The following is a 72,089-nucleotide window of genomic DNA, read 5'->3' on the forward strand; positions in this document are numbered from 1 at the left end:
ACGGAAGGAAAACCAGAGGCTGTAAAACAAACAAATAAGTATTGGGCATTTCCATTACATGGAGAATCACAAAGTGAGAACAGAAATAACCCAACAACAAAGGATGATGATAGCCACAGCGGTGACAACAGAACCTGCCATGTGCCAGTGAATTCTGATAACACTAGATTCCCATCGTCTCATCCGTTCCTTGGAAACCTTATAAAGCGGGTACTATTTTTAGCTTGTTTTAAAATTTAGAAAACTGAGGATTTGTATTATTAAAAAATTGCTCATAGCCATATGTTTGGCAAGGAATGCGGCCACTACAGAGACGTGAGAATCAGTCTGGCTCTGAGACTACATAGCTTTATAATGTTGAAAAGTAAATTTACCTGCTTTGCTTTCGCAGAGGAAGGAACAGGCTAGACCAGAAGCAGCCTGGCTTTCTTTGAGGCTGGGTTCCACACTCAGAATTCTGAGGAAGTCCTGGATCAGTTATACAGCTACTGTGGTCCTGAATAATTTTGTTGTATAAAAATGGAGATAATATACTGATAGGTGTTTGGTGAGATTTGAAAAGTTAGTGTATTATGTATGTCTTGTACAGGTTCTGATGCAAAAATCAATAAAATTAGTTTCTGTTATATCACTATATTAAATAATAGTCTTATTTTTCTTGAATCTTGCATAATAAATAAGCAAAATGAGGAACTAATGAACCAGAATGATTTGGGAATTTTCAACGAGAAGGGGAACAAGACAGGCATTATAGACTGTGTAATCTTTTAAAGAGACAAAAAAACATTCCCCAGCTCTAAGGCAACTGCACGTGCAGAAGGAGGCTAGAGGACACAAGACTTGTCTAAGTGATTGACATCTCTGACTGTGATAGAAACAGAGATTTAATAATAATGAAGAGTCAAGAAGTGGGAGATAAAGCAGGGAAGGAAGCTTGCAATCAAATTTGGGATGTCTAGGGAGCTTACTCTTGATCCTGGTGATAAAAGGAATTACCCACTCAAGGCTAGACTTCATTGCTTCTTGCATCTTCCCATTCCTTCTTTGCTCTTTGATTCCTGAAATACATTGCTCTCCTCTTATCCATGGAGGACGCATTTCAAGACTTCTGGTGGATGCCTGAGACCAGAGAAAGGACTGACCCCTGCATGTGCCATGGCTTTTACTATACAGATCCACGAATTTCATGCCTTTTCTACCTTACCCAAGCACTATCGCACACTTGTGACCACACATTTTTCAGTTTAAAGTGCAACAGCAAACTGGCAGAAGGCTTTTTCTCCTTCACAATCAACAGATGAATAGATTTTTTTTAACCATGGATCCTGTTACTCTCAGCACACATCTTTTTTTTTCTCCTTTATTTATTAGTTGAGGACTTTTGCCCTTTCCCTTTAGAAAGCACTTTATGGTTTCTCTTTGACATATGCAAATCATCCGCATCACTACTCTTGCACTTTTGGGCCATGTGTAAGAAACTTGAACAAAAGCACTATGACACGGTGATAATAGAGCTGCTAACAGGTGGGTTGCATTTACAGTACATCTTTTGCAGGTGGGAGCAGGATGACATGGAGTTTCACCATGCTACTTGGAAGAGCCCGCCATTTAAAATGTACACATTATTTATTTTCAAAATTGGACACTTTTGAACCACAGGTGACTGCAGTAACAGGAAGCATGGGATGTGAAACTGTGATAAAGGAGAACTGCTGTGTTAGTTCATAATCATTCTCTCCCACGTGATCCCTGAGGATTTTACTGCTGGGTGCATCTCCCTGCACATTGCGCTGGGCTTCCCTTGGTCGCAAACATCCACACTGGGCTATTTTTTCTGGGATGTTTGTCTCCTCTCTAGATCGTGAGTGCTTGGAGAAGAGATCATCTCTACCTCATATATGTATATTTTGTAATAGACTTCAGGTTTTATGACAGTTATTGGTTTATAGAACAAAATGAGACAAGAAAGAGTCCTAGGTACCTGCACACACATTTTTTAATATAATTGACATCTTACATTAGTGAGGTATATGTTTTAAAATGAGTTCATGATTTATTTAGTTTTTCTTAGCTTTTGAGTCATGTCCTATTTCTAGTCAAGGATCCTGTCCAAGATTCAACCTTGTGTTTAGTTGTCACATCTCCTTAGTTTCTTCTTGAATGGGAAATTTCTTGGATTGTTTTTTATGACCTTGACAGCTGAGAGTACTGACCAGTTATATTTTGAGACCTAGCCTGCTGTTTATACCATGAGGATTGCTATTGTCGGTTTTGAAAAGAAAACCACAGTGGTAAGACATTATTTTCATCATCACATCATATCAAAGGTGCTTTCTGTCAAAATGGTACAGCCTTACTGATACAGATCACCTGGCTTAGGCTCTGCATTGTACAGTTCCTTTTATCCTCTTTCTGTACTTCATTCTTTGGAAAGAATTCATTATCTTCAGTACACAAGGGAATATGACATCAGGTACCCCTGCCTATAGAGTGGGGTTACTATAGAACTAACTCTGAACTCTTTGGTGCAGGCATTGTTCACCATTTATTAATATAAATCATTTGTTTATTCCAATGGGTACTCATGGATTTTATTTCCTGGTTTGGGTTATTATCCAGTTCTACCATGTTTTGTTTTCACAACGTCCCTATTTTTGTTAGGGGAGCTCTTTCAGTTGACTCCAGTGTCTCCTTGACATATGCCCCTCAATGTGTGTCTGTGTATGTGCCTAGCATGTCCTTGCTTTCTGACAACACAAGATGTGGCATGCTCAGTTTACATATTTCTTAATCTTGATCCTAGACTCTGTCATTTCTGCAGGGAATCTTGGCTCTTTTGTTGGAGAATAGGACTTGAGATCAAGGACTGGAAACTCTTTGTGCTTCTTGCTACTGGGGCATCATTTCTCTGATGACTTAGCACCTGGCTGAGCAATGGCACACTGCATATATCTATGGATATTTCTATCTGTAGCCCTCTGCATCTGTATTGGGTGAAACATGAATTCATACCAATGTCTGCATCTGTGATACACAACCACGTGAATCTTTCCAACCCCCTCACCTTGCATATCAGTGAGCTCATCTGACAGAGGAAATGCCAAACATTTGCGTAAATATTGAATACAAATGTGTAAGCATCAGAATTGTCATAGTGGTATCAGAATTGTACCTGCATGATTCCCTGGAAACAGCTCTATCAAGTGTGCAATTCACGTTGCCTTTAGTCCTACAGACCCCACCCATTTGAGGATTGCTTAGATTCGGACCCTTCTCCCACCCTCATGGGTGAGATTATTTCATACATCTGCAGTGAGGTTAGACTATTTTGCTAGAATCAAAATTCCTCCTGGTACTCCCGGGATGTTTCTGACTTACGTTTGTTATTGAGCTCTTCATGCTCAGACTCATGTATGGTGCCATACATGCCCACTTATGGTATCATCAACATACTTTCAGTTCCCAAAACCCCCACGTGTTTCTCCTATTTGTCTTCCCATCTCCTTCAAAACCACTCATGGGCTTGTTGTTCATACAGTTTTACTTATTCCAGATGTCATACAATCGGATTCACAATGTACACACAGCCTTTCCAAAGTTTCTTTCTTGACACATGCATTTAGATATTGTGAACTCCTTTTCTTATAAATATGACATAAAATCTGCTTAAGGTGTAGACAGCATATACAATGGCAATAATAACTAATAATCCCCTGACTATTTTCTGTCAATTATGATTGTGTTGTATGTAGGTGATTCTAAATTCCAAAATGTTTCCTGTCGAGAAAGCTTATTTTGGGATATATTTCTTCTTCTTCTTCTTTTTTTTTTTTTTTTTTTGATAGGCAGAGTGGACAGTGAGAGAGAGAGACAGAGAAAAAGGTCTTCCTTTTCCGTTGGTCCACCCCCCAATGGCCACTGTGGCCAGTGTGCTGCAGCTGGCGCACCACGTCGATCCAAAGACAGGAGCCAGGTGCTTCCTCCTGGTCTCCCATGCGGGTGCAGGGCCCAAGCACTTGGGCCATCCTCCACTGCACTCCCGGGCCACAGCAGAGAGCTGGACTGGAAGAGGAGCAGCTGGGACAGAATCTGGCACCCCAACCGGGACTAGAACCTGGTGTGCCGGCGCCACAGGCAGAGGATTAGTCTATTGAGCCGCGGAGCCGGCCAGGATATATTTCTAAATACCATTCTATGTTATTGCTTTTTGGGATGGTTCTACTTGCCTTATTAACATTAAAATGAAAATATCAAAAATGTGTGTGATGTTTATACCACCTCTTTTGGTAGATGCTGTTTAACTGTGATCAACAATTTTCTTCTATAAATATAAGAATCCATCAGATTAGGCATTTAATTTGAAATTTCAGAATTAGCTACAATAAAACCAGAATGTGATATTTTCATTAAATGATTTTTTAATATCTGATTGAAGTCTGGACCGGATGCCTGTGTTATCTGTCTTGTGGCAACAATGACACATGTAATATTATAACAATGCATTCAAGTGATAGCTTTCTGTTTGCCTTTGGATAGACTAAACAAGGCCAAAATCTTGAATAAAAATCTATACTAACAGCCCTCACGCTCCCACGTCTCTAGACACCTATGCTTGGTAGCACCAGTTCTTTCCTTTCCACATGAGTGCTCAGGATCTGATGGATTTGGCTTCATGAGGGCAGAAATCTGAAGGGACTCCTAAGAGTACCCATTGTGAGTGACTTTGGCAGCTCCTGGACAAGTGTCAGCATCCGCTTCGGGGTGACCTCCAGACAAGGAGAGCTGGGGTTGTGCTGAAAGCAAATTAAAAATCAATACAAAAAATCAGCAAAAGCTCAGGTACATAAAAATCAGCTTAAGGTTGACACTTTTGCTCCCTCATATCCATATGATGGGATACTTGCATTTATTGTCATTATATTTAAATTAATTTGTGACATTACCTACTTAGAGATAAAGGTTTTCATTTATTTACTTAACATTAATCTTGAAAGATGTCCTCATTTATTCAGCTGCTGTAACAAAATACCCTAGGATGGGTGACTTCTAAACAACTGGAATTTACTTCTTACGGTTTGGATGCTAAAAAACTAGCAGCAAGGCCCCAGGAGATTTTGTGCACAGTGGAGCCTGTTCTCCATGAGATTTTCTTGAAAGAAGTGAGTCCACCTTCATGACTCAATCACCCCCATGACCTCTCACCTCCCAGAGCCCACCCTCAAGTCCTGATCACCTCTCACATGTTACCACCAAACGCCATTGCTCTGGGGACTGGATTTCAATATGTGCCTCTTTATAATTTTGCTTTTTTAGAAAATAAATAATAAGGTTCAAAACCACAAGGTTGAGTACTGATGAATTTTTCAATAGAATACTCAAATCAAATTGGAAACCTGAACAAAATTTATGAAATATAAATCATAGTTGTATCTTTGTATTCCATATATTTAGTTGTGATGCCTCCCAGAAACAGGAATCAGTAATAAAGTTCCAAATTTTATGCTGCTAACTCTGGACAGTCAGTGTGGTGCCAGCTCAGGCTACCAAAACAGCTTACCATAGACTGCACAGCTTAAACATCAGAAGTTCACTTTGTTACAGTCTTGGAGGCTGGAAATGTAACCTTAGGCTACCATCTTGGTCGGCTTCTGGTAGGATTCTCATCCTGACTTGTAGAGAACAGCATTCTTGCCTTCACATGCTTTTTCTCAACGCACACACATAGAACTCTCCCTCTCCCCTAACCTGCCTCCACTTTGTGCCTTTTCATGTGAAGGCTGTGAACCCTGTCAGATCTCTATCAGATCAGATCACCTCCCAAAAGCTGGTCTTACATTGCTGGGGCCTGCGGGATTAGGGATTCAGCATAATGCAGCATTATACAGAAGTAATTATGTATTGTTACTTGATACATGGTAATCTCTCCAAGTATTGTATAATAAATTATGCATACAAAACAGGCATTTGTTTTCATAATATAAAATGTGGTACAAAACTCCCATTTTTTTTTTTCTGGGTTTCAACAACCTCTGATTTTTTTAAGCTTATCTACTTTCCAAAATGTTTTTGAAAAGATTTGGTGTATTGTAGTATATAAAATACATCTTTATAGTCAATACAAAATGCACAGAACCAAGCAGTATCTGTAATACGTATCCTTAATGTTTCAGACTAAATAATTTGTATGCAATTGAATACATCTATTCATAGTATTTTCAGGACAGAATGAGCAGTCAGTTTTCATTCTGATTCAGACGTGAGTCTAGAAGAAGCTCTTCCTAGTCATGCTTGATATTGACTGTGCCCTGAAATTTCTCCCATCTCCACAAACAATACTCAAAATGGAGGCTGAAAAAGAGAGATTTCTCTTGTTCAGTTTGTGTTCAAAGAACAGCAGCCGAGATTGCTACATGGTGAAGTGAGCTCCACCTCCCTTCAAAGTCGAAGCGATCAAAAGCAATCTGAGGCAGAAATGAGGGATATTAGTCCCATCAATGCATCAAGAAATAGATTTAATTTTCAGCTATCAGAGTTACCATTGAATCTGGAATGTGGGGCCTGTACTGAACATGCCCTTCATGCATTTTTTCTGCTATTATGTGGTGTCATCTTTGAAGCTGCCATCTGTAAGGATATTAACTAGAATTCCTCATTCTTACTGTTATCTTTCAGAACCCACTTCAGAAACAGCAGTAGATAGGGTGGAAGGTGAGAAAAGTGTACCTTTTCCAAAATTCACTAGAACGGTATACACTTTTATCTATGTTGCAGTAGATACACACTTCTTGTATGCGAGTGTGAGGCTGGGACGAACCTGCTGTGTCTCTGGTTTGCAGGAATGCAAGTTTCTTCATTGCTTTACTTTCATTGCTGTCTCACTTGGCATTATTATCAATGCTTTTGAGTAAAATACCTGAAACTTCACAGTGTCCATGGATTTTGCAATCAGCTAATGCCTGATTTAGACACAAAATCCTGAGCTTTGCCACTCTGAGGGTACTGAACATGGGCATGTCCAGTTACAAGACAAGTCAATGCTGCACATGGTTAGATCTACAAGATGAAAGAGAAACTAGAAAAAGAGGAAAATTTCAGGAAGTAGATAACACACTGTAAATAACACACTTTTATGTTGCTTTTGTTTGCTACTCAAATTAAATCGTTTGAGGTGCAAATTCTGTTGTGGTGATTCCTATACCTTTAGCACTTCCTTGTGATTATTCAATTAGTATTACAAAAATTCCAAGTTCTTTATCGTTTCTGGATTATTTTATTATTGAGATTAGGATATGACTTCTTCAGTGTGATATCTATGTTTATGAGCTGCTTGGTTTATAGGATCTTTGCTGTGTTAGAATTAAGTTGATCTTTCAGTAGTGGTGGCATATCTGAAAATAATCTGACATGTGGAAAATTAAAAATGAATACACAACTTCTCAGATATATATATGATTACTCAATTCCTCAGGGAAATGAGAAGGCCAAAATAACTTTCTCTTTCTCACTTAGGAAAATAGCTTTCCATGATTGACATAATCATTTTCTTCTCTTCAAATAAAAGAAGAAAACTTAGGCAGCAAAATTCTTAAAACCCACAACAATAGAATAATATTTCTCATTTTATTTTATGAGATGGAGCAAAATGTAATTTTTTAGGATACAATGAATAACAAATACAATGAATATTAAAAACTTCTAAGCTGTTGCCTTTGTGTGCATATTTTGCCAGGAAGTAAGCATCAGTTACCACCAGGTCTATGAGAAAAAAATGAAATCATATATGTGAATGCTATTTTTAATTTCCTTACCATGCTGTTGCAATTTATGTTATACTCTATCAAATATTCAATAAATATTGCTTTGCTGACAGTAAAAACTGCTAAAATGCAAGATTCATTATCAATTTTGTTTCATAAGAGGCCTATGAGCTCAAATCGAAAAAATAAGCAAGTAAATTGTCTTAAATTTTGCAATATGTTATTAGTGAGTTGAATATGTTGGGACAGGCATCATCTATTCCCCAATTTACCAGAAGTATCCACCAGAACTGCTTACATGTGCTTGAATCTGTAAGAAAAATGCCTAACCTTTGAAAAAGTTAATCTAAGATACGGTTACAATTTATACGTAACTATACATCAAAGCCCACAGATTAAATAGACAGGAGGATTTGTTACAGCATCTTTTTGTATGTGGTATTTTTCTTCTGACTCTTTAAACCTCAGTAATGCTTTTAAATCTAGGACAGGTCTTTCCCTCTGTAGCTCTAGCATAATAATCCAGGAATCCTCTGAGCAGTGTAATTTGGTGTCTGGGTGCATGAGCTCCAGAGTCTCTCCATAAATTGATATGACCTGAATAAAAGTGTTTGCCTATTTGTACCTCAGTTTCTTCCACTGTGAAATGGGGACACGCCTGGTACCAAGGCCTGGCTACTCTCCTCCTGATCGAGTTTCCTCTTATTGCATCCGAAATGCAGCAGAAGACATCTCAGAAATTGAGCACCTGACACACTCACAGGAGAGCGGATGGAGTTCTTGGCTCTGACTGTAGCCTGGGCCAGACTCTGCTGTAGCAGGCATTGGGGGTGAGAGCCAGCAGAAGGAAGATCTCTCTCTCTCTCTCTCTCTCTGTCTCTCTCTCTCCCCCCCCCCGTCTCTCTCCCACTCCCTTTCTCTATGTCATTCTAACTTTCAAATAAAAATTTAAAAATTGCACAAATTCAGATACAAATTTTGCTCAATTTTTCTAAAATGCTGGCAAATATATTCACTCCAACAATGTTTTTCCTCAATCAGAAGTCACTACTTCATTCCTGAAAATTTTTGGTACCTAGATTAAAGGTTGACGAGAGGAGTCCTGTGCAGCTGTAACTAAACGAAAAAGTACAGTCAGTTAAAGTATGAAAGCATGTGGAACACAATACTCCTCCCGGTCAAAAGTCACATGTAATCATTTTAGTGCACTCCACAAAGGGTACCTAAGCTCTGTGTTCCTTTCAACTGCCACGTCTGAGTTTGCAGCATTAAAGTAGGTGCACTTGGCAAGATTATTAAATATAAAATGGTAGTTTTGTAAAGAACAGATTGCTCTGAATAGGTGTGTTAGGGTCAGGTGGAACACAACAGCCTCCCTTAAAGATGTATCACCTGGTCTGCAACAGGGAGCGAGTCTTGCCTTCCTCAGGAGCATATTTCTTATGCTCTGAATCACAGACGCAGAACATCAAAGGCAGTGGTAGAATCAAAGGGGTCAAGGAGCAGTAACCCACGCACCTGTTTCTTAGCCTTGGAAGAGGTATTTGTGTGGCAGCAGTGGTGGAGGAATGGGCTGAACATCAGCTCACTTTCATAGTAAGAGAAAGTGGAAAAGTAACCCGAACACACACATTTCTTTTTCAAAATATTTATTTATTTGAAGGGTAGAATTACACATGGAGGAAGAGAGACAGAGAGACACAGAGTAAAGAGATAGTCCATACCCTGTTTCACTCCCCACATGGCCAGAAGGGCCAGGGCAGGGTCAGGCTGAAAGCAGGAACTCGTAACTCCATCTGGGTCTTCCACGTGGGTGCAAGGGGCCAAGCTCTGGGGCCATCTTCTGCTGCTTTCCTAGTGCCATTAGCAGGGAGCTGGTTCGGCAGTGGTGCAGCTGGGACCAAAACGGGCACTCCTATGGGATGCCGGTGTTGCTGGCTGTGGCTTAATCCGCTGCATCACAATGCCAGCCTTGAACACACGCATTTCTGACAGCACTTTGTAAATCTTTATGAGAAGCACTTTGACAAGGCCATACAGAAATGTCACTCTGATAAAAACGTCATTAATATATCATCAGTAGTGTGTTGGATTTATTTATATATGCAAGTTAACTGTGATTGTTTCCCAAACTCCCCCTTGAAGGTAGACATGCTAAATTTGTAAAAAAAAAAAAAAAAACCAAAAAAAAAAACCAAAAACAAAAACATGGTAATCCTTATATTTCAGCATGAAAATGAAGAAACTGGGTGTTGGGCATGTTATGAACTATGGTGTGGGATTGCTCTTTGTGAAATACAGAGCTCTCAACTGATAAAATGCTTCTCTCCCCAAGCAAGAAGGTACAATGTTGTAAAAATGACAATACTTCTGAAAATAGACTAATTCTTACAAAAGGAACAGCCAATCTCACACTGAATTCAGCTGTTATTCTGATATGATGGGACAGCAAGCTGTCTAAAAGGGATTCCGGGAACCAAACAGAATCTACAGAAACAGGTCTCCTTGAAATGGTAACATCACTTTATGCAACTGCCTTTTAGGATGCATTTTTGTGATGCACACTTTACTCAAAATTTTGGAAATACTTCATATAATTAAAATACTTTGGTAACACGGCTGGCATTGTGACATAGCTGGTGGAGCTGCTGCCTGTGACACCGGCATCCCATATAAGCACTGGTATGGGTTCTGGCTGCTCCACTTCAGATCCAGCTCCCTGCTAATGGCCTGAGAAAAGCAGCAGAGGATGGCCCAAGTGTTTGGGCCCCTGCCATCCATGTGGGAGGCCCAGATGAAGATTCTAGCTCCTGTTTTTGGTTGGGCCCAGTGCTGGCCATTATGGCCACCTCGGGAGTGAACCAGTGGATGGAAGAGATCTCTCTCTCTCCTCTCAAACATTGACTTTAAAATAAGTAATTTTTGAAATTTTATTTAAATTATGCAAGTTTCATGTATTTCATATTACAAATTTAGGAACATAAAAATTCAGAAACCATAAAATTTGCTTAAGTTATAATTTCATTAAAATAATTCATGCATTTTTTTGTGTCTTAAATGTTTAAAAAATGAAGAGGCAAATTTGTAAAATAAAATTTTTTAAAGAGTCACTGTAAATAAGAGGGAAGCTATATAAAATTCAAACTGTTAAAATGGGTAAGTTTCATCTGTAAAATAAATTTCTTTCCCCAAGTTTTCATCATTTAAGAACTTTCCCAACTCACCTAGTGTGAAATTGCTAGCATTTATGTGCCTAATTCTACAGGTAAATCATAAGACCTTTCTAATGATGGTGTCCATCCCTGCCCTTCCCACCAATATGGGAACAGAGGGAGTCCTACTTCACATTCTCAGATTCATTCCTCAACTCTCCTTAACAGCTGGACTGGCCCAGGCCAAGTCCAGGAGATGGGAGTTCAGCCTTTGTCTCCCATGAGAGTAGAAGTGACCGAGCACGTGAGCCATCACCTGCTGCCTCCCAGGGTGTGCATCAGCAGGCAGGTAGCATCAGGAGGGAGGCTGGGCTTGAAGTCGCGCATTCAGAACGGGATGGACGCCTCTTCACTGAGCATCCAACTGCCCGTCTGCTGGTCTTCAGGACACTTAGTAATTAGAGGGAACTTGTTATTAAAACTTTTGTAAAATCTATAGACTTTTAACTTTTGGGGGAAAATAAGCAGAATGCTTCTCTGATGGATAAGAATTTTTAGGTCCCACAATTCACATTTATTTATAAGTAGTTTATTTATTATTCTTTCCAGTAAATTTATTTTGCTCCTGACAAAGAACGTTTTTAAAACCTTTATTGACTTAAAGGGGACTTTGCTAACCCTATCTCTATATACAGGTAAAACTACAAGTGATAGCCAAAGTTATGTTTTGTTTGCTTCAGGTACTGTTATTCATCTTTTAAAAGATGAAAAGTTTATGTGAACTTGAAAAATATTTAGAAGATTAAGGTATAAAAACCAAATGAGTTAAGGGAGACAGACAGTATCAAGTTTTCTGAAAACAGTAAAAATGAAGCAAAAAACTTCACTTAAAGATGTCCTCATGGATGCCAGGTTTTGGTCCCAGTTGCTCCTCTTCCAGTCCAGCTCTCTGCTGTGGCCCGGGAGGGCAGAGTAGGATATCCCAAGTGCTTGGGCCCCTGCACCCACATGGGAGACCAGGAGGAAGCACCTGGCTCCTGGCTTTGGATTGGGTAGCTTCGGCCATAGTGGCCATTTGGGGAGTGAACCAATGGAAGGAAGACCTTTCTCTCTGCCTCTCTCTCTCTCACTGTCTATAACTACCTGTCAAAGAAAGAAAGAGAGAGAGAGAGAGAGAGAGAGAGAGAGAGAGAGAGAGAAAGAGAAAGAAAGAAAGAAAGAAAGAAAGAAAGAAAGAAAGAAAGAAAGAAAGAAAGAAAGAAAGAAAGAAAGAAAGAAAAAAGTTAGTTCTCAAAGACTTACACTTAGGGTGGCCATGGGTGTCTCATTATTGCCAACATCCTGGGATGACTGGATAAATAACTTTCATAGCTTGATAGTGGCTTCTGGAAACAACAGCATTCTGAACAATTTTAAAATGCCTACCTATCATTTGTAATCTTTTCTCATCAAATTGTACCTGTTTCATTTAATAATTTTTCAAAAATATTTTATTTTTTATTTATTTATTTTTGACAGGCAGAATTAGACAGTGAGAGAGAGAGAGAGAGAAAGAGAGAGACAGAGAGACAGAGAAAGGTCTTCCTTCCGTTGCTTCACCCCCCAAATGGCCGCTATGGCTGGCGTGCTGCGCCGATCCGAAGCCAGGAGCCAGGGGCTTCCTCCTGGTCTCCCATGAGGGTGCAGGGCCCAAGCACTTGGGCCATCCTCCACTGCCTTCCTGGGCCACAGCAGACAGCTGGCCTGGAAGAGGAGCAACCGGGACAGAATCCAGCTCCCCAACCGGGACTAGAACCCGGTGTGCCGGCGCCGCAGGTGGAGGATTAGCCTAGTGAGCTGCGGCGCCGGCCCAAAAATATTTTATCGTAACAAAGTAATAGAATAATGACTTATAAATTAAAATAAGCAGTCCCTTCCACCACACCCTCCCCTGTGTTAAATGTCTGTACACTGAGCATGTGTTTCAGGATTGTTCATTCACAGCGTTTTCCTCAAAATTAGATTTCACTCCATCTGGTATTGCAGAAGTAAAAGATAGACCCTCTCCCTTGTTCATATGCTTTTATCAGCTTTCCATCTTACTGAGTAGAAGCACTCTGGGTGGGGGAGCAGAGAAAGCCACAGGGCTCGGCACCTCCAGTCCCCCGGGGGTTTCATGCAGTTAGCTCTCTCTACCAGCTTGAATAAACATAAATGGAAATCATCTAACTTTCCAGTTGGCACACCAAGTATCCATGGAACGCTGTCCCAGGGGCAGGCACAGCCCTCAGGCCCGTATGCTCCAAGCATCTGCTCACCTCCTCTTCCCACCCCCAGGGTGACCTGAGAACTCGGTTCTTCGGTCACGTGCCTGAGTTCTCAAACTGTTCCTTTGCCCTTGTGTTTCTCATAACTTATTAAGACAAAACACACACCTAAAATCGGAAGGCAGAAAGAGGACATTAGCATGCTCACCTCAACATTACTAACTGGGAGTGGGGAATCATCTTCCTTTGGAAAATAAAAGTGGATGTTGTGGGTAAGATTTTTGCATCTCCTGATAATCTGGTAGGATCCAGTAGTGACTTTGTAGTTATTCTAACTGATCAGCAGGAAGGGTCCTTGGGTCCTGAAGAAATTACACACTTTCTTTCTGGCTTTTACACGTAGATATTTAAACACACTCCATTGTTTCTCCTTTGAAAAAATAAGTTTTATGTTATTTTTGAAAAAAATATTTATTTTGATAACTGTAATGGCGCGCGTGCACACACACACACACACACACGGAGAGAGAGAGAGAGAGAGAGAGAGATGGACAGAGACAGAAATCTTCCATCAGCTGGTCCACTTTCCAAATGCCTGCAACATTCAGGGCTGGACTAGGCTGAAGCCAGAAGCTCCGAACTCAGTCCACATCTCCCATGTCTGTGGTAGGGACTCAACTGCTTACGGCATCACTGTTGCCTACCGGGGTAGGAAGCTGGAATCAGAACCAAAGGCGAGATTTGAAGCCAGGGACTCTGATGTGGGTCCCAAGTGGCATCTTTGTTATTGCTCTAAAAGCATGCTCCCCAAATTCTGTAATCTGTTTTGATACACAGTATTTCTTCTTCCTGAATCACTTTTATCTCCCTAGCCAGGTGGAAGAACTGATATCTGCATTTCAAATCCAGCTTTAGGCACAATCTCTCCTCTAGTCTTCACTATACACACATTATTTTATATCTTTTGTACATTTTCAGTTCCACTATTATTGTATATTTTACACTCTGCTGAACTTACGAGTTTATGAAGTACCCAGTAAGTTTAAAATTCATTAAAACTTGAGCTCTGTTATCTCCAGTGCTTTGCATAAATATCAATCAATATAAAATGAACTGAATAATCTTAATTGACCAAATCGACTGTAATTTCCATGTTTAATTATATCCAATTTATTATGTATCACTGTTGTAATCTGCAACTTCTGTGAAAATAAGACCTTTACAAGTTAAAAGATACATTCTGCAAACTGTCAGTTACCTCCTCTTATCTATCACTGTACTCATTAGTTTACAAAAATCACTGTAAAAAGTATGATTACCTTGAAGGACTTCACAATGTAATGATGTCAGTTTATGTTGAAGTTAGACAGGACAGGCTGCCATTATCAGCTTTGCCATCTTTAGTTGTGCTTACTGGTGGGTCTCTGTTTCTTTCAGGTTTATAATAACAATATGGATATCTACTTCAAGTTGCTGTAAGCATGAGTTTAATAACTGTATTCATAGAATATTCTGGTATTATTATAATTAAGCAATCAGTGTAGTGTGAAGATTCTTTATAAGTGAAATGATATTTCTATTCAGTGTTTAAATTGAAATGAGAATCTACAAAACCTCAGCCTCACTGGCAGCTAATCCTATATTCAGACTTGAATATCTGTTAATGAAGGAGGTAGAGAGTTCTATATTCTAACATATTCAGAGAGCACTTTAAAGTTAGAAGTATCTTATGTTACTGAGGTTCTGATACATTTTAATGAAGGAAAATATGGTATGGTATCAATCAATACATCTATTCTGTTATTTTTTCATTCCTCTTTCAGTCTTTTTAAATTCATTCACTTTCTCTCTTAGCCTTTACTGCTGTATTCATTTTAAGTGTATGAATTTTCTTTCAGTATAATTTCTCTCTTTTTTGGCACAAAGACATCAAAGAGAAAGAAGAGAGTTCTGAGAATTTGCTGAGATCTTGGAGGGAATGACAACTGTGTTCTAGAATTGGAAGTGTTTAACCGTGGTCTATAGATTTTCAAGGTTAAAATTCTAAATCTATAAATAAGATGTCATTCAACATCTAAAAGTATCCCTAAGGAAATTAAATAATATCAACAACATTAAAATTCAGTATATTGTTCAAGGGCTGCCCCTAGGAATCAAATGATGTCTATGAGGAGGAGGAAGCAGATTGTCGGTCATGATGTGAGGACAGCCATAGAGTGTCCATGTCCTGTAGCATCCTTATGGCTGCTAAATTAACATTTCTTCACACATCTTCCAAAATCACGTAGACAAACAAAAAGTTGAGGCCATCATCCAAACACCTATCAAGAAGGTAATTCAGATACAGAGACCATGGAGAATTTTAACTTACTGGTAAACTGGAAACATACTGCGAAGTCCCACAGAGGTGCCTGTAAACTGCTGCTGGATGATGACTAAGGGGGAGATAAGAGAGGAGCACAATGAGTGGCAGGTGAGTGATGAAGCAGGGATCTATCAGCAGTGTTCCCTGCAGAAAAAGGAATCCCAGAGCAGAGCAGCACAGTGTGGACAGATCTGAGCAGCTCTGTTGATCCCGGCTCTGAAAGGAAGCACTCAGAGGCGGAGAAGGAGCAGAGTCTGAGAAAGCATTGTTTGGTGTAAGGAAAAGCTCCTCGGTAAGGCTGATGCCATCTGTAGCTTGATGGTCAAGGATGAAAGCAAAGGTGATACAGAGTCTTCTACAATTGGATTGTGCACAAGATTACAAGACAGATGCACTCGAAAGGTCTCACACACCAGCAGCAGATGGTGCTCTGAAACAAGAGACAACTGAGCCACTTCACGACCCTATTATAGAACTATTACAGCCATTTGTCACTACTTAGAGGGGAAACTCCTTGGGTGTATCCTAATCAGGAAGCACAGTTCTTCATTCAAAGAAAATTACTATAAGAAGAAAACAGAAAGCGAAGATGGAGACTTATTGGTTGGCCGGCGCCGTGGCTCACTAGGCTAATCCTCTGCCTTGCGGCGCCGGCACACCGGGCTCTAGTCCCAGTCGGGGCGCCGGTTCTGTCCCGGTTGCCCCTCTTCCAGGCCAGCTCTCTGCTGTGGCCAGGAAGGGCAGTGGAGGATGGCCCAAGTCCTTGGGCCCTGCACCCCATGGGAGACCAGGAGAAGCGCCTGGCTCCTGCCTTTGGATCAGCGCGGTGCGCTGGTTGCAGCACGCCAGCCGCGGTGGCCATTGGAGGGTGAACCAACGGTAAAGGAAGACCTTTCTCTCTGTCTCTCTCTCTCACTGTCCACTCTGCCTGTCAAAAAAAAAAAAAAAAAGACTTATTGGCTGATGAAAATATTTAAAAACAAAAACGAAATGCGCAAAACAAGAGAAAACCTAGAACACATACAGGAAAAAAATAGTTCAATCATTTAAATAATCATCTTATAAAATTAAATTAAACAGTATAAAACGAAAATAGACAAGCAACAAAAGCTATGAAACTTTAGCAGGGAAATTCTTGAAAATCATGGAAGAAAAACAAGTCATCTCAGATGTTAATAAATTATAAACTTGGAAATGAGAGGAAAATACATGTAGCTTAAACTACACTGAGTACCACACAGAGAAAAAAAAAATAATACCCAAGAGGTAAAATGAAACACAGAAATCTATGAAAATTTTTGGGGAAAAAGTGGTAGAAGGAGCAGCTATAAGAGGCAGAGAAGACTGCATGTATGCACACATTTTCTTCTAGGAAGATAAATGAGGTCACTCGGAAAGTTCACATAAAGATGAATTAAAAGGTGAGTTTAGTAGGAAGTGTCTAGTCTGTCTCACAGCTAATTTCCAGTCAGGATGGCCTCCACCTGTACCACACCAGAGTATCCAGGTTTGATTCCCAGCTTCTGTTCCTGAACCCAGGTTCCTGCTAGTCCAGACCCTGAGAGGTAATATTGTAGAGAGAAAGGTACTAGGTAGAACAGTTAAAGAGATGTGGTAAGCCATGGCGTCTTCATTCATACGGTGGAAATCCAAATGAAACTGATGTAGAAAATTAAATGTGCTCCTCACAAAAACACAAACCTAAGTCACAGGTGACTGAAACACTATGGCATCTGTTTATGGAAAACAGGGGAGGAATAGTCGAAGGTAATTTAATAGGAAAAATGCTCACTTAACAAAGACAAGCACCAACAGACCTCACACAAAGCTGACAAGTCAACAGAATGTCATGTGAATTTGAGGTCATGGTAGTGGTCTCCTGCAGGACCAAACATCAGAACCCTTCTCCCTCTGCTGACAGACTCAAGTGTGCTAACAGGAGAGCAGGTGCTCTGTTGCTCGTCACACATCCTTTAATCTTTTTTTTATTGTCTGCTTTAATAAACAAGTACAATGAATTGTAATCACCTGCGCTAGCCAACAATGATCTAAATGTCTCCACTGTAGTATTTCTTTCCTTCTGAGGAAGAAAAAGGTTGGCATTCTCTTAGAAGATAGAAAGTCAACGGTTATTCTTGATATGTTTCTTTCATATTCTGATACTAATTGAATGAATTAAAGTGGATAAAGACTATTTGCATTGAGGCAGTTTTTATGGTGCACAGAGCTCATATTTAAAAACATAAATTGTAGGCCACAGTATTTGTCAGCTATCATATTATTACAAGTTATTTAACCTTTCTAGCTTGTTTGCAGATGTAAATTAGAGTTAATATCTACTTCACAGGATACTGTTAATTACAATAATTTAAATAAAGTGTCCTTTAATAATTATCACTCACAAGCCATTCGTTTTCTGAACGCTTTCTTGCTTCACTGATTGTGAGAAAATAAATCAGATCAGCTTGAGAAGAGGTTGGTACATTAGAAGCTGCGGACTTCATTGATAGCCTGAGTTATCAGATTTTTAGAATCAGGAAGACGTGCATTTTCCTCATTGTTTATATAGTTTTCTCAAAATTTTATATCAATTTTAACTATATCACCTTCATAAATACAGTGTTTCTTTTTTATTTTATGTATTTCCCTTGATTAGCCTTTATTTTTAATTTTTTAAAACTTTTATTTGACAAATATAAATTTCCAAAGTACAGTTTATGGATTACAATGGCTTTCCCCCCCATCACTTCCCTCCCACCCGTAGCCCTCCCATCTCCCGTTCCCTCTCCCATTCCATTCACATCATGATTCATTTTCAATTTTCTTTATATACAGAAGATCGATTTAGTAAAGATTTCATCAGTTTACACCCACACAGAACATAAAGTGAAAAATAGTGTTTCAGTACTAGTTATAGCATTAATTCACATTGGACAACACATTAAGGACAGAGATCCCACATGAGGAGTAAGTACACAGTGACTCCTGTTGTTGACTTAAACTTATTAATATAAAGAGAATAGATTTCATGGATTTCCTAGGTAAAATTCTAAGATGAACATCATAGGCAGCAACTTAACATGCTATACCACAACAATGGCCCCTGCATTAACTTTCCAAAGCAAGTCTTGCTAAGGGCCTGTGTCTTCATTTCTCTCAGATAAATACCTAGACATAGAATGGGTGTGTCATACGATAAGTTCATGTTGACCTTTTAAAGAAACTCCCTGACAGTTCTTAAAGTTATTGTATCCTATGCAAACTCATCAGCAATGTGTGACAATCCTAGTTCAGCCACAATCTCAACAACAGTTGAAGTGATCAGGATTTTAAATTTTGTGTATTCTACTAGGTGTGCATAGTATCACAGTAGGATGTTGAGTGCATTTTCAAATGTGTGTTTGCCATATGAATATGTTATTTGACCAAGTGTTTGCTCAAATAATTTGCACATTTGCAGGGTTGGTTGCTTATTTTTCAATCTGAGAATTGTTTACATATTCTGAGGAAAAGTCCTGTGTCATGAACACTATTCATAAATGTTTTCTTTCTGTCTATGGCTTGTCTTTTCCTTCTATAGGGTGCATTTAAAAGAGCAAAAAAATCTTCAAATTGGCCGACATAGATGTATTTCTCTCTAAATATGTTCAGCTTTTCAATGTGGGCATGGCTAGATAAAAACTGGGTTTAGCCAGATACTTGGTTTTGTCCCAGCACAAAATGAAGGAAGACAGAGCAAAGGAGTTGAAGGTTTGACCCTGAGATTTAAGTCAAGTAGGCAGGGACAAATGGGCAGGTTGAGCTGAGGGACTCACAAAGGTGGTAAACCCGTTGGGATACAGGATTTGGGGATTCAGGGTAGAGAGGGAATGAATTGGACAAGCAGGAGATAGTGGTTGGAGAGGAGTATTTGAAATTTGACATATTGCATCCAATGAGGCTCTATATTAATTTTTTTTGACAGGCATAGTTAGACAGTGAGAGAGAGAGAGAGAGACAGAGAGAAAGGTCTTCCTTCCATTTGTTCACCCCCCCAAATGGCCGCTACAGCCAGAGCTATGCCGATCCGAAGCCAGGAGCCAGGTGCTTTTTCCTGGTCTCCCATGGGGTGCAGGTGCCCAAGCATTTAGGCCATCCTCCACTGCACTCCCGGGCCACAGCAGAGAGCTGGACTGGAAAGGGAGCAGCCAGGACTAGAACCTAGTGCCCATATGGGATGCCAGCGCCACAGGTGGAGGATTAGCCAAGTGAACCACAGCGCTGGCCCCAATTTAATGTAAGCAATATTGCAAAATAATGACCTGAGGCAAGATTACTCAAGATCATGATGCAATGAGCCAAAATGAGGCTACTCCATAAATTTAACCAAATATACAATGAGAAAGGGTTACTTAATCTACCAGAAAACCAAACGCATTTTATTCACCACCTACTACAATCAATGGACACTGTTTTTCACCAGTTACAGCATTAGCTACCGGCCAGTTCTTCCCCCTGTGGTTAAGACTCACTACCACACCCATGCCAGCTCCTCTCCCCATAGACAGATTAACCAAACCCAAGCATGGCATTTTCCCACTTTCTGACAATCTCAAAAGCTCTCCAGATGAGCCCATCAAAGCTGAAGTCTTAAACTAGGTTCTTTCTAACACTTCACTGAGATACTGCATGGGACTTGTCCCCTGCTGCAACGGCTAGGACGCGCACGTTATTTAGTTACATGTGTGCTGCAGGTGGTTGTTGTGCAACTGTTAAAAAAATAGTTTTTCATTCTTTTCTTTCATGGACTCTTTTTGAAAAATATACTCATTTATCTGAAAGGCAGAATTAAGAGAGAGGGAGAAACAGAGAGAATGAGAGTTACATCCACTGTTTCACTCACCAAATGGTCACAACAGCTGGGACTGTGCCAGGCCCAAGCCAGGAGCCAAGAGCTTCATTCAGATCTCTCACTTGGGTCGCAGATCCAAGGACTTGGGCCATCTTCTGCTGCTTTCCCAGGTGCATTAATTGGGAGCTGGATCAGAAGTGGAGCAGCCAGGCCGAAGCCACCGCTCATACGGGATGCCGGCATCACAGGCAGTGACTTAACCCACTGTGTTCAGTGTTGACTCCTGTTGCACAGCTTTGCCATTGCTTATCCCAGTGCATTTTATTTCATTGAACTATGTGAAAGCTTTTAGGTTCTGCCACTTTAAAATTGACTAAAATAAAATTCTTAACATGAGTTTTGCTGTTTTATGGCCACGTATATTGAACACATACATTGGACGGTGTAGATATGAATCATTTTTACCACTGTGGAATATTCTATCAGACTTCTGTAGTTTTTGAGGGGTTCCTGTCTGTGGACTTGATTTCTTTTGTACCAAAAAATAGTTTATTTAAAAGAGTGTTTCCAATTGTTTCGATTTGTTTAGAGAAAGACACACACACACTCAGAGCACTCATCCTTCGGTTCACTTCCTCAGTGTCCACAGCTTAATTAGGTGACTGGGCTGGACCAAAGACAAGAGCCAGAAACTCAATCCAGGTCTTCCAGGTGAGTGGCAAGAACTCAGTTACTTGAACAATCACCTGTTGTCTCTCAGGATCTGCACTGGCAGGAAGCTGGAGTCAGGATCTTGAGCTGGGGATTGAACCCAGTCAGTTTTTTTTTTTTTTATCTTTTATTTAATGATATAAATTTCCAAAGTACAACTCATGGGTTACAATGGCTTTCCCCCCCATACCGTCCCTCCCACCCACAACCCTCCCCTTTCCCACTCCCTCTCCCCTTCCATTCACATCAAGATTCATTTTCGATTCTCTTAATATACAGAAGATCAGCTTAGTATACCTTAAGTAAGGATTTCAACAGTTTGTTCCCACACAGAAACATAAAGTGAAAAATAATAGATGATTTTTTTTTAAATGATGATGAAATCAGATCAGACCTATTGTCATGTTTAATCCCAGTGAGAGTCAAGTTGGGAATTGATAATTTCTTTTTTTTTTTTTTTTACAGAAGATCAGTTTAGTGTACATTAAGTAAAGATTTCAATCGTTTGCACCCCCATAGAAACACAAAGTGAAATATACTGTTTGAGTACTCATTATAGCATTAAGCCTCAGTGTACAGCACATTAAGGACAGAGATCCTACATGAGGAGTAAGTGCACAGTGACTCCTGTTGTTGACTTTACAAATTGACACTCCTGTTTATGGCATCAATAATCTCCCTATGCACCAGTCATGAGTTTCCAAGGCTATGGAAGCCCCTTGAGTTCTCCGACTCTTATCTTGTTTAGACAAGGTCATAGTCAAAGTGGAGGTTCTTTCCTCCCTTCAGAGAAAGGCACCTCCCTCTTTGAAGACCTGTTCTTTCCACTGGGATCTCACTCACAGAGATCTTTTTGCCAGAGTGTCTTGGCTTTCCATGCCTGAAATACTCTCATGGGCTTTTCAGCCAGATCCGAGTGCCTTTAGGGCTGATTCTGAGGCCAGAGTGCTATTTAGGACATCTGCCATTCTATGAGTCTGCTGAGTATCTCACTTCCCATGTTGGATCACTCTCCCCTTTATTTATTCTATCGGTTAGTGTTAGCAGATACTAGACTTGTTTATGTGCTCCCTTTGACTCTTAGTCCTTTCATTATGATCAATTGTGAACTGAAATTGATCACTTGGAATAGTGAGATGGCACTGGCACATGCCACCTTGATGGGATTGAATTGGAATCCCCTGGTATGTTTCCAACTCTACCAATTGGGGCAAGTCAGCCCGAGCATGCCCCAAATTATACATCTCTTCCCTCTCTTATTCCCACTTTTATGTTTAACAGGGATCACATTTCAGTTAATTTTCAACACTTAAGAATAACTGTGTGATAATTACAGAATTAAACCAGTCATATTAAGTAGAACAGACAAAAAAAAAATACTATGAGGGATATGTATTAAGTTGTTCATTAACAGTCAGGGCTATGCTGATCAAGTCACCATTTCTCATAATGTCCATTTCACTTCAGGAGGTTTCCTTTTTGGTGTTCAGTCAGTTGTCACCGATCAGGGAGAACATATGGTATTTGTCCCTTTAGGACTGGCTTATTTCACTCAGCATGATGTATTCCAGATTCCTCCATTTTGTTGCAAATGACTGGATTTCGTAGTTTCTTACTGTGGTATAGTATTCTAAAGAATACATATCCCATAATTTCTTTCTCCAGTCTACCATTGATGGGCATTTAGGTTGGTTCCAGGTCTTGGCTATTGTGAATTGTGCTGCAATAAACATTAGGGTGCAGACCGCTTTTTTCTTTATCAATTTAAACTACTTTGGGTAAATTCCAAGGAGTGGGATGGCTGGGTCGAACGGTAGGGTTATATTCAGGTTTCTGAGGAATCTCCAGACTGATTTCCATAGTGGCTTGACCAGTTTGCATTCCCACCAACAGTGGGTTAGTGTCCCTTTTTCCCCACATCCTCGCCAGCATCTGTTGTTGGTAGATTTCTGTATGTGAGCCATTCTAACCGGGGTGAGGTGAAACCTCATTGTGCTTTTGATGTGCATTTCCCTGATTGCTAGTGACCTTGAACATTTTTTCATGTGCCTGTTGGCCATTTGGATTTCCTCTTTTGAAAAATGTCTATTGAAGTCCTTGGCCCATCTCTTAAGTGGGTTGTTGGTTTTGTTTTTGTGGAGTTTCTTGATCTCTTTGTAGATTCTGGTTATTAACCCTTTATCTGTTGCATAGTTTGCAAATATTTTTTCCCATTCTGTTGGTTGTCTCTTCACTTTCCTGACTGTTTCTTTTGCAGTACAGAAACTTCTCAATTTGATGCAATCCCAATAGTTGATTTTGGCTTTGACTGTCTGTGCCTCCCGGGTCTTTTCCAGAAATTCTTTGCCTGTGCCAATATCTTGAAGGGTTTCTCCAATGTTCTCTAATAACTTAATGGTGTCAGGACGTAGATTTAGGTCTTTAATCCACGTTGAGTGGATTTTTGTGTAAGGTGTAAGGTAGGGGTCTTGCTTCATGCTTCTGCACGTGGAAATCCAGTTTTCCCAGCACCATTTATTGAATAGACTGTCCTTGCTCCAGGAATTAGTTTTAGATCCTTGATCAAATATAAGTTGGTTGTAGATGTTTGGATTGATTTCTGGTGTTTCAATTCTGTTCCATTGGTCTATCCATCTGTTTCTGTACCAGTACCATGCTGTTTTGATTGCAACTGCGCTGTAGTATGTCCTGAAATCTGGTATTGTGATGCCTCCGGCTTTGTTTTTGTTGTACAAGATTGCTTTAGCTATTCGAGGTCTCTTGTGCCTCCATATGAATTTCAGCATCATTTTTTCTAGATCTGCGAAGAATGTCTTTGGTATCTTGATTGGGATTGCATTGAATCTATAAATTGCTTTTGGGAGAATGGACATTTTAATGATGTTGATTCTTCCAATCCATGAGCATGGAAGATTTTTCCATTTTTTGGCATCCTCTTCTATTTCTTTCTTTAAGGTTTTGTAATTTTCATCGTAGAGATCTTTAACGTCCTTGGTTAAGTTTATTCCAAGGTATTTGATTGTATTTGTAGCTATTGTGAATGGGATTGATCTTAGCAGTTCTTTCTCAGTCATGGCATTACTTGTGTATACAAAGGCTGTTGATTTTTGTGCATTGATTTTATATCCTGCCACTTTGCCAAACTCCTCTATGAGTTCCAATAGTCTCTTAGTAGAGTTCTTTGGATCCTCTAAGTACAGAATCATATCGTCTGCAAAGAGGGATAGTTTGACTTCTTCCTTCTTGATTTGTATTCCTTTGATTTCTTTTTCTTGTCTGATGGCTCTGGCTAAAACTTCCAGAACTATGTTAAATAGCAGTGGTGAGAGTGGGCATCCCTGCCTGGTGCCAGATTTCAGTGGAAATGCTTCCAACTTTTCCCCATTCAATAGGATGCTGGCTGTGGGTTTTTTATAAATTGCTTTGATTATATTGAGGAATGTTCCTTCTATACCCAATTTGCTTAGAGTTTTCATCATGAAAGGGTGTTGAATTTTATCAAATGCTTTCTCTGCATCAATTGAGATAACCATATGGTTTTTCTTCTGCAGTCTGTTAATGTGGTGAATCACATTGATTGATTTGCGAATGTTGAACCATCCCTGCATACCAGGGATGAATCCCACTTGGTCTGGGTGGATGATTTTCCTGATGTGTTGTTGTATTCTATTGGCCAGAATTTTATTGAGGATTTTTGCATCTATGTTCATCAGGGATATTGGTCTGTAATTTTCTTTCAGTGCTGCATCTTTCTCTGGCTTAGGGATTAAGGTGATGCTGGCTTCATAGAAAGAATTTGGGAGGATTCCCTCTTCTTCGATTGTTCTGAATAGTTTGAGAAGAATTGGAGTTAGTTCTTCTTTAAATGTCTGGTAGAATTCAGCAGTGAATCCATCTGGTCCTGGGCTTTTCTTTGTTGGGAGGGCCTTTATTACTGTTTCAATTTCTGTTTCAGTTATGGGTCTATTTAGGTTTTCGATGTCTTCCTGGTTCAATTTAGGTAGGTTGCATGTGTCCAGGAATCTATCCATTTCTGATAGGTTTTCCTGTTTGCTGGCATACAGGTCCTTGTAGTAATTTCTGATGATTCTTTTTATTTCTGTGGTGTCTGTTGTTACGTTTCCTTTTTCATCTCTGATTTTATTGATTTGGGTCTTTTCTCTTCTTTTTTTAGTTAGTTGGGCCAATGGGGTGTCAATTTTGTTAATTTTTTCAAAAAACCAGCTTCTCGCTTGGCTGATTTTTTGTAATGTTTTTTTGGATTCAATCCTGTTAATTTCTTCTCTGGTTTTAATTATTTCTCTTCTCCTACTAGATTTGGGTTTGGTTTGCTGCAGTTTTTCTAGGTCCTTGAGGTGCGCTGAAAGCTCATTTATTTGGTACCTTTCCAATTTCTTGATATAGGCACCTATTGCTATAAATTTGCCTCTCAATACTGCTTTTGCTGTATCCCATAAGTTTTGATATGTTGTGTTGTTGTCTTCATTTATCCAGAAAGTTTTTGATTTCTCTTTTGATTTCTTGAATGACCCAGTGTTCATTCAGGAGCATGTTGTTCAGTCTCCATGTGTTTGCATACTTTCTGGGGTTTCCTGAGTTGCTAATTTCCAGCTTCATCCCGCTGTGGTCTGAGAAGCTGCATGGTATGATTCTAATTCTTTTAAATTTGCTGAGACTTGCTTTATGGCCTAGTATGTGATCAATCCTAGAGAAGGTTCCATGCGCTGCTGAGAAGAATGTGAAGTCTGTAGATGTAGGGTTGAAAGTTCTGTAGATATCTGTTAGATCCATTTGGGCAATAGTGTCAATTAAATCTGCTGTTTCCTTGTTGATCTTCTGTCCGGATGATCTGTCTATTTCTGAGAGTGGAGTATTGAAGTCCCCCACTACTATTGTATTGGAATCTAAATCTCCCTTTAAGTCCCTTAACATATCTTTTAAATAGACCGGTGCCCTGTAATTAGGTGCATATACATTTATAATAGTTACATCTTCCTGTTGAATTGAACCCTTAATCATTATATAGTGTCCCTCTTTGTCTCTCTTAACAGTTTTTGTATTAAAGTTTATTTTGTCTGATATTAATATGGCTACACCTGTTTTTTTTTGGTTTCTGTTGGCATGGAATATCTTTTTCCAACCTTTCACTTTCAGTCTGCATGCCTCTTTGTTAGAGAGATGTGTTTCTTGTAGGCAACAAATAGTTGGGTTGTGTTCTGTGAGCCAGTCAGCCAAACGGTGTCTTTTAACTGAAGAATTCAGACCATTAATGTTCAATGTGACAATTGATACGTAGTGACTTTGCCCTGCCATTTTCCCGGAAATATTTTCTAGTATATGCTTTGAGCTTCCCATGCTCTTTTACTGGTAGGTGTTCTTCCTTTCCCTTCTTTCATATTGATGGCCGTGTTTCTGTGTTTCTGAGTGTAGCACATCTTTAAGTATCTTTTGCAGGGCCGGACGAGTGGCCACAAAGTCTTTCAATTTCTGTTTGCTATGAAAGGTCTTTATTTCACCTTCATTCACAAATGAGAGCTTGGCAGGATATAATATTCTGGGCTGGCAATTTTTCTCTCTTAGCAGCTGTGCTATGTCTCGCCATTCCCTCCTAGCTTGTAGGGTTTCTGATGAGAAGTCAGCTGTGAGTCTGATTGGAGATCCTCTGAGAGTAATCTGACGTTTCTCTCTTGCACATTTTAGGATCTTTTCTTTATGTTTCACTGTGGTAAGTTTAATTACCACGTGTCGTGGTGAGGATCTCTTTTGGTCATGTTTATTGGGGGTTCTATGAGCTTCCTGTACTAGGATATCTTTGTCCTTCTCCAAACCTGGAAAGTTCTCTGCTAGTATCTCACTAAAAAGGCCTTCCAATCCTTTCTCTCCATGCCTTCAGGAACTCCTAGAACTCGAATATTGTTTTTTTTAATAGTATCCTGTAGATTCCCAACAATATTTTTTAGGTTTCTAATTTCCTCTTCTTTTCTTTGGTTTGACTGTATGTTTTCCTGTGCTCTATCTTCTAAGTCCGATATTCTCTCTTCTGCTTCACCCATTCTGTTTTTAAGGCTTTCTAATGTGTTTGTCATTTGATCTATTGAGCTCTTCATTTCATTTTGATTTCTCTTGACTATTACACTTTCCTGTTCTACTAGTTTCTGAGTTTCATTTTGACTCTTCCTTAAAATTTCATTTTCACGAGAGAGATTTTCAATCTTGTCCATTAAGGATTTCTGTAGTTCAAGGATTTGCTTTTGAAAACTTCTAAATGTTCTTATCATAAATTTTTTGAAATCCGTATCTTGCATTTCTTCTATCTCATCATCTTCATACTCTTGGCTTGGGGTGTTTTGCTTATTTGGAGGCATCATAGTGTCATCGTTGATCTTGCTCCCTCTATTTCTGTGTTTGTTACTCGGCATAGTTAATTCTTCTTGCGTCACTGTGCGTTTTTTTTTTTCTTTTCTTTTTTTTTTTTTTTATACTGTGTCCGTGTTAAGTGGACTGCCTGCTGTTGGAGGAGCCTTGGAGGCTTGAGATGGGTGCGGCCTGAGAGCTCTGCCTGGTTCTTCCTGGTTAAGGGTGTGCAAAGGTGACACCCTCAGGTTATGCGTGGTAAATCTCTCTCTTTTTATTTATTTATTTATTTTATTTATTCAGGGGGTAAGTAACACCGCAGGGCAGGGCTGTGCAGAATTAATGGTATTTAGCTGCCAGTCTTTGGCTCCTCTGGACTCCCACTGGGTTGCCTAGGCTACTGAATTGTAGTGACTCAGTTCCTTAACTCTCCCCCATTGATATGTAAATCCAAAGAGGAGGCCTGCTCTTTGTCTCTTGGGAATTCTTCAAGCCTTGCAGCCTTGTAACCTTTGCAAGGTTAGGGGGAAGAGAAACCCCCGAAGCTTTTTTTTTCCTTCTTTCTGGTAGTGAGTTTGCTGCACTTTCCGGCCCCCCTCTAGATTCTGACCCCCGTTTCCCCACCAATGTCTTGGGTTATTGAGCTCACCTCCCCTTCCAGCGCCGATGTGTGGACTCGGAGCCCTGAGCGTCCCAAGTCTCCCCGCTGTTGTCTGTGTGGCATGCACTCCCCTTGGAGCACTGTCGCGTAGACCCTGGGGCTTCTGCTGCTGGGTCCCGCGACTTGGCTTCCGCGCGGTGGGTGACCTTGTTCTCCCAGTAGGTCCTCTGATTCACGCCTGCTCCATCCAGAAGGGTTTCCCCTGCAATTATTTTGGTTCTATTTTCTGCGGCTACCGTAACTCCCCTTTTATTAAACTAAATTTTCCCGGACTATCGGTGCGCGCCCTCACTATTCCGCCATCTTGGCTCCGCCAACCCAGTCACTTTCAGTGGGGATGTGGGATCTTAATCCTAAACAGCTGTTAATAATATTTTTAATGTACTTACTAATGTTGATAAATAAAATGTCAACTATTATGCTCTTAATAGATGTGCCTTGTTTACTTTTAAATACATTGCCTTTTAAAAATTAGTAAAGTCTTCTAAGTCCTCGGGAATCAACAGCCGCCAGGCCTGCCTGTCTGCCTGCCTTCCTTCCTGCCTTCCTTCCTCCCCTCCCCTCCCCGCCTCCTCCCCTCCCCTCCCCGCCTCCTCCCCTCCCCTCCCCCTCCCCTCCCCTCCCCTCTCCTTCCCTTCCCCTGCCTTCCCTTCTTCCTTAGCAGTTGAATGAATTCTAAATTGAACATTTTGATTTGTTAGTAGACTGGGATAAAGAAATGGAAAGGATGCAGCAAATCTATCCTCCCATGGTAGACTCAAGGACAAGGGTCCACGTGTTCCAGGCAGGTTTGTTGTTAAATCCTGGAAAAAAAAAATGCTTGAGTCCAACCTCTCAGGAAGCTTCCTTCAATGAGTATCATGATGGAGTTTGCAATGTGGAAATGGCCAAGGACTTAACAGTGTGGCTGAGATCATGGAATAGACGGCTTGAGTCATCATTTTGCATTGAATACATCGGGTTGAATATGTTGGCTATATTTTAAGCTAATTGTTTACTTGAAAACAGGTTAAAAGACTGGAAAGTCTATTTCTTAGCAATTTAGTTTCTTTTAAAAAATTCTTCCATATCATAGATTTATAATTTCCCCAAAGGATACTTTTTTCATATTTTTCTATGGAGTGGTGTTAAATATAAAATTTATAACTTACATAGAATTTAGAAGGAATTCCAAAGTTGCTGTTCTGGAAGAACAATTTTTAGCAAGTTTGTTTCTGCTACATTTGTAACCTATGATAATAGTTCATTAGGCTTGCCTGTGCTTTGTCAATTTATAGTTAATGCAATTGTTTAATTATCTGCTCTGGTGAAGTGGGACAGTCTCAATATTGTTTGTTCACTTTTGGAAATATAACTACTTTTTGTCACATTTTCTAGTTTATTATTTGAAAATTAGACAAAGGTACTCTTAAATGGAAAAAAAATTCTTGGCCTTTATCCTTTTAATGATCCCAGAGAGAGCTTGTGTATTATACGTCTGTATTTTCTTTTCAAATATTATGATTGTCACTTTGACTATCTTAGGAAAATGAGAAATAATGCCAATTTCTTTATGCCTTATCATAGCTTGCCAACAAATTGAGCTTATTTACAATACAGACTCTTTATAATACAATTCAAAATTCAGAACTCATCTCTTACTATTATTAAATAGGTTTAAGAAACAACTAAGAATCAGACTTTAAGGCTTCCTGGACTGGCTGAAAAGCCCTGGAGGGCATTTCAGGCATGGAAAGCCAAGACATGTGGCCAAAAAATATTCTACATGAAGGATCTCTGTGAGTGAGACCCCAGCAGAAAGAGTGGCCATCAAAGAAGGATGTACTTTTTTCTGAAGTACATTGCTTGTAGCAATGTGTAAATATTGACAGAGTTTGTTGTTTGAGCCTAGGCAGCTCATGTCAAGAGCCTTGGTCAGTGACATCATACGTAAGAGTGTTAATTGTTAAATTAACAGCAGGAGTCACTGTGTATTAACTTTCCATGCAGGACCTCTGTCCTCAACAAGTTGTATTATGAGAGTTAACTGTAAAACTAGTTCACAATCAGTTTTTTATTTTTATTTTTTTTGGTGTGTGTGCAAATTGTTGAAATCTTTACTTAGTATAGAGTTGGTCTGCTTTGGAGAAAGTTAAGTGAAAATAATCTGAATGGAGAATGGGACTGGCAAGGGGTGAAGGGGGAGAGGGGCAATGGGAGTATGGGTGGGAGGGCAGGTATGGTGGGAAGAATAACTATATTCCTAAAGTCATACATATGAAATTTAGGAATAACTATATTCCTAAAGTCATACATATGAAATTTAGGAATAACTATATTCCTAAAGCGATACATATGAAATTTGTATTCCTTAAATATAAATAAATTAATTAACAAAAAGAAACTGAGAAGTTCAATGTATATATTTTTATTAGGATTTTATTAAAAACAGAAATATCAAAAATGATGTTCCTCTCTATTTTATGCAAATTATAAAAATATATGGATTTTAAAAATATTTTTCAAATTTGAGCTATAATTTTCACCTTTCCCAATTTGTTTGGTTTTATAAATGCTTCCTCCTAGTGGTAAACTCTAAGCTTAAATTGTCTGCATAGGATTTTTTAAATATTTATTTGAAACACAGAGGGAGAGAGACAGAGAGAGAAAGAGCCTGAGCTTCCATCCACTGGGTCATTTTCAAGATGGCCTCAACAGCCAGGGCTGAGCCAGTGGGCAGAGGGTCCCAAGCACTCGGGCCATCATCCACTACCTCTCCAGATGCATTAGAGGGAGCTGTTTATAAAGCAGGGCAGGGACTCCTACTTGCTTTATAATATGGGATGCCAATATCACAAAGTGCAGCTTCACCAGCTGTACCACAGCACTGACCTGCATATTGTTTTAAATAAAGCAAATAAACACCTAAGGAGCTGATGTTCAAACTTGGTAGAAATTTAACACTAGTAATTCTTTAATTGCTCTTATGGTTTAGCATTCAAATTCATGACTCAATAACTGGATGGCTATTCAGCCATGTCTCTCTTCTGAGGGGCTGTGTTTCTCACTTTCATTTCATGGGTGCCTTGAAGGTGTCAGAATAGGGGCTTAGAAACTTAGGCTTTCAATTCTTTTCAAGACACAGTTGACACTTGTGGAAAAACTGACTACCACGGTCAGTCCTACCTCTCTGGCTTTTGTTTATCTTACATGTCAGCCCAACATTCTCCATCACACGGTGGTGGTTCTAATCTCGTCAAGAATAATTCAGAAAAGGTTTTCTTTAAAATCTCTCGCTGACTTGGTAGGATGCTTTTACAAATTAGTAAGTCTGCCATCACCAGAATTAGAAATCCTTAATGATTTTTTTTTTTTTGACAGGCAGAGTGGACAGTGAGAGAGAGAGAGACAGAGAGAAAGGTTCTCCTTTTGCCGTTGGTTCACCCTCAAATGGCCGCCACGGCCGGTGTGCTGGGCTGGCGCACCGCGCTGATCCGATGGCAGGAGCCAGGTACTTATCCCTGTCTCCCATGGGGTGCAGGGCCCAAGCACCTGGGCCATCCTCCACTGCACTCCCTGGCCACAGCAGAGAGCTGGCCTGGAAGAGGGGCAAGCGGGACAGAATCCGGCGCCCCGACTCAGACTAGAACCCGGTGTGCCAGCGCCGCAAGGCGGAGGATTAGCCTAGTGAGCCGCGGCGTTGGCCTTAATGAATTTTTAAAAGATTGTTTATTTATTGGAAAGGCAGAGTTACAGAGTCAGAGGGTATGGGGGAGAGGTCTTCGATCTGCTGGTTCACTCCCTAGATGGCCTTAATCAGAGATCAGCTGATCCGAAGCCAGGAGCCAGGAGCTTCTTCCAGATGTTCTACACAGGTACAGGGGCCCAAGGACTTAGGCCATCCTCCACTCTTTCCCAGGACATAGCAGAGAGCTGGATAGGAAGTGGAGCAGCTGGTACTCGAACCTGCATCCACATGGGATGCCAGCAGTACAGGCAGTGGCTTTACCTGCTATACCACAGTGCTGTCCCCTTTGATGCATTTTTAAAGTTGTCTTGCCTAAGAAAGTAAAATCAGTAGGCTAACATAGTAATATCAAGAATGCCACATCCGTCAATAAAAATTGGGTTGCCATAGTGTCCTCCACAATGGCCTTTGAGGGAATTGTCATAAATGATAAGAGTGGAAATGAATGGCAGCATCAACAACAGAAATGCCCATTGGTCCCTCATTTGTTCTAAGCTCTCATCTTGAAAGTAGTGCATCGAGTCTAATAGGAACAAAGAGTCAGCTAGGACTGACCTCTACTGCAGAAACGGAGCCAGGCAGCAGAGCGGCTCAGTTGCCTGCCCAGCCTCACAAAGGGTGGAAGTAGTTGATAGTGACACTCACATCACAAGTCTTCTGAACCCAGAGCCCTCACTTCTGACAGCTGCACCTTTTCCCAAAAGCTGATACAGTGACCGAAGGGGATGCCATGTACACAAAAGTCTTGTAAGTGCAACAGATTCCCTAATGCTGCCCCAGCCCGCGGGGTAATCAACTAGGACATGAGGAGGGCAGACCTGAATGGAGAGACAAACCAGACATGAGAGGGGAGACCAAGACAGTACTCTGATCAAGGTCTCACTTTATTGGAGAAGGAGGTAGCTTATATAGTACAAGGCGAGGATTGTAACAGTCGAGGGTAAGCAGGGGTCATCTTACAACATAGTTCAAAGGAATAATTTCACAGGAATCAGTATCAATTTGACAAAGGGAGTTACAGCGAGGTCTTACAGCTACCAGACGTGCTTATCGAGGTACAATAAAGAGCACTGAAGCCAGATGGCCAAGCGCTAACCATATCAGTGAGCTGTACAAACGGAATTTTCTAGTGAATCCTCCTTACAGGAACACAGTTGAAGGTTAGTCTAAAAAAGGCCTATACAGGGAAACCAGCACAGTGGCTCCCAACAGATGCAAGAATTTTAGAAATGCAACACATGGCGGATCAGTACCCATTGACTGCGGTTTCTGCGTCTCCTTTCCAAAGTAGGGCATCTGCCCTGATTCCAAAGCTCTGTCTTGGTGAGGCAGGTTGGGCGTGTTGCAGGCTCATCATCAGATTGCTGGGTACGCAAGGGACTTTTAGTAATCCCATCGTTTCCTTGTGTTGTTTACATTTTGGTGGGGGGTGTGCAGTGTAGCAGGTGGGGAAACTTATTTGGAGTTCTGTGCAGCACATCATTTTTGCTACTTTGAATATTACACACATTTTCAAAAAGTGAGTGGCTAAAGGTAAAATTAAATGACTCCATAATGAGTTTTCTCTCTTGTACTTTTAACATCAGACATAGAAATCTCGGAAGTTAGCAGAAAATGTTGCTTCCAGATGCTTGTCATTGCAATTTGAGTGGAATTGGTGGCTCATTTGTGTTTGTTATTGGTCATTAGACAGAGTAGCTGAAACTAAGGGAACTCCATTATTGGTAAATATAACTCTACCCTCATGGCTGTATTTTTAACAAATGAAGGATAAAAGGAAATTTGGTAATCTCTGAGACTGAAAAATGAAAATTTTAAATATTTTACAACAAAATGACTGAACTTGATGAATAATCTTTATTTAAAGTAAAATTGTGGATTATAAAAAATTCTGCTGATAATGTCCTCTTGTATACAAGCTGTTTTGACAAGATATATTGTAAGTTCTTTGATGGTTTTTACTTCTTACATCAAAATGCTGGAAAAATTGTTGACTATGCAACTTTTTTATGAATGTAATTTACTATTTAAAGTTTTATGTATCCTTGATGTGTTTCTGAGCATACTTCCAAAGAAATTGGTAGAAAAAAGGAGAGAGTATGTTTTTCAGAACTGTCTTATCTATGAGAGAAAATACATCAGTCTGTGGTAAAACAAGCAAAACACATAAATTACAGCATTTCTGAATAAAATCATAAGTTAATCAAGTGGCTAATATTTTATGCTCATCCACACAGCTCAACTCTGTGAAGGAGCTTAGTATCCATAGCAACTATCACAGAATAACAGTCTGTTTTTCCCAGATCACTTTTTTTTGTTTGTTTTGTTTTAGATTAAGAAGAATTCCCTAGGCTTATTGTTAATATTTTGTGCTAGCAAACTACTGAACCAAAAAAAGATTCTTGCTAGCAATTGTGTCTGAGATTAACTTCTGCAAAATTAATTTTCTGAAGACAAGAGTGAAAACCAAATGGTTGCAATAAATATAGCATCTCAAATATATGAAATTTATAGAGTCATTAAAAAGGTCAAATTTAGAATCACCAGCTGTGAATCTAATTGGAAGAAAACACATTGGTTTTTTATAGCTTTCTGAGCCACTATATATGTAAAGATATACATTAGACAGGAAAGCCAAATGGTGCTAATCCATTATAGCTCCTCAATGTATGGCATTTACTAAAATACCATAAATATATATATATGTGTGTGTATGTGTGTGTGTATGTGTGTATTTGTGTGTGTTGTGTGTGTGTATGAATCATTATTCCAAAACCAATGTTAACAGTTTATTATTTATTTATCTTAAGTTTAAATTTCCCATAGGAAAAACACTGTGATTGAATGACTAGGCCTTTAGGAATATAAAAGGTAAACACTGAACATTTTTTTTTGTATCTCTTTAGTGTTAGGGCAGAGATGGAATCATTGCTTTTAGACAGTAATGTCAATACAAACTCCTTTATTTTGAAAAAGCCCTTTAGGGCACAATGACTAAAGAAAGTGTGAGCATGACACATAATTTATCAGATAAGAGAAACAAGTGCCATTTCCCCCCTTTTAACACACCTGAGGGCAGCAGTTCCCAAGCTGTACTCCATGTCAGGGTCGCAGATGGACTTGGCAAATCACATTTGTCATCTCGTGGTGTCTCGGGACGCCTGTGGCCAGCCCTGAGAGTCTGCATTGTGCTGAGCTCTGAGGAAGGGCAGTGCTGCAATCTGGGGGACGCTCTGGCGAATCACTGCTCGAGAAGATTCAGACTGTGTCTTCTGCAGCTCTCAGAAGTGCAGGTACCTCACCTCTCTGCAATTTGTCTGTGTTACTCCTAGCTTTTTCCCTGAGGCAGCTTACTTCTAATTCTTAATTGTTCACACAAACCAAAATATCTCTCTGTAGCTTATTCAATTTTAGTCTTCCTTTTTTTTTAAAGTTACAATGATCACTTTTTTTGCAGATTATTCCCAAATCTCTCTAAATTAGATTTTTTAAAGCATCCTTCATACACTTAAGTTTTACATTCCTATAGACATAATAGAAACACTTTGTTACCATAAGTCAATCTTGCTTTGCCTATCACCCACCAATCTAAATACTGTAAAATACTTAACATAGTATTGGGCATATAAACTCTCGTGTTGCTTCTGATTTCTACAAGAAAATTTGACACTTCTAATTTTAAGATTCATGTTTTATAAATGCATTCTGCCTTCATGGTTTAAACTTTTCAAATGTATTCAAGGTATTCTTCAAATGAATTGAATTGGACATATAATGGGGAAAAGTCTATTGATTTTTTTAAGGTAAATGTTTAATGAATCAATAAGAATGTGTTTAAGCTGCATATTATTATACATTATTATTAGGTATATATTATACATTATATACATTAATATACATACTATTTTTAAATCAACATTTTTCTTCCAGTGTAATCAATGGATATTAATTCCTGAGTAGGATTACGTTTGTATTAGGTAGACTTCTGGTTAAGCTGCTACAGAAACACACACACACACACACACACACACCACAAACATAGAAGCTTATTGTCTCCCTTGTAAAGGTCTAGAAGGGTAAGGTGGGCTCCATATTACTCAACAGGTCTTGCAGGAGCCACTCTGGCTGGGAGGCGCTGGACTCTTTAGATGTAGCTTTGTTTCTGTGTTAAATCACTGCTCTAGTTCTTGAAGGTAGCTCACCAGCACTGTGTCTGTGTTCACAGGGAGAGATGCAAGGGAGCATGGAATGCAAGAACTTGTATTTTTTAAGGACCCAAAGTGGAAATTTCACTCATATTTTCTTTGTATATTGGACAAAATTTTACCACATGGGAACATCTGACAACAACAACAAAAGTGTGAGAAGCAGCACTCATAGAACTCTTCTTTGGTGCACCTCTTGTGAGTGAGGCACTATTTCCCTCATTTGGCATGATTTTTCCAAAGATTGCTGTCTAGAAAACAACCTTGGAACAGAAGTTGGACTTGCTTACTGCCCTACAGGTCTTTGGGTCTCTAAGCTCAGGTCCCTGTCCTGTGATGCCATCCCCTGCATGCGTGGGTACCATTTGGTCTTCCCCAGGCAGCTCTGTGAGTATAGGGCGCAGGGAACTGTCACAGAATGTGGCTGTAACTCTCTTCCCCAGTGCAGGGACTGGTACTGTTCAGTTTCATTTTAGACAACATTACAGTGCTACATATTCACACTGAGCATGAAATGAAGGGAATCTGTGGCTGCAATAGGCAGAAACCAGGCAACTCAGAACTTCAGTTAGAAGGGTGCATTACAGGCTGGGGCACCCTACAGCTCCTAAGGAAGACGGGTGATAGTGATGCCTCTTTCTAGCTGTGTTGCTCATGTAGTCATCCTGGCAAGCCTGGATTTGTTTGGAAATGACAGTGAAAGTTCTTGGGAATTTTTAAAAAAATAATTTATTTTCATTTTCATTTGAAAGGGAGAGTCAGAGACAGAGGTAGAGATAGAAATATGGAGCTAGAAGATCTTCCTAAATGCTCACAAAAACCAAGGCTACTCCAGGATAAATCATGGTCTTAGTCCACGTAGGTAACAGGGGCCCAGCTACCTGAGCCATCATATGCTGCCTCTGGGGTCACATTAGCAGGAAGCTGGAACAGAAGTTGAGCCTAGGCTTGAATCCTGGTCTTCTAATATGTGGTAGACTTCCCAAGCAGTGTCTAACTGCTGCACCAAACATACCTCTCAAGGTTTTATTTTTAATGGCTCCTGTATGCTTTAAAGAAGCTTGATGCTCTGTGGAGGATATTGAAAAAAGAAACCAAAAATCAACAATGAAGCAACCATCTACGGAAATTAGTAGATTAGACACTGCCCAGTTTAGGGGCTTTTCCTTCTCTTCTTGAGTTTATAACGTTGATGAAGGTGATCCATTAGAGAACAAGAAACTGACCACAAGAAGTCTTGAACTACTGTTGTTCTCCTCTTCACTGTCCTGGAAATTTCTCCAGTCTTTGTGTTAAAATTGGACAAAAACACAAGTCTTATCATAGAACTGAGCAACAAATGGCTTGGATTAAGTTGGACACCTTGAAAAATGAGTTGATATGAGTCACTCAAGCTAGATTCAGCCAAAGTGTACAAATCCCCTGGCCCTAGCCAGAAATTTTGTGTGTTTGTGGCTGTTGAACCTACGGGTTCCCAGGCTCAAGTCTATGGTGTCAGCCATGGGCACCTGCTGAAAGCTTTGTAATTCCATGTGGTTGATCCTCAAGCTGGCCTCCACCAATCTGTTCACAAGACCCTCCCCCCAGCCCTACTCTGCTTGAACCACTCTGTTGATTGGTTCCCTTAAGACACAATATGCTGTGAAGTTGCCCCACTTATCTTTGGAGGATTTCTGATGTGTGTTTTGTTTTGTTGTTATGCTTGTGAATTGAGGTAAATTGATTTTTTAAAATTATGTTTAATCTGGCTATGCTTTCATGGCACTAACTCCATTTGGAGCTTTTTATTGTAGCTCATCTCTAACTGAGCCAAGTGGCTGGCTGATGACAAGGGAGGCCTTCTACATGGCTGAATGACAGACACTTTGACAACTGTGTATCCATATGCAAATGATGTAATCTGAGTCAAGGACTGCCCTTCCCAAAGTTAACATATGGAGGGTAAGATAATACATTCTCTGTGGAGTAAAATGTAATGCCTTCAAATTGCTGTGGGAGACACATCTTACTGTGACTCCATCTCTCCTGCAAGAAAGCACTGTGACAAGAAGACAGCTACGGAGACTCTGTTGGAGAGAAAGGTCTTTTGCTTCCCTGTTGGCTGCTGGAGGACATCAAAAATGGTCGAGTGCTGCCTTGGAGGGGTGTGCCTGCCCCAACCATTTGGAAAATTTCCTCCATGGGCCCAGAGTGCCTAGTCCATTTCTAGCACACTGTGCTTGAGTAATTTATTTTACTCACTCTCCCCACTTTTTACATGTCATTTTGTTTATTTTTGTGTATTCTGCTTTTGTGTGTCCTGTAGTATATCAGCTAATTTTAGCAGCAACTTTTTCCTTGGCTGGCTTGTCAATGGACTAACAGATAAAAGGACCTGCCCCTCTTAGAAAACTTCTAATCCTTGTGATGAAATCCTATTGGGGAAACAGCAGCACATTCGGTGGCCCAGCATGACAGACAGTGACATTTTCTTTATCTTACAGAACACATCCTAATCTATAATCTGTGGGTAATGGCCTCCTGGTTTGACCTGGCACTTGGAAAATTAAAGACTTTTCTATTTATGATTGCAAATGATGGGAACGAATTCCAGAGGCTTACCAGATACTCTGCATTCTCTTGTGGTTATCAAGAATGCCACAGAGCTATTGGTGCTTTTGGGTTATAATATTACTATTCCAGATTACCTGCTGGCCCTGGTCACACCATTCTGGCTCTATTGAAACTAATCTTTGTCATGTTTTCAGCTTTCTGGATCATTAACCTGACAATGGTGCACCATTCATCATAAAAGCCACACAACAACCCTGGACCTGAAAATATTCAATGCACTTTCCACACCCCTGCCATGTAGGTATATCTGGCATTGTCAATAACTGTGATGGCTTCCTCAAAAACAGAACCACAGAGACTGAGACATCTACCTCCTTCCCCACTTCCTGGTGTTCACAGCTAGGGAATAGTTTGGCTATTGAATGTAACTATTTCTTCTTGACTACTTTCTGTCTAATGTTTGGAACAAAAGAAACTGGAGCTCATATAGGCATTTTTCAAAAATCTGTAATTGTGCCTTAAAGATTTCTGCATCTGACATTCTTTTTCTCAATCATTAAACCAAGTAAGCTTTTTATATATCTTCCAGGTTTCAGTCTAACCAAAAAGGTGCATCAAGAATGGGGCAAATTCTGGACCAAACATACGCATTTGCATGCTTCTTTTACAGCATTTTGGATCATAAAGTTGTGATCACCAGGTAAAATCTGCTTCCTCACCAACTATTATTGCTGCAATCCATGAAGGTCAAAGTGACATTCACAATGAGCCTATGCAAGTTTTCTCAAAAGACCCTCCTGCATTTCGCCTCCAAACTTTGCAGAGGAAGATTCTGGTGTGAGTAGAGGAATATTGCTACTGCAGTGGGTCCCACTACTTTGCTGTGTTGAAGAGAAGGAATACCATCAATACCTGGGGAAGGAACAGCTTGAACTTTGAGAAGAGGAGATGAAGAACTGGTGTTAACAATCTCTGTGTATCAGATCACTACAGGAGCTTTCTTGATGAAGGAATACAGCCTGGGAACTCTCTCAAAGATGCCAGACTGCCATATTTCCCATTCCTCATCAGATACTTCTGACAATTTGATTCCTATTGAATTAACGTCACTGACATCTATAAAAGCAGTACAGAGTACCTCCTACTTCTGCTCCTCACTTAAATGATATGCAAGAACCTCCAGCTGTCTTCCCTTTTTCTATGCCACTTAGCCATTCGGAGGGGTGGATAAATATTCCCCCATCCTTGGCTAATGGGATAAACCACTAGTAGAGGTGGGACATATGTCCTCAGGCAGTCTCCCCAAAAGACTGGATCCAATTATTGAAACGAGCTGGGATAAATGGGATAAACCACTAGTAGAGGTGGGACATATGTCCTCAGGCAGTCTCCCCAAAAGGACTGGATCCAATTATTGAAACGAGCTGGGGTCATAAATTCCATCAGCTGCTCTGGGGAGGGACACACATTGTGGGTAAACTCAAATTGTGCCTCAACATTGAATGAAGTCTCATTTTGGAGACCCAGTGACAACAAACCCTTGTCTCCAGGGCACCAAATGCCTTGGAGACTAAATTTCTCATCTGAAAACTGAACATTTATTTGCCTACCTTCTGAAAATATGGAGATTTGCACCTTACTGCTGGTCTTCAAAGACCTTCAAGTGTTAAAGCAACACAACCAATAAGTCGTTCAGTGTTCATTTGAAAATAATGAGATTGCTCCAACGTGAGGTTCCTCTTAAAAGCTCAGGCAGTATCTCAGACAGACTGACTGATTTGTGTCCTTGCAGTAGGAGCTTTGATTATAATAGGTATCATCTAACTACAACAGTGCTTTCACAAATTCATGGAAAATTTATATCATGAAATATATAATATGTGTGAAGTCTCTGTCTACATAACCACAGCAGTAGGTTCTTAATGAGTCTCAAGGCAGCGCATTCCATCCTTTGTATCAAATTAGTAAACCTTTATCATTATGCACAAAAATGTGCTTTTACTTATTTTTATTTGAAATGCAGAGACATAGAATGAGAGAGAGAGAGGAAGAGAGAAAGAGAGAGGGAGAGAGAGGGAGAGAGAAGGGGAGAGAGTGAGAGAGGGAGAGAGATTCTATCCCCAAATAGTTGCAACTGGCAAGGCTAGGCTAGGCCATAGCCAGGAGACTGGAAATCAAAGTGGGCAAAGTGGGTCTCCTGTGTGGATAGCAGAGATCCAAGTACTTCAGCCCTCACCTGCTGCCTTGCAGGGTGCACATTAGCAGGAAGAGCTGGAATGGGAAGTGAGGCTGGAACTGGAACACAGGCACTGTGATATGAAATATGGGTGTCCTAACCTCTGTGCCAGATGTCTACACTGTAATGTCTATTTCTTCATAGACTTTCAGAAGTATTCTCATAGAAATGGTGATGTGGAATTTGTACCCAACTATAGCTGAAGTGATGAGAGATACCATCTCCATCTGGGAAGGCATTCAAGTCAGCCACGGTTAGCTGCCCACAGTGGTTTTGTATGATAGGGTTGTATGCTGCCTCTGGTGGGGATGCGTAGTCTCTCATATCCAGCAGTAATTGGACTGATGACCTGCAATGCTCAACACAGAATCATACAGAGAAAGACCCTGGCTTTCTAATGTGGACTCTGATACTTTATGTGATTTTTCCAGCTTTAGGTTTGAAACCCAAAGGGACATGATTGACATCAACGCTGCAGGTCAGTCTCATTCTGCTGCTTGGAGTCCTTTTGATAGTAGAAATTTCAAGTCAGTGAAATCGTGCACTCATTGGAAAATAGGCTGGAAGCCAAGAAATTGTGGAAACAATGTTGTGTATTGTTGATAGGCAATTTTTACTCACTCCAATTTCTGTACATCTTATCAGTAGCATATGTCATCGACTGCCCTTTGCCAGGACTCTGTTTTGAGGATGTTTGTTTAATCAGTAGAGAAAGAAGACAGAGATATTATCTCCCTCCAGAACAAATGGTAAGCTTGCTTACCACCCTTTATGGAATATTTGTTCAGCTTAAACTCAAGGTTCTTTCACTGTAATACAACCCACTTTGTGAACAGCTGCCGTTTGACCTGCCTATGTTTTTGTGGGAATTGGGACTAGCGGAATTGGAACAAAAAATGTTCACTCTCTGGTATCATAGATTGAATTTTGTGACCCTGAAGTTTATATGTTGAAGACGTAACCTCCAATATGGCCACTGTATTTGTAAACAGGGTCCCTAAAAAGGTAAAGAGGTTAAAATGAGGTCATTAGAATGGGCCCTAATCAGTATATGTTTGGCATTCTTATAAGAAGAGGATTTTTAGAACTATAGATACAGAGAAAAGACCATATGAAGGGGGTGAGATGGTAATTTTCAGGCCATGAAGGGAGGCCCAGAAGAAACCAGTCTTTTTTTGATAACTAGCTCTCTGACTTTCAGCTCCCAGGACAGTGAGAAAAAAAAGGCTTGTTGTGCAAGCCGTGCAGTCTATGATACTTGCTATGGCAGCCCCAGTAAGTGAGAAGATGTGGATGTCGCTATTGGTGAGTCATGAAGTCCCTGGTCTCTCACAGAAGAGTACTGTGGTTGATTATTCTTACTTTGTAGCATCTATCTAGACCGGTTCATGGGTGCTGTACCATAGTACTCACAGTACAGGGCAAAGGGAACCTGAGTAACAGGTGGGTAGACACATGCACAGATAAAACTCAAGGTAGGAGGAGGACTGTTATGTTAGAAATCAGGAAGATTGACTATAGTAGAGGAAAAAATGCAAAAGAAAGAAAAGGGAACAATAGTGTCCCAAGAACAAAGATGGATTATATTCATTTAGCTACTTCAAATATTAAAATCATGTTCTAAATCAGCATTCCCCAGGGCAAGTACATAGCCTAGCAGTTAGAGATGTCAGCTAAGATGCCTGCATACCATATTGGAGTGCTTGAGTCTGAGCCATGGCTCTGTCTCAATTCCAGCTCCTGCAATGGAGGCCCTGTGAGGCAGCAAAAATGCCTCAAGGAGTTCACCTGCCACACACATGCTAGACCTGGATTGAGCTCCCAGCTCCCAGCTCCCAGCTTTGGCAGTGCAACCCATCATAGGCCTTTGTATGTACTTCAGGAGTGGACCAGCAGATAGTAGCTCCCTGTTTCTGTCTGTCTTTCTCTATGTCTCTCTGCCCCTAAAATAAATGAATAAATAAATAAATAAGTAAATCAGCCAGTATGAAGCAAGTTTATTTTGAAAATGCAGATAGATTCTTAGTTAAGAACGTGTAAATAATGACTCCATTAAAAGCTTTCAGAAGTACACTATGTTTCTTATATTGTTTTGACTCATTAATAGCTACAGTAATATTTCATGTTAACATTTTCCCTGAAATTGCAAAATCAACATCCCATGACCATACTCAGGAAAACTTAGAATTTTTCCTCCAGAGTGTTCACTAGTGATTTAGTAAATTGACATCTCTGTAGACGAGTGCCTTGAACAGAGCTGTGAGTAGACGGGCTGAAAAGGGGGTCCATTTCCTCTGCATTCTCCGGGGCAACCCTTATTAAAGTAAACACCACCTCAGTGTGATATAAACAGTACGTGCAGTGCTTAAACATGTACCATAAGATATAATAAAAATAGTATTTATTAAAATTGATTTGATAGCAGTAGACTTGAATACCTTGATTTTTATAGGAATACTAAACTTATGTAGAGTATGAATAATTTAGTGCATAATTTTATCAATATTCACAGAATCTCAGATTCTGGGAGATTTCATTTCAATGAGATGTGTCAAGAAAAATCTACTTTAACAAAAAGTTCCAGTTTCCTATAGAAAATACACAGCCAAAATAATTATCTTGAGTTTTTAAAGCTTCTACCACTTTTAAGTAGACAGCACCATTACTGGCATTTAAGCCCGAGGTTTGGAGATGAGAACTTTGTTTGATTAAGTTTTCCTTCATTGACCATTTGTCTCTGAGATCCCATTGCCCCCTTTCCCAATCATCATCAAGAGATTAATGCTAGGTAGAAAAAGATGCCCAGAGTAAAGGTGCCTGAAAGTGGAAATATTATATAGATAGTTGAACATGATCCTGTTGATAATGGGGGGGGGGGCAGTGGGAAGAATGGATCGCAGAATAATGGACCCCCAAAGGTGTACCTGTACTGAAGTCCAGAATCTATGCTTTTGTTACTTTTCATGGTAAAAGGGAAATAAGGTAGTGGATGGAGTTATGATTGCCAATTAGCTGATCATAAAATCCGGAGATTGGGCTGATTTACCCAGAGGGCTGAATATCTGTACCATCAGAAGGCTCGTAAAGGCAAGACAGGAAGACTACAGCTCCCTACTGCTGCTGTGTGAACTAGACTTGGCTGGTCACTGCTGTGACCAGGACGTCAGTCATGCTCTCAAATCTGAAAAAAGGCAAGAAAACGCGTCTCTGCAGAGCCTCAAGAAAGGAATGTCATCTTGCCAAGCCTGTGTTTTTTAGTCTTGTGATATCCATTTCAGACTTTTGACCTCTGGGGCTGGAAGGTGGCACAGTGGTGACATTGTATGCCAGCGTTTGGTAAGTTGGGCAGCAGTGTTAGGAAATTGCCCAGCACAAGTTATCAACTAGAAGGCTTGCTCCAAAAACACCATGGGCTTCTCTGCCCTACCACTGCCTCTGCCTTGTTATGCAAGAACAGTTCCTTTACAAATACAGGAAAGTCAAGAATTCCACGTGCATCTTGGATGTAAGTGAGTAAACCTCATGGTAACAGAGGTGGTTTTACAGAACAAGCAGTGCTTCAGCACAGATGGCATTTCCTATCCTCAGCCCGCCCCTCACTCCTCTTTTCTCTTATGGAATTCCTGTCGTATCTTCCACCTGTGGTATCCTCAGTTTGGAGAGCTGTCCTGTGACTGTGGGTGTTTGGATGAGAGATGGCTGCTCTTAAGTCAACACCAGTGAGTGGGAGACCTGAGCCGTCCCTCATTCTGCAGGGATGGCGCACTTGACAGGGAAGGTCCAGTCTTTAGAAAGATAGCACTACAGTCAATGGCCCGGTGCCTTTTCCCCCAGCATTTTCTATGACAGTCAGTAGCTCCATTATTATTATTTTTAACAGAGACTCCAGGCAGTATTACTTCGAAGTTGATAGCCAAGGATTCATCAGGCAACCTGATAAGGAGTTTCAACCTAATCTGCAATTTACAAGTCCTTTCAAATGTCTATCTTGACCTCAGTGCCTCACAGCAAGGGAAAAATGTAATCCTTTTCCTCAGCTCTTTGCAGCTGCTTATTAAGGCATAATAATATAATCTAATATAATCTTACTATAGTGAGAACATTTTGCAAATCTCTGCACATTCATTGGCGGTGTCTTAAACCTGAGAGAGGACCTGGACCATTGAAACGACAATTTCCTTAAACTCTCCCTTAACATCAATAATTCAGCTAATCTCCATATTTGTGGCTTTTTTCTGTTTCTTGACTTCAGGTGTGAAGATGAGAATGGTTTCTTTTATTGCCATGTAATAATCTTCCTCATTGACCACTGCTTTCTGTGCTGCAAGCATTAAGCAGCTGGGTGAAATAAACATAATTAAGACAGAGTCAACTACTTATGCATTTAGGAAACCAACCACAGGAAGTTATTTTAAAACTCACATGTGTTTAAAAGCATATCTGTATAATTTATTTCTTGCATAATACCTACTGAGCAATTACTCTAAGTTTAGCACTGCTCTAAGTTCTTTAATTACCTTCCTATTTTAAATCATCAAAATAAAACTGAAAGTTTTGTTGTCTATCTGCAATGTTAAATATTATACACTATACTGAATACAAGGTAATAGAAAAAATTTTATTGATCATCTGCTACAGAATATTTCAATTAAGACCTTGTTTATTTTATACTATAGAAGTTGAGTAAATATGATCTAAAGTAACTTAGAGATGATTACATGAATCTATGGCTTAAAATATTTCCCTGATTTCTCACTGGTCAGCGTCTTAGCCAGCTGGTGCTACAGAAACAAAATAATGTACCATAGGTGTCTAAATAGCAGGAATTCATCCCTCACTGCTCTGGAAGCTGGAAATCCAGCATCAACGTGCAGTTGATTTGTTTCTCTAGTGAAGGCTTCTCCCTGTCTTGCTGACCCTGTCCTCTCAGGATGTGTGGAAAGACAGAGGGAACAAGCTCTGCACTAGTCACATCATGAGGGCCCCACCATCATGAGATTTTCTAAACCTAATCCACCCGAGAGCCCCCAACCCCAAATGCATCACTTGGGGTTAGGGCTTCAACATATGACTCCAAGGTGGGTGGATCCAATTCAATCCATAGAAAATGGTAATCAATATGTTCTCTTTCAATTAATTTTCATATTTTAATTGCGTATATATCACTCCAAGTTGTTTATTTAATCTAAGAAGAAGTGCAATTATGAAGTATAGCTTCCAGATTTAGAAATACCAGAACTTCATATCAGAAATCTGTTGAGTTAATGTTCTGGCTAGTTCTGAATCTAGTAACATATAGGGAAAAAGTAAAAGCATTTAATTACACATACACACACACATGCACACACACAATACTAAAATTATATACCCATGGGATATAAAATGACATGTTCTTATACAGGGACATAATTTCCTTAGACTTTGTATTTTTTACAACTCTGCACACTTGATTCAATGTAATATGATTCATCCTGCATACATTTATTGGAACCTCACTGTGTGCCAAAACTATGAAAATTGTTTACCAGCTGGGGGAAAAAAGTATTCTTTTCTGGCTGGATCGCATCAATTTTGTGAACACCTTCAGCACTTGAGTCACAATTTTTAACTATTTCAATATCCCCAAAGCTGATCTTTACGGTTATCTGGACCTTCAAGTGTTGTTTTCCTGCCCATCAGTTGCTCAGCCCCACAATCATGCCCTGATCTTGTCCATCAATTCTCAGCAACCTCTGCTTAATGTCCGTTCCAAACACTCCCTCCTGACTACCAACCGTCTCCTTTCTGCTCATCCCCTGTAACTCCAGCCCCACTCATTGTTGAACCCTGATTGCCAATGTTTCTTAATCCTGCCCTATGCCCACTACCTTCCTTATCCAGACAAAATTCCATGAGGAATCACTAAAATAGCTCATCTGGGTATAACTCCAGAAGCTCTCGCCGCTCTCCCTGCATAACACGAGGTCCCTTTGCACAATCACCACTTGATTTTCTTATACTTCTTCACTGAACCATGGTGTGGTAGGCAGAATTAGGGCTCCCAGAAGAGGCCTCCACCCTGATGCCTGGGACCTGTCAATATGTTAGTTCACATGGCAAAGCAGGGTTCATGCCGGCAAGCCTTCCACAAGGGATGTTATCCAGGCAGGATCAGTGTTATTCTGAGGGTTCTTATTAGTGAAAGGCGAGGTCATAAGGGAACCTTGAGAGAAAACAGCACAGACTAAATTAATCCTGTTGGTGCTAGCTTTGCATATGGATGAGAGAGTCCCTGACCAAGGGACGTGTAGTGTCTAGAAGATGGAAAATGTTAGGAAGGGGTTGTCTTCAAGCCCTGCTGATATCCTAAGGTTAGTCTACCGAGAACCATTTGGATTAATGATCTCCAAAGAGTAAGATAATAGTGCTGGGCATTTGGTATAATGGCTAAGATACCACTTGGGGCATCCACTACCATACTGGACTTCGTGGGTGGTAGTTCTCACTATGCTCCTGATTCCAGCTTCATGCTAATCCCTAGCGCTCCCACCTTGAGTCTTGTTACTTTCCCACCAACCGTTCCAGGAGTTGTCTGAGTATCCCATTGCTTCTTTCCTTGACTCAGCTGTCACGTTATCAGTGAGGCCTTTCTTGATCCCCTTCATCTAAAGTTGCAATGGCTCCTCCCCTAACTGCCATCACAACATAGACTATTTCAGGCTGTGTCAAAGCTTAACTCATTTATGTTGCTGCCATTCTGTTTAATACTCCACTGCAGTAAGGGATTTTTTCTGTTTTGTTCATTACTGTATTAGTATTTCGTATTTTTAGAATGAATGAATGGGAAAATATCATCAATGTGTTCATTTTATTTTACTAAACATTTACCCACTACCCACACTCCTTTTATGTCTGTGAAGATACTCTACATCATGACTCAGGGGCACTCAGCTATCTTAACAAAGGGTAGAGAAGTAAGATGGGACGAAAGAAAGAGCATATAGAATCTCAGTTATGAAAGTGTTGCTTCTGGGTTGAGCACAGAAACTAGAGAAGGAGGAGAGTGATTTCAAAAGAAGGGGGATGTGGGAGGGGTGTGAAGCTCTACCTCCATTTGTGTTTTTTTTTTTTTTCTTCTTTCAGGCTATATCCACCATGACTGTGTCTTTGTACATTCAACTTATTTGTGATATGTTTTCAAGCAGTATAAAAGTAATTGCACATATTCTATGTTTAGTTCACAGACATCCATCCATCTGTCCATCCATCCATTCATCCCTCCAGCTGTACATTCATTACAAGAGTGTTATGGAGCATGCATTTTGAATGATGCCATTATGTTACAGTGGAATACAATTAAAGAACAACTTAGAAAGTAGGCGTTTTACTTTTAGAGTATGTTCATGATCCCCAGCACAATCTTGCAACCCAAATAAGATCTTCCCCTCAAATTCTAATCTTAGTAATATGCAGACGTGTTCATCCCACCATTAATACATGTCTCAGATAGAAGCTGATTATTCTATGCCTGTTTTGAATAAAAATAGCATTGGAATGGTTTGGAGGATGTTTACATCTTGCTTGAGTAAGGTGCCCTGTGAAGCCACTTTGATGCATCCTACCGCACTTGGCCTCACTTGTCAGGAGTGCTGTGCTGCTGATCTGGATGATATAGATGGCTCTCAGCCCTCAGTACGGCAGCCATTCTATTTTTATTCTGGAACTAACCTAAATAACACATATTTCATACTTAGAGTTAAAACTGAGCTGAGCGGAATTCAAACTACTGACCTGGAGGTGAAAGGACTCATTTTTCTTTATACCACTTTATACCGGATTTCCAAAATATTGAGTCAGAAAATAGGTTTAGCTGAATCTGAGGGCTCTATTATCACACATACCACACACACACACACACACACACACACACTCAAGTGCACAGTTGAAAGTTTCCAAATACAAGGAAAACAAAGGTAGGAAGAATTAAAATGAGAGGTGTTTAAGAAACATTTGATGGGGACATGGGATTGCTGGTTTCCGGAAGTTTCCCAGTGGCCCAGGTCTGTCTCTGTCTCAGATTAGGAGGCCCACTGTTGATGGTATTTTTAATGTCTTTACAGAAGTTACAAAGCCCATGGTGCCCTTTATCTTGGCAAAACTAATCTCAACATGAGCTGTGTGCAGGTGAGTTTGCAAAGGGCCCAGGGGAGATAGTTTCAGGAGTCACCCCACTCTTGTTGTCTTTCAGGGGATTTGTTGTTAACCTATCCCATTAGCATCATCAGTTCTTTTGTGATGACAATCCAATCCAGCAGAAAAAGTATGGGGTTTTGCAATATTGAGGATCCTCTTTGGGGCAAATGTAAACTAGTCCATGTTGCACTGTACAAGCATGCTGATTTGTTCCCTGTCCCTTTCTTTTATCTGCTGTATCCTTCTGTATCTGACTTGCTTCTCTTATGCTCTCATTTGACACTTTCATCCAATTTTGTGATTCCATTTGTCATTTCTGGCTTTCTTATTTCAGTCTATAGGAACCTGGCTTTTCATAGTCTCTTTTCGGAAGCACTAAAAGATTATCTCCTTCCAAAAATTTCAATTAAGTAAAATTTTTCTACAGAATAAAATTGTGACCCCTAATCAGTGCAACCAGACCTTTTCCACTACATGGTTTCAAACTATCTTTCTAACATTATGTGCCATTTTGTTGCCTTATAACCCTAATTTTCAGTTATCTAAGTGATTTTTAATGTTCCTACTGTGGGTCCCTCGCCTGCCTGAAATGCTTTTACAAAAGTTTTACTGATTGAAATCCTAGCCAGTGACCTTGTCCAGCTCCGTCACAGATCCTCCATGAGCTCTTCCTTGATTTTTCCAACTGAAACATGAACACACTCTCATAGCCCACCACATTCCTGTGTGTGTGTCTTATGCAACTCCCCCTATGCAATAGATGTAGATGGACATACAGAGAGAAAGACAGATGTCTACAAAATATTGAGGATGGAAAATGTTCTTAGAAATCAGGTAGTTAAGTAATATTTGAGGAATTGTATTATCAGTTAGCTGCTTGTCTTCAAATAAAATGATATATGGGTAAATAATATGTGGCAGACAGTAAATAAATATAGGCATGAATTTTCTATGAGAGGCAGGGAGCAGCCCTCAATATTTGTTTGACATATGCCAGCTCAACTCAACCCACTGTCCCTTCTTGCACATCTGTGGAGTCACAGTGATTCCAGATAATCAAGTTTGAAAATGATGACCTCGTCCCACCTTTAATTTTAAAAATCATGCACCCCACAGAGCAATGGCTTTCCAAACCTACTGGTCAAGAGAGACCTCCACTGAGGCCACCTGACTGTCCTGTCTCAACAGAGGCCTTTGCACATAGGAGGTGTTCCCAGTGTGTTATCTTGCTGAAACAATTTCAGCACACTCCCTTTTTATATATAATACAATACTAAGGAAACTGCAAACTCTGTAATTGCTCTAAAGAAACCTGAATTTAAACTTTCTTTTTATGAAGTGTGAAAGAGCAAAGTTTTAAATATTAGGAATGGGAGTTTAGCCCAGTGGTTAAACTACTTGCACCCCATATCAGAGTACTGGATTAAATTCTCAGCTGTGGCTCCTGTCTCCATGTTCCCAGTAATACAGATCCTGGGGGGCAGCACTGATGACTCGAGTCATTGTATTGGAGGGTGAACCAACGGCAAAGGAAGACCTTTCTCTCTGTCTCTCTCTCTCTCACTGTCCACTCTGCCTGTCAAAAAAAAAAAAAAAAAAAAAAAAAAAAGACTGAGTTCCTGGCTCCTGGCCTCAGTCCAGTTCATCCCTGAATCTTCTTATACTTGGGGAGAAAATCAGTGAGTAGGAACTCTAGCTACACCTCTGTCCCTTCATATATCTCTTTTTCTCCATCTCAAATAAATAAAATTAAAGGAAAAAAACCCTAAGGCATATAAAATATGTGTATGTAAAAGAAATGTTTTATGCTTAAATTTGCAAATATTTTTGCTATACATTGAAAAATGCTGAATTCCACAACACAAAAGACATGAAAAGTAATCAAAGTTTTTAAAATTCTGAACAAGCTAAAATAAATAATAATAATTGAAAAGTTGAAAATGGAAAGAATTTAGTGATAGCTTTCTGTTAAGATATGCCATTAAAAGCATGCAATTATGTAAATATATAAAATTTAAACCATATACTAGGGTTCCTCTTGTCTTCCCTCTTTCTATGAAGAGACAAACAAGAGTTTTGAGTTCTTGCTTTGTACTACTGTGAAAAAAATAATGTAATAAACCTCAATATTTTAAACAAATATTTTATATTGACCTTGAAGATATATAGTTGAAATACCAGGAGCATATGTAAACTGTTTTTTTTCCTTGTTGTTTTTGTTGATACCATTGTTTTCCACCTTAGTTTTGTTTGAAAATTAGTTAGCTTTATTTATTTCTGCCTGAAATCCATTTCATGTCTTATCCCTCACATGCCTTGATCGCCCCTGTTGTGCATTTATGTTGATGACAATATTTTGCAATTTTAAGTGATGCTTCAGGGAATTATTTTATGTACATGTATTTTTGATGAAAGTACATCTCTCATATAAACGTGAAGAAAATATTGTTGGGCCAAAAGATAATTCACACAGTTTTGTTAGATATTGCCTAATTATCCTTCTTAAAGATTATACTAATTTGTAGTCTTTTTTTTTTTTTTTTTTTTTTGACAGGCAGAGTGGACAGTGAGAGAGAGAGACAGAGAGAAATGTCTTCCTTTTGCCATTGGTTCACCCTCCAATGGCCGCTGTGGCTGGTGTGCTGCGGCCGGCGCACCGCGCTGATCCAAAGGCAGGAGCCAGGTACTTATCCTGGTCTCCCATGGGGTGCAGGGCCCAAGGACTTGGACCATCCTCCACTGCACTCCCTGGCCACAGCAGAGGGCTGGCCTGGAAGAGGGGCAACCGGGACAGAATCCGGCGCCCCAACCGGGACTAGAACCCGGTGTGCCGGCACCGCAAGGCGGAGGATTAGCCTATTGAGCTGCGGTGCCAGCCTAATTTGTAGTCTTATAACTTACATATGAACATGTCATTTTCTGCCCTCAATCTTTTATACATTTGGGCAATATAGTAGGGCAATGGATTTCTTGGGTTCTACTTGTTACTGTCTTGATTCTTTCTTATTCTGGAGGGTGTTTGGGAAGATTCAGAATTAGTTTCCTGCACTTACCTACTTCAAAGTTCTTCAAATAAATTTTTATTTGAAGTTATGTACAAATGATTCAATGACTGAACAATTTAATAAATCAAAGAATAGGTAGGTGTTTTAGTTTTATGTATTAGTTTCTAGAAGAGGCTAGTTTAATAGAGCTGGAGCACAGAGCATGCATGATGTGTTCAGCATACTGTATGCCTACCTGCGTTAGACAAGCCAAATTGTTTTGAAGAAGAATGGAAACAGCAAAGCTGAACAATATCATTTTTTGATATTCCTGTGCTTTTGTGACAGAAGCACATACAAAAGGAAGAAAAGAAAAATAAGATTTTACTTTAAAAGAATCACTAGACAAGTGAAGTAAAATAGATTTTTCTGTCCTCTGGAGTATTCAAGTATGCAGAACATTGGGTCAGCAAAATTTCAAAATTTTCTAATAACTCTGTATTGAGATAAGATCATTAGTTATTAGGTTGAACTTGGAATTAACAAATTGTTTGAAGTGTCTATTATATTCAAATATAAATTTTAAGCAACAAATAGTTTAATGTACGTATATATATATACACACACACACACACAAATGTTTTATGTAAAATTTATTGTGTTGCAAGAGTATGAGGATATCTCAGATACATGCCTTCTAGGAGTGTGTAACACAATCAAAGAGATGAAAAATTTACTTGTTAAAAATTTGAGACATACTCTAAGCAGATATAGTGCAATGTCAAAACCATTGTCAAAACCAATGTCAAAATTGATGACAAATCACCACAGAGAAAAGAAAATTGTTCGTGGAAATAGATGTGCTTACCCCAGATGTACATTACATAGTGTGCATTGTACAAAGGTATCAACACATCACAAATAACCCAGAAATATGTATACTTTTTATGTATCTGTTAAACATTTTTAAATAAAAAATTAAAAATAAACCTTTCACCACAAATAAAATTGTATAAAAGAAACAAGACAAGTACATTTAAGTTAAACAGGAAAATAAATGAGCTATTTTTGATAATATTTGCCAAAAATGAATGACATCCTTATTGTAGTTACGTTTCGTCACATCCAGGAAGCTAAGGTATTTCTGAATCTTGGAACTGGGGATGGAAGGTGCGTATTCACTAATACTCAGTGACCTAGGTTGAACTTTCCAGCAACGCTGCATCTCCCCTGCAGTGCTGCTGGTGGACTGGTATCCTCCTTCTTTGTAGATCTGCATCCTCTTCATCTTGTTAACATAGTGCCTGCGCTATAGCTTGAATGTCTCAGTTTTACAGTTCTATAAACGTTACTGACTCATATGACTAAGGCAATCGTATTTGTTGACATAACATTAGGTCTTGGACTTTAGGAAAAATCTATCACAAAATGATCAAGATTGAACCATTTACTAAAAGATTAAACTTGATCTTAATTTTGTAACCTCACACGGAGTGATAATATTTGTTAAGAGCATTTCTGCTCTGATAAAAACAACTGTAAACCAAATCCTTCAAGAAAATCTATTTCTCTATTTTCTCATCCCTTTCCTAATTGCTCTCCTCGATGTAAGACACTTCAGACTTCATAGTTTCAATGTTGTGTAAGGAATGAGAAGGGAGGGTCTGAGCAGCACTAAACTATATTGTTAATTGTTTTGGATCAAATTACTTTATCTCTAGTGCTAACACGCAATGCTATGTTTGGAGGAAATAAAATGTCATGGCCACTATTTGATTGAATATAAAATTGCACGCCTCACTGAAGTAATTTGGATGCATACTTTCTGTAAGCCATTACCTCATCTCGGGAGCTTGGCTGTTTATGCAGTGTCAGAACAAACGTGAAGGAAGAAAGGTTGTTCTCAAGCGCCCTCCTTTCCTTTGCCGTTTCTTCATCCTGCCCCAGGACTCCAGCAGAACTGCTTTTCAAATGGGGCAATCTTACTTGGGCATGCTTGAGTTATACTGCAATACATATTTTGTTCCATTTTTCTACTTAACAAAGATGTCTTCCCTTATCACCCAGACAACTTTTAGAATTATCAACTAATAAGTTTTTTTTGAACACAGAAATTATAATGTTGAAACTAACTTAAGTTATCACTTTGTGTCTTAGAGGACATTACTGATTATCAGATGATGGTTTGTTTTTCCCTGACTCTACTACATAAAGAATAGGCTTATCGGGGCAGGTGTTGTGGCTCAGCAGTTTAAGCCAATGCTTGGGATGCCTGTGTGACATATCAGACTGGGATAGAGTCCCAGTTACTCCACTTCTGATATAGTTCCTTGTTTATGCACCTGGGAACACTGTACTTGATTGTGGAAGTACTTGTATTCTTGCCACTCATTTGGGGAGACTTGGATGGAGTTCCTGGCTCTTAGCGTCAGCAGGGTCCATCCCCAACTGTTGTGGCCTTTATGGAGTGAACCAAAAGATGGAAGATCACTCTACTCTACTCTCTGTTCTCTCTCTCTCTCAAGGTGACTCCACCTTTCCAACAAACACATTTTCTTTACAAAAAAAAAAAAAAAATGAATGGAAGACACACCCTACAGTAGTTCAGGGTTATTAGGATACTAAAATGTTTGCAATTCCCTAACAAATTGCCTAGCATATAAGGAACTACACATTAAACATTGCTAGTATCTCCTTCAATGATATTTTCTCCTTAAACAGGAATTATGGAAAATTTTCCTAAAGAAGTGCATCTTCTATGGGTGAATGTTGGACAACTTAGTCCTGTGTAGAAGATAGTGCACCACCTTCCTGAGTCTCAAATGTTCTGCCTCCTCTCATTGTCTTCTGTAAAGGGTCTCCTTCCATTAACCAACAATTCTCCCTCTTTTTTTTCAATCTAGACTTCCTCCAACTGATGATTAGATAAAGAAAATGTGGTGTATTTACAGGAAAGAATATTACTCAGCCATAAAAAGAACAAAATCCTGACAATTGCAACAAAAGGGAAAGAACTAGAGATCATTATGGTAAGGGAAATTAGGCAGGCCCCGAAAGGCAAATACACATGTGTTTCTTATTTCAGAAGTTAATACATAGAGAGAGCATAAAAATTTGAGGTTGCCATATCATTTGGCATATATCTATAGTATTACTTCACTAAATTATAGCATAAAAATTATTTATTGAGAGAGACAGAGAGATAGAAACATGGATGCTTTGCCTTCTCTTCATGACATGGGTGATTTATATTCATTTAACCCTGAAGTATGTGCTGAGAGCTTTGTTGGGAATCAAAACTAATTTCCATTGCAAATTTTTTGACCCTGATTACATTTTTTTACTTCTCCCTGTTTCAGTTTTCTCATCTGTACAATAAGGATAACATAGCAACTGTTTCCTGGGGTTACTGCTCTTGTCTGAAAAGATAGAAGGCAAGTTATCTAAAACAATTAAAATATTTTGAGCATAAATTAAATATTCAGAAATGGTATATAATTTTCTGTATTTTTAATTAATATTCTAATTGCCTCAAACTCCATTGAAACAGCTGTTCTTGTTTCCCAAATCCACAGTGTCTATGTGTTTACATTCATTAATGTAGATCTCCAAATGGGGACCAAGTATCTTGCTTTCCTGATGCACATATATTTAACAAAAATCTTATAAATCATATCTGGAATAGGTATGTGACTTTGATAAACATGGATCATTAAACAGACTCTTCTTAAAATTTTATTACTATAAAGAGAAGGGGCTGGCACTGTGGTGTAGCACTTAAAGCTGCCACCTGCTGTGCTGGCATCCCATATGGCTGCCGGTTCTAGTCCTGGCTGCTCCACTTCCCATCCCGCTCTCTGCTATGGCCTAGGAAAGCAGTAGAAGATGGCCCAAGTCCTTGGGCCCATGCACCTGCATGGGAGACCTGGAAGAAGCTCCTGGCTCCTCGCTTTGGATCCACACAGCTCCGGTCATTGCAGACATCTGGGGAATGAATCAGCTGCTAGAAGACTTTCTCTCTCTCTCTCTCTCTCTCCCCCTACCTCTACCTCTCTGTAACTCTGCCTTTCAAATAAATAAATAAACCTTTCAAAATATAAATAGAAAAGATTTTATGTATTTCAGTTACAGTTCTAAGATGATAACTATACTTCCCTCACTCCTCTCTTCTTTTCTCAATCCCCCTCCTTTCCTTTATTTTTTTTTCTTTAATTTTTGGAATGACATACTTTCAATCCCCTCGATAATCACATGATTCATTCACCACTAACCATAACATTGAACTACTAAAAAGTAGGAAGACTACAGTTCTACAGCAGTACAAACAAGGGCTAACATCAATAATCTTAACATGAGATGTCCATTTCATTCTTATACATTTTTTGTATTCTATATTAACTGTCACATATCAGAGAAAACATACGATATTTGTCTTTGTGGGAATAACTTTTTTTACAAAGCATGGTGACTTCTAGTTGCATCCATTTTGTTGCAAAAGATAGGATTTCATTCTTTTTATCACTGAGTAATCTTCCACAGTGTATATATACCACATTTTCTTTATCTAAGCATCAGCTGATAGATATATTAAGTCTACACTCTCCCCAACCACTCTTCCTAGATCTAAATGTATATTCAAGTTCAACAAATCCACATCTTTCATGCATTTGATTGAATGAATAAATCACTCTGAAGTCTTTCTCCAGCAAAGTATCTCTGTCTCTAACCGTAAGTAGAAGATAGGCATACTGTATTGATGACTTGTCAGGAATTTAGAAAGGAGTTGGTTTTAAGAAATATAAAGCAGTTGAGTGTGCTTTCCACTGAGTAATTGGAGAGGTATACGTCAATCTGGATTGGAAAGTAGAATGCTAATTTTTCTCAAAACTTCTGGGAGGGTTACATCTGCTCATGATAGATGTAGAACTGTAGGACCTGTTTGTTGGTTCTTTCTGTGCCTTATGGTTAGAACTGAAAATGGCTTCCACATAAACATATGAGACAAGCAAAAATAGTTACAAAAGAGATTCTTATGTGGACATTGGGCAAGACTGAATAAGAGGGACTGGGTTCCCTGTCCTGCCTAAAGGACATAATAGTCAGGACAAGGTATGCAAAACACCATCACTGCAGTGAACATTGGCAACTCTGGATGATAATCCTGAGAAAAAGAAAACCAATTGAAGTGAGTCCAGGAGTTTCCCAGATCTGTTGACTTAACACTTGTCAGAAGGTACATTTTATTTTATTTTATTTATTTATTTATTTTTGGACAGGTAGAGTGGACAGTGAGAGAGAGAGAGACAGAGAGAAAGGTCTTCCTTTTGCCATTGGTTCACCCTCCAATGGCCACTGCGGCCGGCGCACTGTGGCCGGCGCACAGCGCTGATCGAATGGCAGGAGCCAGGTGCTTCTCCTGGTCTCCCATGGGGTGCAGGGCCCAAGCACTTGGACCATCCTCCACTGCACTCCCTGGCCACAGCAGAGAGTTGGCCTGGAAGAGGGGCAACCGGGACAGAATCCGGCGCCCCGACCGGGACTAGAACCCGGTGTGCCGGCGCCGCAAGGCAGAGGATTAGCCTAGTGAGCCGTGGCGCCGGCCCAGAAGGTACATTTTAAACATACATAGTTTGTTTTTTCCAATGATATCCCAATAAAGCTATTAGAAAGAACAAGCTAACATACCATGTTTCACCTTGTGATATTCTCATGATAAATTTTCATTTAATCTTTCAATAATTCTATGAAGAGAGAAAATTTTGCCATGTAATTTATTTACATGATGCAGTTGGATAAACAGAGATTTGGACAAACTAGTTACATGTCTTGCCCCAGATGATTCAGTGAATCGAGGCAGGATTCAAATCCAAGCTATGTGGAAGCTGACACACAAACCCCAATCTGATTTCTATTTTTTTTTTTTTTTTGTCTGTAGACCAACTTTACCTCAGCTACCAGTGAAATTGCCCAATTGTCACTCCTTCATTCCTACTTGTAGCGTGCTGAAGTTAGAATTCTAAGTTCCATCAGCATCTGCATTTTAACAGTCATCCAAGGGAATCTCAGGTGCACCAAAACATCAACTTGTTCCATGGCTTTTTGCCATTTCTTCTGGCACAGGTTTAACGTTATGCACAAGGTGAAATATTTTTAATACAGCTACCATGAAAGAGAAAGGTTTTTTTTTTTTTTCAGCATCCATTCCTATTGCCTTCAATTATGTGTGTATGAGGCCAACTCCACACTGCTGACACAGAGATCAGTACATTCTTCTTGATTTTCTTCTGATGATTCTATGCCGAGGAAATTAAAAGGCAAAAAAGTATTAAAATATCTCTGAGTCAGTGGATAATTTTGTTTTAATTTTGTATGTCTATTAACCTAAAATATAGTATTATCCTTACAGAAAGTTCTAATAATTGTGCTTTAAAAGGAAGAAAAAATATCAAACATGAATCTTATTTCTTCCATTTTGTTGTATAAGAATATTTCAAAAAGTTAATAGAAATATGCATTATGAAAAAATCTATGCATAGATTTGAAAACGTTCTTGCACCCAAATAAATTTTCCATTTAATTGGAATTTCCACCAGCCTTTTGAAGTGCCTTCATATTTTTTAGCAAGTCATCTATGAACTTAATTTTTTCATATCTAAAATGAAGCAAGGCACTCACCCTGTGCTGTTCTCTATTGTAGACATAACCATGTGTGGATATTTAAATTAAAACCAAATACAGTGGAACATTCAGTTTTTCTTTTTTAATAACCACATTTCTGGTGCCCAGTGTGCCTACCCAGCTACTCAATTGGGTCATGAAGATTTTAGAATATTTCTACTGTTGTGGAGAGCTCCTGAGTTTCTCTGGGTTCACTGACCACCTGCTGAGTTTGTTGTAGGATAATTCAAGCCTGGCTTATCATGGCAACGTACAGAAATGTTATTTAAAATTGTGCCTGCAAAATGGAAACATCATTTTGTTTTCAGATCTTCTACAATTATTCTAAGTAGAAGCTCACTGAAATAAGCCTAAAAATATACTGTAATCTTTCGAATTGAGCTGGCTCCAAGATACATGTAACAAAAATTATATTTAATTGTCAGCCATTTTCCTTCTTAGTTTTTATGGTTTAGCACTCCTAGAGAAATAAAAAAAAAAAAAACATTAGTTTTCTTCTTATTTTCAACTAAGAAGAGTCATTTTATTTGAGAAATGCTTTGCTTTTTTTTTCTGTTTCCTTGATTTTTTTCCTATTAATAAACCTCTATTTTTAAAGGATGGAGTGACTTTAGATAGTTTTTACAGTGAAGAATATAAATGAGTATATAATAAAAACTCACAAGTGATGGATGTGGACATTTTGGAATCTTAAAGCAATTTTCAGAGTTATAGACAATTTTATATTCCCTCACCCTCAAATTGCATTTGATGTCAAAACGATGCTTTTATAATAGCCTTGTCACATTTCCAGTAGAAAGTGTACCTCAATGTATTAGCAATTCCTTGAGGATGTCTGAATTCTCCTCTCTTTCTCCACTACGGTTATGTATTCAGGGATTTTATATAACATCATCTTGATTCAGCATGCAACCATTATGAAAAAACGGTAATCAATATGTAGGTTTTGATAAACTTTCTGCAGATGAGAACAGTTGAATTTAAATTATTTAAGAATACAGACTCAGAGATCCAATGATTATAATTTTATCCTGCGTAAGAAAACGTATCAGTACTTGCTGCTGCAACTGCACATTTGGACCTGGCTTTTGACTAGAGATTTCATAAATCTACTTACTGGCTTAATGAACTTGAGTTTTGCAGCCTGCACGTTGAAACATGACAGAGGAGTTGGGAGCAGAGTCATGAGGCAGCAGGAACTTCACCCCACATGACCTTTCTTCTTGGTTGGCCATTCAGAGTGGACAAAGAGGAAGTCATCATAAATATGGTGTCTAAGGAGTTTGGTGTGACCTCAACTGACAATAGATTGAAGGTGAATATTTAATCATGAATCCTAAAATGTAAAGACTCCCAGGCAGTAGCAAAAACTACAAAAACCTTCAATTTGGGAGAAAAATAGTGACTACATCATAAGAGTGCTCTGAGGATTAATTTTGCATTATGAAGGTACTTTGGAAAGCCCATGGAAAATGAAATTAAAAGACAATTGTTTTGGTGAAATAAATTTTGAAATGCATGCAATCACGTTTCATAGTATGCATTTTCTTTCTCTTTTTTTTTAAAGATTTATTTTATTTATTATTTGACAGACAGAGTTACATAGAGAAGTAGAGACAGAGAGAGAGGTTTTCCATCCACTGGTTCACTCCCCAGTTGGCTACAATGACTGGAGTTGCGCCAATCCGAAGCCAGGAGCCAGGAGCTTATTCCTGGTCTCCCACGTGGGTTCAGGGGGCTAAGGACCCAGGCCGTCCTCCACTGCTATCCCAGGCCATAGCAAAGAGCTGGATTGGAAGAGGGGCAGCTGGGACTACAACCAGCACCCATATGGGATGCCGGCGCTTCAGGCCAGGGCGTTAACCCACTGCGCCACAGCGCTGGACCCATATAGTGTGCCTTTTCAATGAACTGTTTGAAGAGCCCTCATATGCATGGATTGCAAAATTCTTTTGCATAAACTTTATTTAAATTTTTACTTAAATTTTATTTAAAAAGGGGAAATAGAGAGATAGATATGGAGATAGAGATAAAGGGAGAGAGAGAGAGAGAGAGAGAGAGAGAGAGAGAGAGAGAGAGATACTTGCATGCACTGGTTCACTTTCCAAATGCCAGGATGGGCAGGAGCTGAACCAGACCAAAGACAGGAGCTTGAAACTCCTTCCAGGTCTCCTTAATGGCCAGCAAGGATCGAAGTACTTGTGCCACCACCTGTTACCTCCCAGTGTGTGCGTTTGAAGAAGCTGGCATAAGGAGGGGAGCTGAGACTCCAACCCAGGCACTGTGATACATGATGTGGGTATCACAAGTGGCATAGTAACCACCACATCAAATGTATAGTTCCTAAACTTAAGTTTTAACTCTGTTTTCCCCTAACATTTTTATATTTTTGATGTTATTTTAAATGTTAATTTTTATTTAATTTTATAATTCTTTGTAACTTATGAACAAAAATACATTTGATTGTTGTATATTGCTATTATATGCCATGATCCTGCTAAATTCACATATTTTTCTGTGTATCTTATTTACATATTCCCCAGAACTTTTCCATAAGCATGTTATATTACCGACACATAGGTTGACATTGTTTATGTCCTTTAGAATTCTGGCAAGGCCAATCTCTGTTTCTATTATTCCTTTATGTGTTTATGAGTATTTTGTTTTCTGTGGTTTCATCTAGGATTTTGCATTTCAACTGGTTTTTAGCAATTCGAATGTGATGTGGCATGGGATACATGTGTTTGCATGTGTGCATGCATGCCCATGGTAAATGCATGTCAGTTTATTTCTATTAATTGGACTTCACAATTTAAATTTTTATCAAATCTGGGATATTTTCAATTATTATATCTTCCAGTAGTTTACTTCTTTGCTTTCTGGAATTACAGTCTTGCATATTTTGATTACCTGACACTTCTCCACAGGCCTCTGGGATTGTACTCAGTTTATTCCATCTCTATTCAGTCTGTGGATTTTACTTTGAGTAGATTCTGTGGCTCTGCGGTCAAGTTCACAGATTTTTTTTTTTTTGCATTTTTTTCCGCTAATCCCATATAATCAATATTTATTTGCAATATTTTAGTACCAACTTTTGGTTTTCTTCTTTCTAAGAGCTTTTACTTCTACCCGTATTCAATTCATGATTTCTTTTAAGTCATAAACCATGTTTAATGAGTATTTTAAAGCTTATTCTTTTTTAAGGTACACAAATTTTATGTGTTTCATATATACAAATCTGTAGTTCCTAATCATTATTCCTACTGGATTACATTTATTCCCACTGGATTACATTTATTCCCTTGTACAGTCACATTTTCCATTTCATTTCTTTTTGCATATCGAGAAAGTTTCCACTGGAAGCTAGATATTTTTAATCTAAACCTTGTCATAATTTTCATTCTTGTTTATTTGATTTAAATTGCTGTAAACATACTCATGACAGAAAATATTACATAGGATACCAGATATTTTGAATGTGACTGTGTTTTAGGGTTTTTGGTTTTTTTTTTTTCCTTTAAAAATTCCTGAAATTTGTTTTGGAACATATTGCCTTTCTGTATCTCATGGTCTTTATTACCTTTCCTAAAAGTCCCTCGTCTCATTTTTCACACACAGAAAAATGGATGTCCATTATATTAATTATTGTTAGTATGCTAACATGAAGGCAGAAGGGTAGGTGTTATATTAAAATGCATAACTACTTCCATTGATATCAGAACTATGTGACTGGGGGTGAAAAAACTCTTAAATCTATGCAGCCAGATGCTAGTCTGTAGAAAATTCTTCCATATCTGAGATAGGTAAATTAAAGGGAACAATTCATTTTTCATGGATCCTAGTCACGGTGGAAATTTAACTTCCTTCCAAAAGGTGTCTGTGGTGTAATACACACAATTACAAACCAAGAAAAAATTTTAAGGAAACGTGTAAGTTGTAATTTACATGAATTTTGCACATCATAGTAATATTAACTCTCATTCTAGCTTTATATAAAATCAAAGGTTATGTGCATTCCTGGATTCTATAACAAAAGGCCAATCAATGATTTTTTTCTACTACTAGAAATATTATAAATTCATAAATCATATGAAGGGGAATTCAAAAATAGGCAGCCAATGATTTTAAGAAGATTTTGGAAAATATAGTGAAATACATATGGGTATTCCAGAAAATTTTTATAACATTTTTACTTTTTTATTTGAGGAGCGAAGTACAGAGAGAGACATATACATGGAGAGAGAAAGAGAGAGAGGGAGAGAGAGAGAGAGAGAGCGCACCCCCATCAGCTGGTTCATTCCCTATGTGCCTGTGCTGGTAGGGGCTGGACCAAGGCTGAAGCTGGGGCCCAGTCATATGATGGCCTCAATGGCCAGGCCTTGGGAAGGTAGACTGAGACCAGGAGGCTGAAATTCCATCTGAGTCTCTCATGTGGGAACAGGGGCTCAAGTACTTGGGGTATCTTCCACTGCCTTCACAGGCCCATTAGCAGGTAACTGGGTCAGAACCAGAGCCGTTGGACTTGAACTCCCATATGGGATGCCAGCGTCACAGGTGGTGGCTTAGCTGGCTGCACCACAAAGCTGGTCCCTATTGTCTTGGAAATTATTAAAGGTATTTTGCTGTATGTCGGTGTGTCTATGGGTATTTGTGTATTTGTGTGCTCATTTGGAGAAGGAGATTTTTAATGATTCAAATAGTGTTTCGTTTTTGTTTTTCCTTAATAATAGGCCACAGGGCACCGGTATTGTTTGCTTTGCTCTCCCTGGAATGGTTGTTATGGGAGTTAAAACATGTACTCTATTTGTGAGGTTCCTGAGTCCTGAATACATGCAAGACCTGCCTGCCAGAAGTTAAAGTGCTTTTCTAGCACACTGCAGCTACAATCTCTATTGGGTTATAATTCCCAAGGAGCCTTTCTCTATAGCTCTCATGCTCACTCTGGCTCTGGCTCTGTCTTTCCCTTTCCCCAAAGGTTGATATCACTAAATGTTAATTTAATAATATTAAAAAATGATATAAGGAAGTTATTTCCAAGAAGTTGCCAAATCCTCTCACTATATATTAACTTATTTGAAATATCTATTGACTGATTATGTGTGACAAATAAGTGTATTTAGGTCATGTCACCAATTCTGTATGGAAAGAGTGGATATTGTAGTATATGAGTGTGTTGTTTCAATAGTTCACATACTAAGTTATTCAAAACAGCTTCAAATAATTCAGATACGCCTGGCCTACAGGCCTTGGCAAATATTAGGAACTTGATAAAAGTGAAATTCATGATAAAAGCTACAATCATTGACTTGTACTTTCTTCTTTCCTTTTGTACGTAGTTGTTAAATGATCACTCTTCCAAAAGTTCCTGAAGTATTTTCTGTGAATCCATTCTATATTAATCTCTACAATCAGAGAGAACTAAAAAATTATTCCATTCCTGGAATTCAGAAAAGTATGATCTTCATGAACCATTGGAAATTTCCAGTGGCAATAGAGATTCTGAACTGAAGGCACATAACTTGGAATGGCTGCTTGATCAACTATGCAATATTAACCATGATCAATGGTGCCTAAGCTTAGAAAAGGTAAGGTTCTGCAAAGACCTTCAACCCAAAGAGCAGCCAAGGTGAGACTGAGTGCTGGCCTGGGCCCCAGACATGGCCAGAGTGGGTGAATCTCAGGCAGGCTGCAGCCACCGTTAGTCAGCAGTGGAGAGTCATAGTGTCCTGGAGTATGTAATTGGCTTCATATCAAGAAGAAATTATGTTATTGCAAAAACTGAAGGGAAAAAAAGAAAGGAATGAAAGAGAAGGAATTGAGGGAGGGAGGAGTGGGGAGAGGAAGGGATGAGAGAATGGTTATCTTAGAACTGTATCTATGAAAGACATGGAATCTGTTCCCATTATGTCTGGAACTCCACCCAGGTCTGCCACGTGGGTGGAAGGGACCCAGTGACTTGGGCCATCTTCTACTGTTTTCCAAGGTGCATTAGCAGAGAGCTGGATCAGAAGTGGAGCAGCTGGGACTCGAACCAGTGTCCATGTGGATGCCAGCATCACAGATGTCATTTTAACCTGCTCCACTACAACACTGGTCCTGTTGATCCATGTTATAGAAGGAGTAAAAGTTGGCCAGCGCCACAGCTCACTAGGCTAATTGTCCACATGTGCATTGGCACCCCAGGTGCTAGTCCCCATTGGGGCACTAGATTCTGTCCCAGTTGCTCCTCTTCCAGTCCAGCTCTCTGCTGTGGCCCAGGAAGGCAGCGGAGGATGGCCCAAGTGCTTGGGCCCTGCACCCACATGGGAGACCAGGAGGAAGCACCTGGATCCTGGCTTTGGATCAGCGCAGCTCCATCCATAGCAGCCATTTAAGGGGTGAACCAATGGAAAAGGAAGACCTTTCTCTCTGTCTCTCTTTCTCTCACTGTCTAACTCTGCCTGTCCAAAAAAAAAAAAAAAAAAAAAAAAAGGTGTAAAAGCAATAATGAACTAATGATAGAGGAAATGCAAAAGAATCATTCTTTATGGCACATACAAGGAAGAATAATTGAAAAACTATACTCAGGAGAGTAAAAATTTAGTGGAAATTCTCGATAACATTTAATTTCCAGCTCTTTCTCTATTAAAACAAAGGGAAATTATCTACATTTTGTAAGAAAGCAAAATGAAAGGAACTTTTATTAGGTATCCAGTGTGTAAGTGATTCATATATGCTAACTGTTTTATTCACAAATGAAGACCAATAGAGGTAATTGTTTTCCACAGGTATTATAGATGAGCAAAACAGGACATAATCAACTGAGCCATCTGTCACGGTCTTAGCCAATTTGTGTAGGCAAAATTGAGAGTGAGGTTCTCATGATTGTAGTCACGGATTCTTATGGTGCTAAGCTCCCATATACATTATTTCTCAGAATATTTTTGTTCAATGTATTCTGCTTGCTGATTTCAAAATATATGTAAATCTGCAGTGTTTCAGAAAATGGCCTTCAGATGTGCTGACCTTACTTAGTCTCCATAGCTTGCACATTTTCACCTAATCGTATACAGTGACACTATCATTATTGAATTAGACTGACCTTTATCCTGAGTGTTCTTTGATAATGCATCCTCAATTGTTTTTAGTTTTTACGATTCCAAAGCAATCATACCTTGTTCTTGCTTAGCTCTTCCACTAGAGTCCAAATATTTGAATCAGACAGAAATTGCTCCAACATTGTCCATTTCCTCCTGCACTGCTACATTGTTCAATTTACATTTTACACTTTGATCTACTAGCAACATATCAGCTGTATTGGCTCATGGCTCTCTTAATCTGTCCCTGATAGATGCCTGTGGTAGAAGTGCTCTTACAGTGATGTTTTAAGAACTTTTTTGTGAACCATTCTTAGCATTTGTAGGAAAAGGTGGTCCTCTTATTTGCATCCTTCCTTGCATTCTCACATGCTGTTTTACTTATATATCTTGCTTAATAGATGATAAATTCAAGGAAATTCCTATAGTTTTTGTGTCCATTATTCCAATGCTTAATATATAGTTGGTTAGGGGCTAGGTAGGTATTTGCAAATGAATTAATAAATTATTGCATGGACATGAATGTTTTTAATAACAATTGATGTGTGCTTGCTCACTGTAGTGCTAAAATAATTTCTTGGAGCTGTGCATAAAATTGTGTAAGAATTTAACGAGGTTCCTTTCACTTCTACCTCAGGTGTCTGAGAAGAGCAATAATGGAATGAGAGTGGGAAAAATGGAAACTCCAGTATTAGGCAAATTCAGTGTTGCTGGCGTTTTTCTCATTTAAGACAAAGTATGAAAATTACATAATACATTGTGAACCAGAGATAGAATCTGTAGCTTTTAAAAGTGTTTGAAATATAAGTTCTTTAAGCACACATCAGCACAGTAGTTAAAGGTATACAAAGATAGTACCCCTCCAAAAAAAAACTAATTAATCCTGCAACAGAATGGTTTATAGGGGAGTCAGGATAGATTGAAAGAAGGCTTTGAGTAAAGGAAGGAATTTTTTTTTTTTGACAGGCAGAGTGGACAGTGAGAGAGAGAGACAGAGAGAAAGGTCTTCCTTTGCCGTTGGTTCACCATCCAATGGCCGCTGCGGCTGGTGCACGATAGCCTGCGCACCGTGCTGATCCGATGGCAGGAGCCAGGAGCCAGGTGCTTTTCCTGGTCTCCCATGGGGTGCAGGACCCAAGCACCTGGGCCATCCTCCACTGCACTCCCTGGCCACAGCAGAGAGTTGGCCTGGAAGAGGGGCAACTGGGACAGAATCCGGCGCCCCGACCGGGACTAGAACCCGGTGTGCGTGTGCCGCAAGGCGGAGGATTAGCCTCATGAGCCGCGGCGCCGGCCGGAAGGAATTTTATAAGTCTCCAAAAGAAAAGAGCAAACAAAGTTAAGTGACTAAAGAAAAATGTTATGAAAGAGCAAATGATTGCAGGACTAAAATTAGACAAGGCAGATAAATAAAGTCTGCACCAAAATTCTAACCTCTTAAGGCAACAGAAACACATCTTATAAGCATAGGAGGCACTGCAGGATTTTGAGCTATCATGGAAATGCCACTTGGTCGATTTGTGTCCTAATTCTCCTTTGACACAGATAACAGCCTATGTCCCCTGTTCTTCAGTTGACAGCATGCAAAATTGGACTTGAGGTGCTTGTCATATCCTAACGCACAAAGTTAATCGCATATTTTACAGATGATCTTTGATTAGTAAATTAGTTGCAGAAGTATTAAATAATATTGCTGGGAACAAATATGCCTGCAAGATTGATTACATAAAATTTTCAAGTCAGAGGTTTGTAGCCACTTTCATGGGTGGTTCTCAGGCTAGGTCTTCACCTTAGCTATGTGTCAATTAGAAATGACTGCAAAGAAAGTAGGAGCATTTATTCACTCTACATCCCGGAGATGAAGGATATGGAACAAGGAGCAGTATGGCCTGGGGTTAAATACCAACTGTGCATTTATTAGCCATGTGGACAATTTAAAATATTTTATACCACATTTTTTCTTATCAGGAAAAAGGATAAAATATTAGTGCTTATAACATATAATCAATAGGTTAAATCACACCAATTACTAGAACTATGATAGACAATAATTAGAGCCATCACATTGTAAATGCCAGTATAGCATTAAAATAGGACTAGAATTATAATGGCAAGCACAAATGACAGGTTAAAGAAATGTTTGTATTATAAGGAATGGTAGAACAGAAAGAGCGATTTAAGAACAACAGAGTAAATTGAGATCTATTTATACTATAAAACTCTATTGCAAAAATTGGCACCACCTGGAAATCCCATCACTGAAACTTTTTAAAGCAATTTAAATTTTCTCCTTATGTCTCCCCTCTACCATTTAAATTCCAACCATCTTTTAGGACCCACTCCATAGTCCTTTGAGCTGAACAGATCACTTCCTTTCTGTTCCCAAACCAACCTCCTTTCAGCACAAATGCATTTCTCTATTGAATACCGTTATTTGTATTTCAGCATTTTTCCTCTTTCTTATACCGGATCATTTGTTTTCAAGTGGAGACTATTGTGCCCAGGAGATACTTCTTGGCAAAGTCAAGAGACAGTTCTGGTTGTTACAGCTAGGTGTGTAAGATGCAATTTGCACCCTTGATGAAGGCAATGGTTACTGCGAAAACTCATAGAATAAATGACACAGCCCTCGATAGCATTTGAGTCCTAAATGTTAATAGTTCTGATTCCCAAGACTTTGCACTATATTATAAAGTCATGTTTGAAGGTAGAAAATATGTCATATACACATCATATATTTCCTTTTCAGAACACAGAAGACCTTTCCATAAATTTTACTGAATTTTTAAATATAATTCACTTTGGCATAAGTAAAGAATTTAAATATACATTCAATTGTTTAAATACAGACACTTTTATGTAAGTCACTTCAAGTTAAAAAATGATGTTAGATGGGTGTTTGGTCTAGTGGTTAGCTGTTAGTTTAGATTCCTCTGTCCCACATCAGGGTACCTGGGTCAGATGCATACAGACTGAAAGTGAAAGGCTGGAAAAAGATATACCATGCCAACAAAAATGAAAAAAGAGCGGGCGTAGCCATCTTAATATCAGACAAAATAAGCTTTAACACAAAAACTTAAGAGAGACAGAGGGGCACTATATAATGATTAAGGGATCAATTCAACAGGAAGATATAATGATTATCAATGTATATGCACCTAATTACAGGGCACCGGTTTATTTAAAAGATATGTTAAGGGACTTAAAGGGAAACTTATACTCTAATACAATAGCACTAGGGGACTTCAATACTCCATTCTCAGAAATAGACAGATCAACCGGAGAGAAGATCAACAAGGATAGAGTAGATTTAAATGACACTATAGCCCAAATGGATCTAACAGATATCTACAGAACTTTTCATCCTATACTTAAAGAATTTACATTCTTCTCAGCAGTACATGGAATCTACTCTAGGATTGACCACATACTAGGCCATAAAACAAGTCACAGCAAATTCAAAGAATTAGAATCATACCATGCAGCTTCTCAGACCACAGTGGAATGAAGTTGGAAATTAGCAACTCAGGAATACCTAGAGCATAAGCAAACACATGGAGATTGAAGAACAAGCTCCTGAATGAACAGTAGGTCATAGAAGAAATCAAAAGAGAAATCAAAAATTTTCTGGAAGTAAATGAGGATAACAGCACAACATACCAAAACTTATGGGACAGAGCAAAAGCAGTGTTAAGAGGAAAGTTTATATCAATAGGTGCCTACATCAAGAAATTGGAAAGGCACCAAATAGATGAGCTTTCAATTCACCTCAAGGATCTAGAAAACCTACAGCAAACCAGACCCAAATCTAGTTGGAGAAGAGAAATAATTAAAATCAGAGAAGAAATCAACAGGATTGAATCAAGAAAAACATTACAAAAAATCAGCCAAACGAGGAGCTGGTTTTTTGAAAAAATAAACAAAATTGACACCCCATTGGCCCAACTAACTAAAAAAAGAAGAGAAAAGACCCAAATCAATAAAATCAGAGATGAAAAAGGAAACGTAACAACAGACACCACAGAAATAAAAAGAATCATCAGAAGTTACTACAAGGACTTGTATGCCAGCAAATAGGGAAATCTTTCAGAAGTGGATAGATTCCTGGACACATGCAACCTACCTAAATTGAAGCAGGAAGACATCGAAAACCTAAACAGACCCATAACTGAGACAGAAATTGAAACAGTAATAAAGGCCCTCCCAACAAAGAAAAGCCCAGGACCAGATGGATTCACTGCTGAATTCTACCAGACATTTAAAGAAGAACTAACTCCAATTCTTCTCAAACTATTCAGAACAATCGAAGAACAGGGAATCCTCCCAAATTCTTTCTATGAAGCCAGCATCACCTTAATTCCTAAGCCGGAAAAAGATGCAGCACTGAAAGAGAATTACAGACCAATATCCTTGATGAACATAGATGCAAAAATCCTCAATAAAATTCTCGCCAATAGAATGCAACAACACATCAGAAAGATCATCCACCCAGACCAAGTGGGATTTATCCCTAGTATGCAGGGATGGTTTAATGTGCGCAAGACAATCAATGTGATACACCACATTAACAGACTGCAGAAGAAAAACCATATGATTATCTCAATAGATGCCGAGAAAGCATTTGATAAAATACAACACCCGTTCATGATGAAAACTCTAAGCAAACTGGGTATAGAAGGAACATTCCTCAATACAATCAAAGCAATCTATGAAAAACCCACAGCCAACATCCTATTGAATGGGGAAAAGTTGGAAGCATTTCCACTGAGATCTGGTACCAGACAGGGATGTCCACTCTCACCACTGCTATTCAATATAGTTCTGGAGGTTCTAGCCAGAGCTATTAGGCAAGAAAAAGAAATTAAAGGGATACAAATTGGGAAGGAAGAACTCAAACTATCCCTCTTTGCAGATGACATGATTCTTTATTTAGGGGACCCAAAGAACTCTACTAAGAGACTATTGGAACTCATAGAAGAGTTTGGCAAAGTAGCAGGATATAAAATCAATGCACAAAAATCAACAGCCTTTGTATACACAGACAATGCCATGGCTGAGGAAGAACTTCTAAGATCAATCCTATTCACAATAGCTACATAAACAATTAAATACCTTGGAATAAACTTAACCAAGGACGTTAAAGATCTCTACGATGAAAATTACAAAACCTTAAAGAAAGAAATAGAAGAGGATACCAAGAAATGGAAAAATCTTCCATGCTCATGGATTGGAAGAATCAATATCATCAAAATGTCCATTTTCCCAAAAGCAATTTATAAATTCAATGCAATACCAATCAAGATACCGAAGACCTTCTTCTCAGATCTGGAAAAATTGGTGCTGAAATTTATATGGAGGCACAAGAGACCTCGAATAGCTAAAGCAATCTTGTACAACAAAAACAAAGCCGGAGGCATCACAATACCAGATTTCAGGACATACTACAGGGCAGTTGTAATCAAAACAGCATGGTACTGGTACAGAAACAGATGGATAGACCAATGGAACAGAATTGAAACACCAGAAATCAGCCCAGACATCTACAGCCAACTTATATTTGATCAAGGATCTTAAACTAATTCCTGGAGCAAGGACAGTCTATTCAATAAATGGTGCTGGGAAAATTGGATTTCCACGTGCAGAATCATGAAGCAAGACCCCTACCTTACGCCTTACACAAAAATCCACTCAACATGGATTAAAGACCTAAATCTACGACCTGACACCATCAAGTTACTAGAGAACATTGGAGAAACCCTGCAAGATATTGGCACAGGCAAAGAGTTTCTGGAAAAGACCCGGGAGGCACAGGCAGTCAAAGCCAAAATTAACTATTGGGATTGCATCAAATTGAGAAGTTTCTGTACTGCAAAAGAAACAGTCAGGAGAGTGAAGAGTCAACCGACAGAATGGGAAAAAATATTTGCAAACTATGCAACAGATAAAGGGTTAATAACCAGAATCTACAAAGAGATCAAGAAACTCCACAAAAACAAAACCAACAACCCACTTAAGGGATGGGCCAAGGACCTCAATAGACATTTTTCAAAAGAGGAAATCCAAATGGCCAACAGGCACATGAAAAAATGTTCAAGGTCATTAGCAATCAGGGAAATGCAAATCAAAACCACAATGAGGTTTCACCTCACCCCGGTTAGAATGGCTCAAATTCAGAAATCTACCAACAACAGATGCTGGCGAGGATGTGGGGAAAAAGGGACACTAACCCACTGTTGGTGGGAATGCAAACTGGTCAAGCCACTATGGAAGTCAGTCTGGAGATTCCTCAGAAACCTGAAGATAACCCTACCGTTTGACCCAGCCATCCCACTCCTTGGAATTTACCCAAAGGAATTTAAATTGGCAAACAAAAGAGGGGTC

Source organism: Oryctolagus cuniculus, chromosome 10 (genome assembly GCF_051225735.1).
Source record: "Oryctolagus cuniculus isolate XC-2025 breed Fujian yellow rabbit chromosome 10, ASM5122573v1, whole genome shotgun sequence".
NCBI lineage: Eukaryota > Metazoa > Chordata > Mammalia > Lagomorpha > Leporidae > Oryctolagus > Oryctolagus cuniculus.